Source organism: Triticum aestivum, chromosome 5B, assembly GCF_018294505.1.
Source record: "Triticum aestivum cultivar Chinese Spring chromosome 5B, IWGSC CS RefSeq v2.1, whole genome shotgun sequence".
Taxonomy (NCBI): domain Eukaryota; kingdom Viridiplantae; phylum Streptophyta; class Magnoliopsida; order Poales; family Poaceae; genus Triticum; species Triticum aestivum.
Window position 1 is genome coordinate 444,098,653 of NC_057807.1, and position 72,089 is coordinate 444,170,741.

A 72,089-nucleotide genomic window follows, 5' to 3' on the forward strand; every position below is an offset into this window, starting at 1 on the left:
GAGGCATCAAACCCCGGCTTATGGTTCCATTGCAAAGAACACCGGGATGTTGGGTTGAAGAGCTACCATATGTGCTATGGAGTATCAATACTACGCCCAACTGATCTACAGGATACACGCTGTTTTTCATGGTCTACGGAGCGGAGGCGGTTCTCCCTTGTGATATCCGGCACGATTCGCCTCGTGTGGCGGCTTATGTTGAAGCGGACAATGAGATAACACGGCAAGATGCTTTGGACCTATTAGATGAGGAGCGTGACATAGCGGCTGCCCGCTCGGCGATTTATCAACAAGATCTTCGTCGCTATCATAGTCGCCGGGTCAGAACCAGAGTTTTTCAAGAAGGAAATTTGGTACTTCAGCTCATCCAAGTCCAGACGGATATGCACAAGTTATCCCCACCTTGGGAGGGACCTTTCGCAGTCAGCAAGAATCTGCACAACGGGTCGTACTATCTGATTGATATTCGAGAGCATAAAGACTCACGCACATCAGAGGAGGAGACCAACAGGCCGTGGAACATAGCTCATCTTCGGCCTTACTACACTTGAGCCCTCGGCTCTATCTATGTACATATTATGACAATGTATATATTATCATTGATATAATAAAACCGGAGCCTCAGCTAAAGCGGGGTCTCTGTCCTTTCATATCATGTGTGGTTACATGGAGTGGTTCTGTTCTAAAGCGGCCTCCGGTTTACCCCTTGAAATTTTCTTTTCAAAAAAGCTTTGTGATATCACTTGGGGCCTTGGTCGTGTCCGAACCAATGCGACAACTTTTGATAGCCGAAAGCCACCAGATCACTTGGGGACATGGTCAAGTCTGAACCAGTCACGCCTCTTGATCGGCCTAAGGCCACAAAATCACTTGGGGGCTTGGTCGAACCCGAACCATTGCCACGCCTTTTGATCGGCATATATGCCACGGTTTCATTTGGGGACATGGCTGACTTGAACCATTGTCACTCCTATTGGGGGCTTGGTCCTGTCCGACCATGGTAACACCATCTGATCAGCTCAGTAAAGCATGTTCTTTGCAAACGGTTTTTATCATTGCCTTTACTTCCATATTTCTTTTATGACTATTCCTTAATTTTTGTTGTGTTTCCTTTAAACCAACAACACTTTTTTACCGGTTCAGCTGACGGATTCGGTTCATTTTTAATCCGGAGAAATTTGCCCGGTTTACCTTTCCTGTTAACATCATGGAGTAACAGGGGGGCTCATACTGACCCAGCACGGTTTACATGGGAGTTGTTTTCTCCCCTTTGATGGTAATGGTATATAAAACCTCCGTTTCAAGCCTGGCTAAGCCAACTTCATGCCCAACGATGGTAGGTATTTGTATCGCATATTTGGTTATATGTCTTAAATACATTGATGATATATATATCAAGGTCATAAATCGGCTGGCGGTATAACCGCCACCGCAGTTCAAGATTTTCTGATTGCAGGAAATATAAATTGAGGGTTTCAAGCAAAAGCATCAGTACTTATGCATGAAGGCATATTCAAGGCAGAAGTATTAACTATCCTATTACAAGGCAACGCGGTGCCCAAATAAGGTCATTGTTGTTCTGGCGGATCATAATAAAGCAGCTATTTAAACCGGCTTCCGGTTCAAGCCTGCTCATTGCCCCGGTTTGATGGTTGTGGGTCATCCCGCGCTGCTTCAGCTTCCTCATCTCTATCCGTTGGCTGGAAATCAACAGTGGTCCAGTCGATTCCCATTAAAGCTTGAAAGACAGCCTCTTCATGGATCAGAGAAGACGGTTCAATATCAGGAGCGTAAGTATGCTTACGGATAGGAGGAATCAGATTCTCCGCTTCAGGAGTTGTTGCAGCCACTCGTTTGTTCTGATCATTATACTGCGCTTGATAATGCGACAAGTCTGCCTCTTCAACAAATTGATAAGCCAGAGGGCACACTGCTCGGTTTATTGCCCTTAGATCATCTTCATTGAACTCTGAGCCATCCTCCTTCAAACTGGGATAGCCTTGAGCCGCTTCAACGGGATCGAAATCCGGCACCCATGCTTTTGCCCGGATCAAGGCATTAATGGCTTCGGTTCGAGCAGCAGATTTTTTCAGTTCTTCAATCCGAGCAGGAAGCATTGACAACCTCTTCAGAGTATCTTGGATCAAAGTGGGTGCCGGATTGTTGTGAGATGCAGTGATGATGATCCGCTGCGCCCCGGTATACAGCTGTTTAATTAAAGTGTAGGCAGCTTTCAACTTCTTCCGAATATCTGACCCTAAGTGACCAATGCATGTACCTGCAACAATACAGGAAAGATCACAAACCGGATCTATTATAAAACGGCCAAAGTTGTCAAAGAAACCAAAAGAAACTTGCTAAAGATAGCAGCGGTCATGGCATGCACTTGTCGCTTTACGGCGGTCAGCTCATCTACCACCGGTTTAAGGGCAGCTTCAGCATTTTCAGCTCTCTTCATTAAAGCGGCCTTCTCAGTGGCCCAGTCAGCCCGCTCCTTCTTGAAGCCCTCCTTCAGCTGTTCCGTGATGCTCAAAGCGCTGGTTAATTCCTCCCCTGCTTCGTTGGTTTCAGCTTGTTGGGTTTTCAAAGATTCTTGCAGATCAGTAATCCAGTCCTCTTTGAGCCTCACTTCAGCCTGCATCAAGACAGTGCTTGGTTTTAAACAAGCAGTACAAGAATTTGAAGTACCAACCACATAACAAGTTATACGCTTGATACTTGGGGGCTAATGCATCTTCAATCTTCATCTGTTACTAAATAGCAAAGTCCCAAGCTCAATACAGGTATTCAACTTGGAACTTGGGGGCTAATGGCTATTTGCTCGATTATGTGCTGATTTGGATTCCCGGTTTAACTGTGCTACGTTGAACCGGCCCTTGGGGGCTACATTGATGGATTTCAAAGTATTGAGGACTATATTAAAGTCCCAGATTGAAGAAGGTTACAAACCGGCCCTTGGGGGCTAGGAGGATTAATAGAGTGGCAGTAATTACTGAAAGAAGAAGCACAAGGAAGTTACCTCAAATTTATCTCTCATCATCTTTACCAGACCAGCTTCACAGTCACGACTAGTATATAGCCGGTTCAAGTAACCAGAATGAAGATCTTGGGCACTCAGAGCGGCATATGTTTCCAGATCAACATCCCATTTGCCTTTGTTCATGGCAGAAGAATCTTCTTTCACAGTATGCTTAGCTAAAGTGACAGGATTCCCTGGTTCAAAGCGGCCTACGCCGGTAATTACAACGTCATCATCCTTGGACTCGCCGGTTTGCGTTGGTGCTACCGGTTTATCAGCAGGTCTTGAAGGACTGCGGGATTTTTCAATCCGGACGGGGCTGGTAGGCTGGTCAACAGGGACTGAAGTATTGATAGGCCTCTTCTCAGTAACAGCGTCATCATGCAAAGGAGGGTCACTGGGAACATCTTCATAAACAAACGCTTCAAGATCTGGTGCTTTATCCTGCTCAGGAGCAACATCTTCCTCGACCGCTTTATCCAGACGGGCTTTCTTGCTCGGTTTGGGTTTAGCCCTGAAAGAGAAACAAGGAGTCAAGGAACAGCATAAGTTATAACATAGTATACCAGAAGCATATGTTCAATCTCGCTTACCCAAGAACCGTTTTCAGTGGTGGCAGCTGAGTGGCCGATGATTCACCAGAGGATGAATGAGAAGTAACCTGATAATCGAAGTCAGACGGATGAAACCCGCTTTAGGATAAAAATTAATAGAAAGGTCGGAGACCTCTGAGCGGCGTTTTCGAACCGGACTGTTTGGTAAACCGGCGGAGGTAACTACCTGGCCGCTGTGCCGGGTTGTGCGGCGAGCTTCATGTTGCTGAGTCTTCATAAGAAATTTGGGATCCAAATAAGCAAGAGGATGAGAAAATTTAACTTTCCGGTTTGCCTGGAGAAGTTTTGGCAAAGGCAAAGGATCTGAATCGGAAGAGAGAATAGTTACCTCAGCAACATCAGCATTATTGGCTTCAGCGTCGTCCTGACAAGTATCATCATCAATAAGGCGTGTAAAAAGTAAGCCTAGTGAATCGAGTTCTACCTCAAGGTCCGGGTTACCCACATCATCATCAACGGCCGGATCAGATGAATCGGTGGTTTTTCTTTTGTGAGCCGGCTTCTTGATAACCTTGGTCTTTGGCCGGGTTGACCGCTCTGTTTTCTCTGGTTTGTCTTGCGGAAGCTTCTTGCTCCAAAACGGATTATCACCCTGGTTAAGCAGCAGTTGATGTTAGACAGAAATAGCAATTACAGGTTCAGTAAAAAATGCAAGCAAAATCTTACAGCTGGCGGTTTGTTGGTAGCACAGAAAGGGAGCAGGCCGGTTTGAGCGCAGAGATGTTCCAGTTCGTTCAACATTTTCTTCACAGCATCTGTGACTTCGTCATCTGAGAGCTGGATATTAGTGTGTCGGAGTGGGTCATCGATGCTACCAGTATACTTGCACATTAAACCGGAGTGTCGGCTGAGAGGCAGTACGCTCCATGATATCCAACAACGTGCAAGATCTATTCCTGTTAAACCGTTGGCCATGAAGGCTCGGAGCTTGGACAGTTGCAGAGCATATTTACTTCTCTCCTTGGCACTTAATCTTTGTGGAAAGGGGTGTGTGTTGCTGAGCTGCTCCGGACGAAAGCCAGGCAAAGGATTTTCATTATCAGGGGAGGTGTCTTTGCAGTAGAACCATGTTGCATTCCACTCCTTGGGGTGACTGTGTAGTCTGGCGTGGGGATAAGTAATCTCTTTTCTTTTCTGAATTTCCATACCGCCCAATTCGGTATTGGGGCCATCAGTGAATTATGTGCGGCGGTTTAAGTGGAAGCAGTCTCTAAACAATTCAACTGAAGGCTCCTCTTGAAGGTATACCTCACAGAGCACTTGGAAGTGACATAGGTTGGTAACAGAATTGGGGCCAGTATCTTGCGGGCGGAGCTGAAAATTGGCTAGCACATCCCGGTAAAATTTAGAACCGGGCAGCTTGAAGCCCCGGGCTAAATGATCTGCAAAGATCACAACCTCTCCCTCTTGAGGTGTGGGACGACATTCATCACCAGGAACTCTCCAGTGGATAGTATCTTTGCTGTCTAAAGCGCCGATCAAGACTAAATCATCCAGCTGCGTTTCTGTGACGCGAGAAGGAACCCAGTTGCACTCATATACTTGTTTGGCCATGGTGAGATCTACAAGAAATAGGTGATTCCGGTTCAAGAATATGTTGGATAAAAGAAGGTGCTGGTCTGAACAATGTTAAACCGGAGGCAGTACATTTAAACCGTATTTCTATGAGGTGGCCTCGTATGATTAAAGGGTTCTGGCGGTTCAACAAGGGGACTAATGGTATATACCAGTTTATTAACTTTTTTTATATTAAGTTAAACCGCCTGATGATCTAAACATTGAAAGCAATTGAGGTTGCGGATGGCTAAGTATGCAGAAACATGTTTCACAAGGTCTTATTGCAGCAATGGATCTGAAGCAAGTTCAAAAAAACAGAAAATATTCAGAAGGATAAAACAGAACGGAAGTAAATCAATGGGCAGGTATGTGGATGAGATCTACAAACTTGAGCGTGAAACTACAGGCGGATGCTAAAAAGCTACTGCAAGTCAGAGCAGGGTTTCACAGATCTATCCAGGAGTCTGGGTACGAGCATGAACAAGTTATGAACACGGCAAGAACACGAACCCTAGAACAGATCTATGTTAAGAAGAACAGAAGGCTTACCAGAATCGAGGAAGACGCGGAAGGCTACCGTGGTGCTCTGGTGCATTCAGGTTGATGCAGCGGCCCAAGACGGTGCAGAGGTCAACGGCGGCGGCGGAGCTCCGAGGCGGGAGACGCGAGGAAGACGAAGAGAAAGAGACGAAGGGGAGAAAAGGAAATGACCCTTCGGTCCTATTTATAAGGCAGGGGACGTGTGTCAGGCGCGCGAATCCACGAGCCAAAAATTTCGGAAGTGGAGCTGCTGCTTTGGGTATAGCAGATCTATTAATAAAAGAAGGTGTCATAAATGTTAAGCTTCGTGATGACGTCATGCCAGTTTACAGCAACCAGAGATGATGACGACATGGCGGTTTACCAATTACCAGAAGATGTTGAAGACAAAGATTTTTGTGAAGAATTGACATGAACCAGTTCAAATCAATCTGGGGCCTAATGTTGGGGATATTACCACTGGGCGTGAACCGGCCTACCTGGGCCGGGTTAACTTCATTAGTAGTATAAAGGTGATCAAGCAGATGAAGGCCCAAGGCCTGTGGTCAGTTTGGAACCTGTAGCCGTAAACCGGCTTGATATGTAAACTTGTATTGTAAGTTAGGAATAGAGATATGCCAACCGGGATACGAGTATGAACCGGTTGGGACTCTATGGACCGACAGGCGCCACCCGTGTATATAAGGGGACGCCCCGGCGGTGGTTCAAGGACAAACAACAACAACTCGAGGCCTAGGCGAAGCTTTTTTGCTCCCTAGTCATCGAGACCACATCAATTCCATCACAACTAGACGTAGGCTTTTACCTTCATCGAAGGGGCCGAACTAGTATAAACCCTTGTGTCTTTGTGTCTGCTTTAACCCCTTCAAGTTAACCCGTAGCGATGGCTCCACAACTAAGTCCTTTCAAGGACATCTGCCGTGACAAATCCACGACAATGGGTGTTAGAATCATTACTGTGTAATCTAGATTATTGACTCTGGTGCAAGTGGGAGACTGAAGGAAATATGCCCTAGAGGCAATAATAAAGTTATTATTTATTTCCTCATATCATGATAAATGTTTATTATTCATGCTAGAATTGTATTAACCGGAAACATGATACATGTGTGAATACATAGACAAACTTAATGTCACTAGTATGCCTCTACTTGACTAGCTCATTAATCAAAGATGGTTATGTTTCCTACCATAGACATGTGTTGTCATTTGATTAACGGGATCACATCATTAGGAGAATGATGTGATTGACTTGACCCATTCCGTTAGCCTAGCACTTGACCGTTTAGTATGTTGCTATTGCTTTCTTCATGACTTATACAAAGTTCCTACAACTATGATATTATGCAACTCTCGTTTACCGGACGAACACTTTGTGTGCTACCAAATGTCACAACGTAACTGGGTGATTATAAAAGTGCTCTACAGGTGTCTCCGAAGGTACATGTTGGGTTGGCGTATTTCGAGATTAGGTTTTGTCACTCCGATTGTCGGAGAGGTATCTCTGGGCCGTCTCGGTAATACACATCACTTAAGCCTTGCAAGCATTACAACTAATGAGTTAGTTGCGGGATGATGTATTACAAAACGAGTAAAGAGACTTGCCGGTAACGAGATTGAACTAGGTATTGGATACCGACGATCGAATCTCGGGCAAGTAACATACCGACGACAAAGGGAACAACGTATGTTGTTATGCGGTTTGACCGATAAAGATCTTCGTAGAATATGTAGGAGCCAATATGAGCATCCAGGTTCCGCTATTGGTTATTGACCAGAAACAGTTCTAGGTCATGTCTACATGGTTCTCGAACCCGTAGGGTCCGCACGCTTAACGTTACGATGACAGTTTTATTATGAGTTTATAAGTTTTGATGTACCGAAGGTTGTTCGGAGTCCCGGATGTGATCATGGACATGACGAGGAGTCTCGAAATGGTTGATACATAAATAATGATATATTGGACGACTATATTCGGACACCGGAAGTGTTCCGGGTGATTTCGGAGAAAACCGGAGTGCCGGAGGGGTTACCGGAACCCCCCGGGGAAGTATTGGGCCTTAGTGGGCCTGAGGGGGGAGAGAGGGAAGCAGCCCAGGAGGTGGCGCGCCCCCTCCCATGGGGAGTCCGAATTAGACTAGGGAGGGGGGCGCGGCCCCTCTTTCCCTCTCCCTCTCCCTCTCTTTCCTTCCCCCTTCCGCCTTCCTAGTTGGACTAGGAAAGGGGAGTCCTACTCCCACTAGGAGGAGGACTCCCCCCTCCTTGGCGCGCCCCCTAGGGCCGGCCGGCCTCCCCCTTGCTCCTTTATATACGGGGGCAGGGGGCACCCTAGGACACACAAGTTGATCTTCGTGATCGTTCCTTAGCTGTGTGCGGTGCCCCCTCCACCATATTCCACCTCGGTCATATCGTAGCGGTGCTTAGGTGAAGCCCTGCGTCGGTAGAACATCATCACCGTCACCACGCCGTCGTGCTGACGGAACTCATCCCCGACACCCTGCTGGATCGGAGTCCGGGGATCGTCATCGAGCTAAACGTGTGCTGAACTCGGAGGTGTCGTACGTTCGGTGCTTGGATCGGTCGGATCGTGAAGACGTACGACTATATCAACCGCGTTGTCATAACGCTTCCGCTTACGGTCTACGAGTGTACGTGGACAACACTCTCCCCTCTCGTTGCTATGCATCACCATGATCTTGCGTGTGCGTAGGAATTTTTTTGAAATTACTACGTTCCCCAACACAATTAACTCAGATAGATTAGATGTCACTCTATTATTTCTAGCATAAGAGCATCTCCAACGGCGGCCGGCAAATTTCCTCCCACTTCCTTTCGCGAAGGACGACATCAAATGCCAGCGGCATACATTTTCACAACTATAACCAACCAGATGAAATTCGTGCAAACACAGACTGATTTCATATAAGCATGAAAGATTTCATATAAAAAGCTGGATCTTCTTATAAACATGATGGATTTCATTACATTTACATGAACTAAGCGGTACTAATCCGGCTCTCTTGGTATAATTAATACTCCCTCCGTTCGGAAATACTTGTCCTAGAAATGGATGTATCTACATGTATTTTAGTTATAGATACATAAAATTTATACATTCTTAGAACAAATATTTCCCGCCAGCTGGAGAGGGAGTACATAATCTAAACGGCTGCTCGCGGATCCCTTTGTCTTCCTCATGTCCGGCAGACACTTGCGGGGTCGACGAAGGTCCTCGGAAGAGACGAAGCAGCAAAGAAACCACCTGAATGCGCAGTCGTTGCCTTGGCGGTGGCCTTCATGGGACCCAAGTGGCAGCGACCTCCCGTGTTCTACTTCTCCTCGATGATGGCGGCGGACACAAAGAAGCTGGCCACCGACTCGTCGCTCTCCATGAACCCGACTTCTGTCTCTGCCTGCATGGCATTGCCGCAAGCACGGGAGGCGCGGCCGCAGGCACGGGAGGCGCGCCCATAGACACGGGAGGCGCAGCTACCGTAGACACTGGTGGCGCTGTACGATGCGGCAGCGACGACGCTCGTACCGACGTGCTCGCTGCCGTGTCGGCATGGAGCAACTCGCCACTCCTCATCGAGCTGAAATGGACCGGTGAGTTGGTGAACCACACGCCTTCTTGGGGTGGCAACTGGCTCCGTCGGGCCAAGCAAGGTTGGTGAAGCACCGAGCAGCCTCGCCCGTATCCGGAGGGCTCGGCGGGCCACCCAGCCGGGTAGTATGCTAGAGAATGGCTCCTCGGAAGCCATCGGAAGAGTGGAGAAAATGCTAAAGGAGGAGATGGGGGAGCGGTGGAGGGGTGTGATTCTTGCCCGCTGTCTGTCTAGCCTCGTTTAAATAGAGGGCGTACGGTAGGAGCTTGGCCGGCGACTGGCCTCATCTAAACTGGGGTGGACGGGAGGAGCTCGGTCGGTGTTGCGTTTAATTCCGGCCCGCTCATGAACGGACGTGTGGCCGGAGTAGGTTTCTCGGTTTGCATGCAGGTTTAACGGAGGGGTTTTATGGAGGCAAGGAGGCGTGTTCAGCCGGGCGTGCAGTGGGCGGTGCAGTACTATTTGATTTGACAGCGGGTAGCGCAGTTCACGATACGGCTTTAATGCAGACGAGGGAGGGAGTAGCGGTTCCCGAAATGTTGAACGGCCAATGCATCCTCCTTCAATTAATGCATGAGTGAACTAATGGGAGGAGGACCGGGAAAAGAGGCTGCATGATGTGAATGCAACGCAGTTTCCCTCATATAAATGCGCCCCTCCATTCCAATGCATCTACCACATCGTACACACCTAAGCATTTGCCTAAGCACCTAAACTAAGCGCAAAAATGCTCACTCCGGACCCATGGCGGCGATGCGCGCGAGCGGCCAGCGACTGTGCCAGATGGTTCACGACGCCGGCCTGCGGCATGGCGCCGAGGATCGTCTCCAGACGGTGTTGGAGACCAGCTGTGATGGCCGCCGTCGACGCCAACTATGACTCTCAGTTGGACCAGATGATCATTGCCACCACCAACAAGTTCACCGTCCTCAAGAAGCTCGCGGACGACATCGCCGTACTCCTCTAGCCCGCACGCCCGGCCTCCTCATTGACTGCCACCCTAATCGGCCTCCACGGCCGGAACCTCTTCCAAGCACTGGTGGCCCTGCGACTGCCCACCGACGCCACGAAGAATGTCCACCTGGAGGTCGCGCTCGCCGCGAGGCGCCTCGCCCTGCAAGAATTTGTCGACCTACACATCCACGTGTACGAGCAAATCGTGTACATAGGTATATACAAGGCCAGTGAGGACGCTACGACGTTGGCCTTCCTCAACTGGCTAGAAGCCTTGGATGCCTTTGCTGAGAAGCACCTTGATCTCTCCACAAAATCTGCCACTCCTTAGCCACCGGTCGGTGGCCTGGCGCACTAAGTTGAGGAGGAGGAGGTCGTACGTTGATGCATGCATCTTTCTTCTTTCTTCCTGTAACCACCACTGCGATCGCATCATCGTGGCCTTAATTCTTATTGTGTTGTTGCATTCTCGTTCCAGTCAATACCGACATGTGTGATCCCTTTGCTTAATTATATACATCAATGTAACTAGAACTCCATCCATCAATTTATAAGTTGTGCTTACCTTTTCCATCAACTTCGTACAACGCGTGGGCATCTTGCTAGAAACACTAGAACATGTCGGACCGCATGTGACCAAACCGACGATGCGCCAACCTAGCTACTGCGTACCCTGCTTATCTGGCGGAAATAACCCCGCCCTAGTGTTTCCAATCATTATTTCTATCTATCGATCGTGCCAAGGAGCGGAACCAAATGTTACAATTTATACATGTTTCTCTGCTCCTATACTCCTATAGAAGACTCAGTTGGTGATGGTGGTGTATCTGCCATCCGTCGTTTCTGACCATTAGATCTGCATCTAATGGCTGTGAGGTAAGTTGTGGCATTTTTGCAACAATAGCCCACTTCTCTGCTCCAATTTGTAGAAAACCCCTTATTATGTTGAAAGAAACCACATCCCTCCCTCATTGTCGGTGTTCTGGATATGGGGTATCCAGACTTGCCTGCCTGTGGCCAGCAGCGTGGCTCAGCAGTGGCCCAATACGGCCCATCTTCATCAACCCAAGTTCAAGACCCTGGCGAGCACTACAAAAAAAAACACTTCCGTGATGATACGTGTTTGTCACAGTAGGTCGTGTTTTCTGTCATGCATGTACATCCATGACAAATTTATAACAGAATCAAGATAGTCATACCTGTGCTGTCGTAGAAGTATTCCATGACATTACCAACATTATCATCACGGAAGTGTCCGCTTCCATGACGATAAATCGCGCGTCACAGAAGTGCTTTCGTCAAGGGTGACCGACATGTGGCATCCACCGTAACGGAACGCTGTTAAGCTATCGGGTCGGATTTTGGATCCGATAACCCGTTAACAGCCACGACCAATGCCGATTTTCCACGTGTAAAATTCTCATTGGCTAACGGATCCACGTGTCAGCTCCGCGTTGGCGCAGGTGTCACTCATCCAACGGTCGAGATGGGCCTATGATATGTTGACACGTGGACCGGCCCAAAAGTAGCCCACAAAGTTTAAATGGGCCGGCCCAACCGTAGGCCCATAAGATTTAGCGGTCCATAATGGGCCGGCCCAGCTAAAGGCCCACAAAATTAGCGGACCATAATGGGCCGGCCCAGCTAAAGGCCCACACGAATTTGCAGACCATAATGTGCCGGTCCAGCTAAAGGCCCTCAAGATTTTGCGGACCACAATGGGCCAGCCGAGCTAAAGGCCCACAAGATTCTGCAGACCATAATGGGCCGGCCCAGCTAAAGGCCCAACATTCTCTGTCAAATCGGCCCATCAACGGCTTGTCCTAAACTTGTCATCAACGCGGCCCATGGTCACTTCTGGCCCGTTAACTGTCCGCTAAGTAATTGGGCCGAATTACGACCCGGTGTATTTCCGGCCTGTTAAAGGTCCGACTTCATTTGGGCCCATTTATAGGCCATCAAAACTTTCGGCCCATAAATGACCGTGAAGGCTTTGGGTCATATTCGGCCATGTCTGACATATGGCCTGTTAGAGGCCCACTATAGATTTGGGCCACTTTCGGCCTGTTGTCATTTCCGGCCTGTTAACGCCGGACGTAAAACCATAGGCCATATGTGGCCCAATGTCATATCGGGCCCATTAACGGCCCATATAAAAATGATGATAATCTAGCCCGACCAAAGTTCCGGCCCGTTAAAGGTCCGTGTATTAGGTCGACGCATTTACGGCCCGTCCGAATTTTGGCCTGTCAAAGATCCGCATCGTAAATGGGCCACCATTTCGGCCTACTAAGTCCAGTGGGTTATTTGGCACAATCAGGGCCCAATCTCACTTTCGGTCTATTAAAGGCCCATGTTTTTTATGGGCTCAAGATATTTACACCTGTAAACGGCCTAATTTTACTGAGGGCCCAACTCATGTTTAGGCCTGTTAAAGGCCCACTATAGGCACAGGCCTACCAGAAAAATATGAAAGCTTATGCTGATTTAGGCCCAGATATTTTTAGTGGGCTACATGCCAATTTCAGCCCGTAATCGTTTTTAGCCCAATTGGAATGGGCTCGACGAATATTGGCATGTTGGGCTGCTACAAAGCTTTTGGCCGAATACATTACTAAGATAAACCTACACTATACAAAAATAGCATCGTAATTACTGCAGCCTATGGCAGCATCATAAATGTTGTATCACAAGAAAATAAATTCCAACCATACAACAAAAGGCCTGTTGGCATAAAGTTTACAGTCCTTCCAGATAAAAGCACCATCAGATGTATAGAAGCACAGATCATTTGACCTGAGTGCTGATGTTTCAGGCTGTAGAATCTAATGGAGCAGCATGATCTCCACCTTTTTTCTGCCATTGCTCTTGAACAACAAAGCGAATGTCTGATAGTCTGGTTTCAAAACCATTCATATCTTGACGACATTTCTCAACCACTATTCTTTTTTCTGAAACAACGTCCATTAGGGATTGGACTTGTGTCTGGAGCACAGATATATCACTCTGTCTAGTAGGATGATTTTGTTCAGAAGGCGATTTGGACGAGGTTACCTTGACAACCAACCCAGAATTATGCAGGAAGGTGCTTTTTGCACTGTTAGTGGAGAGATACTGACGCACTGCAGCAAGAGGTGACATTGTGCCTGTAGTAGCCTTGTCACCTTCAGCTGGTTGTGGCTGTTCAATCATTTGTTCCATAGCTTCCTGAAAGTTTGAACTTGTAGATTAGTGTACTAGATAATTTACAAATGAGACAAAAACAAAGAAAGTAGGTTAAATGTTTATACATAACTTATTTTGGTGAACTACTGTAATACATTAGCATGTATTGTAGTGCCAACTACATAATAAAATCACTTTCTGAACATATGTCCGTGTAGCATGCCTACTGTATTGTCTATTTCCTCACATTCATTGACATCTAAGGATAAAGATACATGGTTTAAAGTAGGATGAACATAGTATGACATCATTCATATCATGGGCAAACAGATATAAAACAAATAGGCTATTTTATCATTGTGTGCACACGTGAACATAACAACTAGATTACAGATCAAGACCAAAAGAATATCCTTCATCTCTTTTAAACCATGTAAGGTGAAATGATACGTTAAGATAATTGTGCATAAAAGTGAATAGAGTAACTGACATTGGCTGCAAACCAAGTAGTTAAATGAACACATCGCAGTACCAATAAGTTCAAGGCAGGAGGAGTAAGGACTTACAACAGCGGCTTGAACAGGTGTGCTCATGCCCTTCATCTTGCTGGTGTGGCAATCCTTGAAGATTTGCACTGCATTCGGTTCAGGTTCTTTTTGGTCCGCACGGGCTTTCCTCTGTATTTGGAACAAGTCAATATAGATATGATAATATGGCACAAAAAAGAAGGAAGTAGCAGCTATTTACAAGAGCCTCGCAGTGTGCAATATAGCTACGAGATCCTGTTGTCTATTGGAATTTCACTTTAGAACGGTTGGTTTTGTTCTTCAAATAGTTAGCCTAGAACAAGATACACTTGTAAGGCACATACATAAATACAAGTTCAATATGTGGTCTGATCAAATACATATATCCTACCTGATACTTTGGATCAGACCAGTGTTTAACGAGGGCTGTCCAGTCTTCATCTGTAATATATTCCACTGGAGATGTTTGGGCGATTTCATTGTTAGCCTTGCCTTCAAAGTGAGATTTTCTAAGTTGGTACCGATACGGTCGCAGAGAAGACTAAAAAACATGAGGGCATGCTTGTTTAGTTGCATCATCTTTCGGATCCAACTTGAACCTCATCTGTTGAAAAAATAATGTGAGTCTTATTAGGAGGAAGCTAGAAAGTATGAGACAGAGCAAGACAATATTACTAATTGCGATGGATAACATTACTTACGGATAAATGGTCAAGGAAGGTGTTAAACTCGGTATTGTCTTTCTCATTCCTGTACTAGATCCACGTTGGGAGGATACGTGCATGACACCTAACGGCAACGGCTACCTCTGATACTAACTTGGATGACTCTGTAGCATCATGTGGCCTTTTTAAACCTGCCTCAAAATGGATCTCCATTCTTCCTCCTTTAGATTTTGTTAATCTGTCAAGCATTATCCCTGATGTCTGTTTCCTCTTGCGCCATGGTGCTAGTTCAAAAATGAATATGGAAAGTGTTAGTGCACATCAAACTGTGAGAGTACATATAAAGGAGCATGCAACTACAACTTGACTCGGTCAGGTATCGTCTTGGTGTTGATGCTCATGAGGTTCATCTGATCTTGCCAAGTCCTGTTGTGTCAGTGGTGCTTCAGAAGTAGTGGTAGGTGTGAAGGCAGCTTGGGAACTGGCCAGTTCTGGAGCAAACGAACGAGTAACTGGTTGAGATGCTGGTATAGTTGAAGCGGGTGCTGCAGCTGCTGGAGCATGTGATACTGTGTTTGTAGATTTAGCGGGTGGACTTGGACCTTCTACTGCACTATAAGTACCAGCAGAATCTCGACGGTAGATCCTTTTCCGTTTCACCCGACGAGTAATAGCAATCCCTACTATATTATTTTCTTTGCTCTTTTTTGACTTTTCCATGTCAAGTTGTACCCACAACACAAAAGAATAAAACCACTCTTCAGAACTCATTGATGCATGATACAGACAAGCAATACTTTGATGTAAGACAACCATATGAGGATGGAATATGTAAGAAAAATAGGACGACATGATATATTCACAGCTACGATGTGCAAACTAAGCAGAAGGATTTTCAAGAAAATAGAAGTAATGCTAGCTAGACACCATATGAAAGATGCAACCAATATTACTCTGCCAAGTTAAAAGTGTCTTGTCATATGTGGCAATTCAAAAAATTAGAAGCAGTACAACGTATAAATCAATGCAAGATGCAACCACTATCAAGCTGCCATGTTAAAAGTGTCCAATCATGAGTGACTGATGCGGGATACACAACGGCAGTACTTGGATGTAAGAACATGGTATGATAGATAGATGCAGTGTATTCTAGACACAGAAAGCCATGTCATATGCACATGTATAACGTATAAACTCAGCAGGTGCAATTTAATCAAAATAGAAGAAATACAGGCTAGACAACATATGCAACATGAAACCAATTATCACACTGTCAACTTAGAGCAACCACCTGCGATGGTGTAGTACGGGAGATGAACTCATCATGTAGACTTGGGACTTCAACTTCATTAGCAGTAGTAGTGGCAAATCTAGAGAGTCTCTGTTTGCATCGGTGCGGAGGATCACCAACATCCCCTAACTTACTCTTTTCCTTCCTATTTTCTGATATTGCCTTATGAAGTCAAAACCACAAGAAGATGAATAAAATTAGCTCTGCATAAATGGTTGATGCATGATACAGACGAACACTACTTTGATGTAAGGCAAGCGCAGGATAGGAGGATAGAATATATACAAAAAAGACAATGTTTCATATTCACACGTACGATAGGAGGATGGAATATGTATAAAAAAACAGTAAGCGGAAGACATTTCAACAAAATTAGAAGAAATGAAAGCTAGGCATCATATGAACACGCAACCAATATCACTCTATCAGGTAAAAAGTGTCTCGTCGTAAGTGCCATTTCAAGAAATTAGAAGCAGTACAAGCTAGAAGACAATGCAAGATGCAACCTACATCACAGTCCCAAGTTAAATTTGTCTTATGGGTAAGTGATCGTTGCAGGTATAAGTTGTAAGCCACGCAGATGCAATTCAACATAATCAGAAGCAATACAAACTAGACATCATACGGAAAAGACAACCACATATAACAGTTCCAAGTAAGAGCAAGCACCTGTGATGGTGGAGTAGGGGAGATGTGCTCATCATGTACACGTATGTTCTAGAAACAGGAACACGTGTCATATTCATAGGCATTATGTGTAAAGTAAGCAGATGCAATTCAAGTTAGAAGCAATACAAGCTAGACATCATACGCAACATGCAACCACATATAATAGTGCCAAGTTAGAGCAAGCACCTGTGATGGTGGAGTAGGGGAGATGTGCTCATCATCTACACAGCTACGTTGACTGTCCAGCCTTGTGTTGTCTTCCAAATCTTGTTGGGAGGATGGCAGGGTAGAATCTGTAGAGACCCCCTGTTTGAGTTGCTCCGAAGGACCACCATCATCCACTGTCGGACTAATTTCCTTCAGCTGTAATGATTTTGCATTGTGAAGTCAAACCGATAAGAAAAAGGAATAAAATTCGCTCTTCAGAACTCATTCATGCATGATACTGACGAACACTACTCGGATGAAAGGAAAACACATGATGCGAGGATGGAATATGTATGAAAAACAGGATGGTGTGACATATTCACACCTATGATGTGGTAACTAAGCAGAAGGCATTTCAACAAATTAGAAGCAATGCAAGCTACACACCATATGAAAGATGCAACCAATATCACCCTACCAAGTTCAAACTGTATGGCGTTTCAACAAATTAGAAGCAATACATGCTAGAAATCGTATGCAAGACACAACCAACATCAGAGTGGCGACTTAAAGGTGCCTTATCATAAGTGACTGATGCGGGATATGCAAGAATAGTAGTCTGATGTAGAAACAGGAACACATGTCATATTCACAAGCATTATGTGTAAAGTAAGCAGATGCAATTCAACAAAGTTAGAAGCAATACAAGCTAGACATCATACGCAACATGCAACCACATATAATAGTGCCAAGTTAGAGCAAGCACCTGTGATGGTGGAGTCGGGGAGATGTGCTCATCATCTACACAGCTATGTTGACTGTCTAGCCTTGCGTTGTCTTGCAAATCTTGTTTGGAGGATGGTGGAGTAGAATCTGTAGAGAACCTCCGCTTCAGTTGCTCGGAAGCACCACCATCATCCAATGCCTTGCCAATTTCCTTTAGCTTTATTGATTTTGCATTGTGAGGTCATACCGACAAGAAAAAGGAATATCATTCGCTCTTCAGAACTCATTCATGCATGATACTGATGAACACTACTCTGATGAAAGGCAAAGTCATGATACGAGGATGGAATATGTACGAAAAAATGGATGGCTTGACATATTCAGACCTATGATGTGGTAACTAAGAAGAAGGCACTTCAACAAATTAGAAACACTGCAAGACACCATATGGAAGGTGCAATCAATATCACTCTGCCAAGTTAAAACTGTCTCGTCATAGGTGGCGTTCATCAAACTAGAAGCAAATACATGCTAGAAATCATATTCAAGACGCAAACCAATATCACACTGCCAACTTAAAGGTGTCCCATCATAAGTGACCAATGCAGGATACACAAGAAGAGTAGTTTCATGTAAGAACATGGTGTGATAGACAGATATAGTATGTACCAAAAACAGGAAAGCGTGTCATATTCACATGTATCATGTGTAAGCTAAGCAGACGCAGTTTACACTAATTAGGAGCAATACGAGCTAGACACCATATGCAACATGCAACCAGATATCACACTGCCATGTTAGAGCAAGCACCTTGGATGGTGGAGTAGGGGAGCGGAGACTTGTACCTTGTAATGCACTATCAGTACAAGGAGAATCGGTACAGATGCTCCGTTTACATTGCTGCAGAGGACCACCATCATCTCCTTCCTTACTCTTTTCCTTCCTCTTTCTTGATTTTGCCTTGTCAAGTCAAACCCACAAGAAAAAGGAATAAAATTTGCTCTTCAGAACTCATTGATGCATGATACTGACGAGCACTACTTTCATGTAAGGCAGCCGCATGATAGGAGGATGGAATATGTATGAAAAACAGGACGGCGTGACATATTGACATGTATGATGTATAAAGTGTAAACTATGCACAAGGTGCTTGAACTTGTTAGAATCGATGCAAGCTTGAAACCATATGAAAGATGAAACCAATATCACTCTGCCAAATTAAAAGGGTGCCCTAACAAATGTATTTGACCAAATTAGAAGCAATACATGGCAACAGGCTAGAAATAATATGCAATATGTAACGAATAAAGGTGACTCATCGTAAGTGATTGATGCAGGATATAGAAGAGAGGTAGTTTCATGTAAGAACAAGGTTAACACATATATGCAGTGTGTACCAAAAATAGGAAGGCATGTCATATTCACAGGAATAGTGTGTAAACTAAGCAGATGCAATTTACCCTAATTAGAAGCATTACAAGCTAGACACCGTATGCAACATGCAACCACATATCACACTACGAAGTTAGAGCAAGCACCTGTGATGGTGGTGTAGGGGAAGTGCGGTCTTCAGGTACAGAGCTACGTTCAATATCTTCATTTAGGCTTGCTGTTTCTTGAGAGTCATGTGGAGAGGATTAAATTGCATTATTTATAAGAGTATTGCATCTCATATTAACCCACGCGCATGACTGTCTCATCATAAGCGATAGATGCAGGATACACAAGAATAGTAGTTTGATGTAAGAACATGGTGTGATAGGCAGATGTAGTATGTACCAAAAACAGGAAGGCGTGTCATATTCACATGTATAATGTGTAAGCTAAGGAGATGCAATTTAATAAATTAGGAGCATTGGTGAGGGATACACAAGAAAAGTAGTTTGATGTAAGAACATGGTTATTAGAAAGACGTAGTATGAACCAAAAACAGGAAGGCATGTCATATTCACAGGTATAATGTGTTAACTAAGCAGATGCAATTTACCCTAATTAGAAGCATTACAAGGTAGACACCATGCAACATGCAACCACATATCACACTGCCAAGTAAGAGCAAGCACCTGCGATGGTGGTGTGGGGGAATTACGGTGATCAATTAGAGAGCTACATTGACTATCTTCATTTATCCTTGCTGTTTCTTGAGAATCATGTGGGGAGGATGACACTGCACTCTTTAAACGAGTAGGGCGTCTCACAGTAACCCTCCCGGGTGACTGTCTCATCATAAGTGATTGACGAGGGATACAAAAGAGCATTAGTTTGATGTACGAACATGGTTAATACACATATGTAGTATGTATCAAAAACAGGAAGGCATGTCATTATGAAAGGTATAATGTGTAAAGTAAGCAGATGTAATTTAATCAAATTGGAAGCAATACAAGCTAGACACCATATGCAACATGCAACCACATTTGACAGCGCGAAGTTAAAGCAAGCACCTGGGATGGTTGTGTGTGGCAATTGAGATCATCAACTGCAGAGCTACGTTTACTGTCTCCAACTGCTGACACTGCACCCATTAGAGCACTGAAACGCTTAGTGGTTATCTTCGAATTACAGTGGAGTGACTTCTGTCTTTTCTTTTCTGCATTCATCAACACTGTGTCAGAGTCTGAAATACCCATGCATGAAAAAACAATAGTGTGAGTATGGGTGAAGTATGTTCACAATTAGTACAGTGTAAAGGTAGCAGATAGCAGGTCGGTGAGAAATAAATGACGGGAGACATATGATAGCTCTACAACATGCATGGCACACTAAATTACTACAGGATTCTATGAAAATAACAATCGACTAAAAGCAAATAGGTCAGTCCATTTTTCTGCACCATCCGATGTACAAAGAACGGGCAGATCGCCTTCATCTACCTCCAGCCAGTCAGTGTTCACGATCTTCCTCGAAACGCCAGCGACCATCGGCCCAGTATTCCTCCCCTGCCTACGCCCTCCCCTCGACCTCACCGCACCACCATGCTTGGCACCACCCCTGCTACCTCTTGAGCACTGTGTTGGATTTCCCCGAAGAGGAGAGGATGATGCAGCAAAGTAGCGTAAGTATTTCCCTCAGTTTTTGAGAACCAATGTATCAATCCAGTAGGATACCACACACAAGTCCCTCGTACCAACACAAAACGATAGCTACTCGCAACCAACGCGATTAGGGGTTGTCAATCCCTTCACGGTCACTTACGAGAGTGAGATCTGATAGAGATGATAAATAATATTTTTGGTATTTTTGGGTATAGAGATGCAAAGTAAAAAGTAAAAGGCAAAGTAAAAACAAAGCAAGTAATAAAGTAATAGAGATTGATATGATGAGAATAGAGCCGGGGGCCATAGGTTTCACTAGTGGCTTCTCTCAAGAGCATAGATTTTCTACGGTGGGTGAACAAATTACTGTTGAGCAATTGACAGAATTGAGCATAGTTATGAGCATATCTACAGAATGATCATGTATATAGACATCATGTCCGAGACAAGTAGATCGAAACGATTCTGCATCTACTACTATTACTCCACTCATCGACCGCTATCCAGCATGAATCTAGAGTATTAAGTTAACAATAGAGTAACGCCTTAAGCAAGATGACATGATGTAGAGGGATAAATTCATGCAATATGATCAAAAAAACCATCTTGTTATCCTCGATGGCAACAATACAATACGTGCCTTGCTGCCCCTTCTGTCACTTGGAAAGGTCACCGCAAGATTGAACCCAAAGCTAAGCACTTCTCCCATTGCAAGAACTACCAATCTAGTTGGCCAAACCAAAAGGATAATTCGAAGAGACTTGCAAAGATAACTCAATCATACATAAAAGAATTCAGAGAAGATTCAAATATTGTTCATAGATAAGCTGGATCATAACCCACAATTCATCAGTCTCAACAAACACACCGCAAAAAGAAGAAGATTACATCGAATAGATCTCCACGAGAGAGGGGGAGAACATTGTATTGAGATCCAAAAATAGAGAAGAAGCCATCTAGCTACTAGCTATGGATCCGAAGGTCTGAAGTAAACTACTCACACTTCCTTGGAGGGGCTATGGTGTTGATGTAGAAGCCCTTCATGGTGGATGCCCCCTCCGGCGGAGCTCCGGAACAGGCCCCAAGATGGGATCTCGTGGATACAGAAGGTTGCGGCGGTGGAATTAGGTTTTTGGCTCCTGTTCTGATCATTTGGGATACATAGGTATATATAGGAGGAAGGAGTACGTCGGTGGAGCAATAGGGGGCCCACGAGGTACGGGCGCGCCCAGGGGGGCGCCCCCCACCCTCGTGACCGCCTCTTTTGTTCCTTGGAGCAGGGTCCAAGTCTCCTGGATCACATTCGGTGAGAAAATCACGTTCCCGAAGGTTTCATTCCGTTTGGACTCCGTTTGATATTCCGTTTCTTTGAAAACACTGAAATAGGCAAAAAACAGCAATTCTGGGCTGGGCCTCCGGTTTATATGTTAGTCCCAAAAATAATATAAAAGTGGAAAATAAAGCCCAATATAGTCCAAAACAGTAGATAAAGTAGCATGGATCAATAAAAAATTATAGATACGTTGGAGACGTATCAGGCATCCCCAAGCTTAATCCCTACTCGTCCTCGAGTAGGTAAATGAAAAAAAAAGAATTTTTGATGCAGAGTGATACTTTGGCATACTTTCAATGTAAATCTTCTTAATTGTGGCATGAATATTCAGATCCGAAAGATTCAAGACAAAAGTTTATATCGACATAAAAATAATAATACTTCAAGCATACTAATCAAAGCAATCATGTCTTCTCAAAATAACATGGCAAAAGAAAGTTCATCCCTACAAAATCATATAGTTAGAATATGCTTCATTTTCGTCACACAAAGATGTTCCCAACTTCTATACCCCCGATGACAAGCCAAGCAATTGTTTCATACTTAAATAATCTCAAACTTTTTCAACCTTCACGCAATACTTGAGCGTGAGCCATGGATATAGCACTATGGGTGGAATAGAATATGATGATGGGGATTGTGTGGAGAAGACAAAAATAAAGAAAGTCTCACATTGACGAGGATAATCAACGGGCTATGGAGATGCCCATCAATTGATGTCAACATGAGGAGTGGGGATTGCCATACAACGGATGCACTAGAGATATGAATGCTCAACAAAAGGAAACTAGTGGGTTTGCATCCAACTCGCTTGCTCATGAAGACCTAGGGCATTTGTGGAAGCCCATCGTAGGAATATACAAGCCAAGTTCTATAATGAAAAATTCCCACTAGTATGAAAAGACAACTTATGAGACTCACTATATGAGGAACAAGGTGCTACTTTGAAGCACAATATATGAGACTCACTACATGAAGAACAAGGTGCTACTTTGAAGCACAATATATGAGACTCACTACATGAAGAACAAGGTGCTACTTTGAAGCACAAGTGTGGAAAAGAGATAGTAGCATTGCCCTTTTTTCTCTTTTTTTGGGCCTTTCTCTTTTTTTTTCTTTTGGCCTTCTCTTTTTTTGGGCAATGCTCTAACAATGATGATCATCACACTTCTATTGATTACAACATAAGGATTACAACTCGAAACTTGGAACAAGATATGACTCTATATGAATGCCTCCGGCGGTGTACCAGGATGGTGCAATGAATCAAAAGTGACATGTATCAAAAATGATGCATGGTGGCTTTGCCACAAATACGATGTCAACTACATGATCATGCAATGGTAATATGACAAAAGTAACGTATGTCATTATGATGGTGATGGAAGTTGCATGGCAATATATCTCGGAATGGCTATGGAAATGCCATGATAGGTAGGTATGGTGGCTGTTTTGAGGAAGATATAAGGAGGTTTATGTGTGATAGAGCGTATTGTATCACGGGGTTTGGATGCACCGGCGAAGTTTGCACCAAATCTCAAGGTGAGAAAGGGCAATGCACGGTACCGAAGAGGCTAGCAAAGGTGGAAAGGTGAGAGTGCGTATGATCCATGGACTCAACATTAGTCAAAAGAACTCATATACTTATTGCAAAAATTTAGAAGTCATCAAAAATCAAGTACTACGCGCATGCTCCTAGGGGGATAGATTGGTAGGAAAAGACCATCGCTCGTCCCCGACCGCCACTCATAAGGATGCACAAGCCAGGTACACTTCATGTTTCAAATTTGTTACACAACTTTAACCATACGTGCATGCTACGGGACTTGCAAACTTCAACACAAGCATTTCTCAAATTCATAATTACTCAACTAGCACGACTTTGATATTATGACCTCCATATCTCAAAACAATTATCAAGCATCAAACTTATCTTGGCATCCAATTCACTCAAAAGAAAGTTTCACATATCTTGAACACCAAGTATATTAACATTAAGCAAATTACCATGCTATTAACGACTCTCAAAAAAATCTAAGTGAAGCATGAGAGATCAATAGTTTCTTTAAAACAAATCCACCACCGTGCTCTAAAAGATATAAGTGAATTACTAGAGCAAAAATTATCATGCTCAAAAGATATAAGTGAAGCACTATGAGCAAAACTATCAAGCTCAAAAGATATAAGTGAAGCACATAGAGTATTCTAACAAATTCCAATTCATGTATGGCTCTCTCAAAAGGTGTGTACAACAAGGATGATTGTGGTAAACTAACAAGCAAAGATGCAAATGATACAAGACGCTCCAAGCAAAACACATATCATGTGGTGAATAAAAATATATCTCCAAGTAAATTACCGATGGAAGTGGACGAAAGAGGGGATGCCTTCCGGGGCATCCCCAAGCTTTGACATTTTGGTGTCCTTGTATTATCTTGGGGGTGCCATGGGAATCCCAAATCTTAGTCTCTTGCCACTCCTTGTTCCATAATCCATCAAAAGAATTCACCCAAAACTTGAAAACTTCACAACACAAAACTCAACAGAAATCTCGTGAGCTCCGTTAGAGAAAGAAAACAAAAGACTACTTCAAGGTACTGTAATGAAATCATTGTTTATTTATATTGGTGTTAAACCTACTGTATTCCAACTTCTCTATGGATTATAAACTATTTTACTAGCCATAGATTCATCAAAATAAGCAAGCAACACACGCAAAACAGAATCTGTCAAAAACAGAAAAGTCTGTAGTAATCTGTAACTAACGCAAACTTCTGGAACTCTAAAACTTCTTCAAAAATAGGAAGTCCTGGACAATTTGTTTATTTAACATCAGAAAAAATAATCAATGCCAAAGCACGTTCCTGTGGTTTAAAAAAATTATATTCGTGCGCGCAAAGTTTCTGTTTTTCAGCAGAATCAAATCAACTATCATCGTAGGTTATCCTATATGTTCTACTTGGCACAAACACTAATTAAAACATAAAACCACATCCAAACAGAGGCTAGATGGATTATTTTTTCCTAAACACAAGCAAAAACAAAAAAACACAAATAAAATTGGGTTGCCTCCCAACAAGCGCTATCGTTTAACGCCCCTAGCTAGGCATAAAAGCAAGGATAGATCTAGGTATTGCCATCTTTGGTAGGCAATCCATAAGTGGATCTCATGATAGATTCATATGGTAATTTTATTTTCTTTCTAGGGAAGTGTTCCATGCCCTTCTTTAAGGGAAATTGAAATCTAATATTCCCTTCCTTCATATCAATAATTGCACCAATCATTCTAAGGAAAGGTCTACCAAGAATAATAGGACATGAAGGATTGCAATCTATATCAAGAACGATAAAATCTACGGGCACATAATTCCTATTTGCAATAATAAGAACATCATTAATTCTTCCCATAGGCTTTTTAATAGTGTAATCCGCAAGGTGCAAGTTTAGAGAGCAATCATCAAAGTCACGGAAATCTAGCAAATCACACAAAGTTTTGGGAATAATAGAGACACTAGCACCCAAATCACACAAAGCATGAAACTCATAATCTTTAATTTTAATTTTAATAGTAGGTTCCCACTCATCATAGAGTTTTCTAGGGATAGAAACTTTCAACTCAAGTTTTTCTTCATAAGATTGCATCAAGGCATCAACAATGTGTTCGATAAAGGCTTTATTTTGACTATAAGCATGAGGAAAATCTAGCACGGATTGCAACAAGGAAATACAACCAATCAAAGAGCAACTTTCATAATTAAATTCCTTGAGATCCAAAATAGTAGGTTTAGCAACATCTAGGTTTTTATTTCTTTCAATCCTACTTTCATCAATTTCATCATCAAGATCTAGAAACTCCGAATTTTTAAAACGCCTTCTAGGTAAAGGAAGATCATCTTCAGTTTTATCAATATTCATATTGCAAAACATAGATTTAATGGGGGACACATCAATAACTTTTAGATCTTCATCTTGATTTTCATAGGAATTGGAAGAACAGGTTTTAATAAAGGCATATTTGGAAGCACGCATCCTAGCGGTTCTTTCCTTGCACTCATCAATGGGAATTATCATGGCTTTGAGAGACTCATTGATATCATGCTTAGGAGGAATAGATCTAAGCTTTAAAGAATCAATTTCAAGAGAAATTCTATCAACGTTCCTAGCCAAATCATCAACTTTAAGCAATTTCTCTTCAAGCAAAGCATTAAAATTCTTTTGTGAATTCATAAACTCTTTAGCACTCCTCTCAAATTCAGAGGGCATCTTATTAAAATTTCCATAAGAGTTGTTGTAGGAATTTCCATAATTATTAGAAGGATTACTAGGATAAGTCCTAGGATTAAAATTCCCTCTATACGCACTATTCCTACCAACAAAATTCACATCCATATATTCATTATTATTATCAAGCAAGGTAGACAAAGGCATATCATTGGGATCAAGAGGAGTATTTTTAGGAGCAAACATCTTCATAAGTTCATCCATCTTTTCACTCAAAACATTGATTTCTTCTATAGCATGCACTTTTACACTAGAAGATCTTTCGGTGTGCCATTGAGATTAATTAGCCATAATATTATCAAGTAATTTTGTACCATCTCCTAAAATAATTTCCATAAACGTGCCTCCCGCGGCTGAATCTAAAAGATTTCTAGAAGAAAAATTCAATCCGACATAAAATTTTTGTATGATCATCCATAAATTTAAACCATGAGTAGGGCAATTGCGAAGCATCAATTTCATTCTTTCCCAAGATTGGGCAACATGCTCATGATCAAGTTGTTTAAAATTCATAATATCGTTCCTAAGAGTGATTGTAACGCCCCGGATACAACTTTCCATATTCGTAACTCCAACTCTTGCCTTTTCCGGAGATGCGATATGATACTTCCTTCGTGGTTGGGTTTTTGTCTTTTGTTTTGCATTTTATTCTTGTCATGCATTTCATCTCATGGCATCATGCACATTGCATCGGCATCGTATTCATAAAACTTGCATCCGCTCGTAGTTGCCGTGTCCCCCCTTGCTTTTGCTGGCCGTTCCGAGATCAACCGGGTTTTCCATTCCCTCTTGTCAAACCAACTAACCTCTCTCAGACCCCCTCGTGTGCGCGTCCGAAACTTGCCCGAACCCGAACCGGTCTGTCGTTACCGATGGATCCGGATCATCCCCAAACGTCTATAAAACATCTCAATTTTATTATTTGGACTCCCTACCTATTCTTTTCTGGACCGTCCATTTTCGAACAGAGGTACAGATTAACCCATACCCTAATCCCCTACCTATATAAATATCCAATCCTAGACCAATCCCTAAAACCTAGGGATCTGTCCCATCCATTCCGTGTCCGCTGCCGCCACCAACTCACCATCGTCCTCGGGATCCATCCCGATTCGCCCACCTCCTCTTCCTTCAATTCCCCATCGAGCCAACCGGCGCCTGCGGCCTTCTCGCCCTCAGCCACTCCTCACCGGCAACTAGCAGGACCGTCGCGTCCCTCTCCTCTGATTCTTCCCGTGCTTCTTCTTTCCCCTGTCTCTCGCTCACATCTCTCTCTCTCTCCCGTGCACAGGAACGCCAGGACCATCGCGCAGCCAACCCGAGCGCTCGATCCCGAACGGATCGAGGCGCTACCTCCAGCCCGCAGCCGCGTGGAGCTCCTCTGCGCCCATGCTGCACCAGGCCCCGAGCGACCTCGCTCCCCTGCCGTCTCCGGCACCGCGCCTGAACCTGCCCAACCACCCGAGCCGCCTCGAGCTTCCCTCGCCTCCACCTCGTCGCTGCCTCGCTTCCCCGTCCGTCTTCGGCGACCGACTAACGACCCGTTGGAGCACCATGACCGTCGCCTCTCTCTTTCCCTTCTTTTTCCCCATCTCTTCAAGCTCTCTCTTTCTCTCATGGCGGCCTCTCGGTGTTATTCTTCATAGGGACCGACGCCATGGACGCCCGTGCGCTACCCCGAGTCCACCACCGCTGCCGTTTCGCGTCAGATCCGGCCGGGGACCGCCGGATCTCGCCGCCTCCGCCATGGACCACCCATCCCCAGACCTCCTCCGCGCCGCCTTGCCACAGCCTCGCGCTGTCGTCGCGCCTTTCGCCAAGTCCCTGCCGCTGCTCTGCTCTCTGTCGAGCAGAGGACGAGCACCTCGACCCGTGCCTTGCTTGGCCGCTCGCACGCGCGTTGACCAGCTCCAGCGTGTGGGTCGCGCCCAGCTTCGCTGCCGAGCCGGCCCAGCAACCGATCTGGCCCAGCCAGCGCCCTCCTCATCGACCTGGGCTTGGCCCATGGTGAGCCCCCCCTGCAGAGCCTCTTGTGTTTTTCCTCTGCTGGCCCAACATGCTTTAGATTCAGCCCGTACTTGTTTTTTTTTCTCTGTTGCGAATTTAATCAATACCTGAGTTAAAACAGTTTTGCAGAAAACCCCTCAATGTTCATGCATCAATAATTAATTAACCATGCATTGGATTAAAACAAATTATATATGTAAAGTGCTTAGAATTTCATCTAGTTTCATAATATGCCATTTTCATCCCTTGTTAAAATGCTTAAAATGCTGTTTGTTTAATTTCGCTCAAATGCCATGCTAAAATGATTTATTTCATAACTAAATAACCGTAGCTCCAATTTTAATAAACTTTATATGTAAATGGGGGGGGGGGGGAAATGCCTAGTTTAACATGGTGCACTTTATTTTATTGTTTAACAACTTTAAAATATGTTTGAGGGCAGAACAGTAGCAAATTCATAAATTCCATATGAGGATTTTCCGGAAATGTTGTTTGTTGGTCCGGCCTCATTTAAGCTTGCCTAAATAGTTAGTTTACTTTTGTTACACCCCTTGCCATGTTTAACAACATTTAACATTGTTGTGTACCTAAACGGGAGTGAACTAAATAACTCAATGTGGTGTTTCGTGAATATGCAACTCGTTGCATATTGAGTTCCACTTAACTTGTAGTATTGTTTGTTGCACTTTGCCATGCCATGCCTCATTAAACCGGACATGCATCATACTTGTTTGTGCATCATGCCATGTTTATGCTTGTGCATTAACCATGTTGTTTGTTTCTTTCCGGTGTTGCTTCTTAGTTCCGGTAACGTTGCGATTGTGAGGATTCGTTCGACTACGCCCGTTTATCTTCTTCATGGACTCGTTCTTCTTCCTAGCGGGATTTCAGGCAAGATGACCGCTACCCTGGATCTCACTACTATCATTGCTATGCTAGTTGCTTTGTTCTATCGCTTTGCCCCGCTACCTATCTCTTGTTGATCAAGCCACCCAAATTGCCATGTCAGCCTCTAACCTATTTCACCCTTCCCAGCAAACCATTGCTTGGCTATGTTACCGCTTTGCTCAGCCCCTCTTATAGCGTTGTTAGTTGCAGGTGAAGTTGAAGATTGCTCCATGGTGGATAGGTTTATGTTGGGATATCACAATATCTCATATTTAATTAATACATCTTTATACTTGGTAAAGGGTGGAAGGCTCGGCCTTATGCCTGGTGTTTTGTTCCACTCTTGCCGCCCTAGTTTCCGTCATACCGGTGTTATGTTCCCGGATTTTGCGTTCCTAACGCGGTCGGGTGATTTATGGGACCCCCTTGATAGTTTGCTTTGAATAAAACTTGTCCAGCATTGCCCAACCTTGGTTTTACCATTTGCCTCACCACCACCTATACCCTTCCCTTGGGTCGGCCAACCCAAGGGTCATCTTTATTTTAGCCCCCCGGGCCAGTGCTTGTCTAAGTGTTGGTCCGAACCGAGTAGACTGTGGGGCCCCCTCGGGGATACTCGAGGTCTGGTTTTACTCGTAGGATGTCTCATCCGGTGTTGCCCTGAGAACGAGATATGTGCAGCTCCTATCGGGATTGTCGGCGCATCGGGCGGCTTTGCTGGTCTTGTTTTACCATTGTCGAAATGTCTTGTAAACCGGGATTCCGAGACTGATCGGGTCTTCCTGGGAGAAGGAATATCCTTCGTTGATCGCGAGAGCTAATCATGGGCTTAGTTGGGACACCCCTGCAGGGTTTAAACTTTCGAGAGCCGTGCCCGCGGTTATGTGGCAGATGGGAATTTGTTAATGTCCGGTTGTAGATAACTTGACACCAGATACGTACTAAAACGCATGAACCGCGTGTGTAGCCGTGATGGTCTCTTCTCGGCGGAGTCCGGGAAGTGAACACGGTCTTTGGGTTATGTTTGACGTAGGTAGGAGTTTAGGATCACCTCTTGATCATTGCTAGCTTCACGACCGTTCCGTTTGCTCTCTTCTCGCTCTTATTTTGCGTATGTTAGCCACCATATCATGCTTAGTCGCTGCTGCAAACTCACCACTTTACCCCTTCCTTTCCCATTAAGCTTTGCTAGTCTTGATACCCATGGTAATGGGATTGCTGAGTCTTCGTGGCTCACAGATTACTACAACAACAGTTGCAGGTACAGGTTATGCGATGATCTTGACGCGAGAGCGATGCTGCTTGTTTTGGAGTTCTTCTTCTGCTTCTTCTTCGATCAGGGGATAGGTTCCAGGTCGGCAGCCTGGGCTAGCAGGGTGGATGTCGTTTTAGTTTCTATTTGTGTTTCATCCGTAGTCGGATGGCGCTCTTATGTAAGATGATGTTGTATTCGTGTGGCATTGTATGCCTCTTGTATGTATCCCCATCTATTATGTAATGTTGATGTAATGATATCCACCTTGCAAAAGCGTCTTCAAGATGCACTTCTATCCTTAGTGGGACCTTCGAGTTCCTTTAGGATAGGGTCGCATCTTGGGCGTGACAAGTTGGTATCAGAGCCTCGACCGACCATAGGAGCCCCCTTGATTGTTGGCCGCTGTTGAGTCTAGAAAAAAAACTATTTTGAGTCTTAGGATTATATATATCGGAGAGTAGGATTCTTTTTACTCCTCAGCCCCCTTTGTCGCTCTGGTGATGACTCTCGACGTAGATGTTTTGTCTTTCCTCTCCTCAATTTTTCACAAAATTTTTTTAGGATCACGCGGGTATCTTGGGATCGTTCCGATATTCTTATGACGAGAACATTGTTCTTGGTGCCTCCTAACATTTAGGGGTTGTGGCAGTGTCCCGGGGAGTTGATCTCCGAGGTTTTGTCGTCATAATTTTATCGTTGCAGTTCTGGAATACCTGAGTTTTGCCGACATCGAAAATCTCTTTAATGCAGTTATTGGTGAGATAACCTCGACGCCACCCAGTACTGGGGAGTTCGGGAGTATTGCCATAACTCGTATAATGGATGCTTTTCGAAGGTTGAGGTACACGATTTCCGGAGTTTTCTTGGTTATGTGTTGACGGATGGATACAGCTTGGATGTAGGGATTGTTAGTTTGGGTGAGATATATTGCTTCCCCTGTATCCCCAACACCAGATTGCATAACCAGAAAGTTTCGGGAGTTTATAGGTGGGAATTCAAGTAGCTCCTAGAATATCTTTCAGACAGATGCCTGATATGGGATTGGGTAAATCTCTATCATATGTATTTGTTCCGGCTTATTCTGCAAGCCAAATCCTTTGTTTTGTTTTATTTGTGGTATTCGAGTTGCTTCAATGTCAAGTGTTGATTCCATACCTTTCCTAAACGGTGTTCTCATATTGCTATGTGAATACTAATCCTTTTTGATCATTGATGTTGTCATGTTAATTCTTTTCCAACCGGTGCACTTCTCCTCGAGGTGATCCCATCATTCTCCCCATCCGCAAGATCAATTCTACGTTTTCTCAATGGTGTTTGTTTCGTTCATCCCAAGTTGTCTTTGTTTTTCCCCACCCTCCCACCCTTTTCTTCAAGGACTCATTTATTATAATCAAGTATCCATTTATTCATGTGAAGTCACTTCACTCTTTTCAATCAATGTTCTGATCCGGTGATCCCTCGTGAAGATGCTCACGAGTTTCAAGTTCATCATCCTTCATTTTTTTTCTTCTCCGGTGGATCCAATTCAAGCTTTTTATATTCATCATATCCCTTTCCTCATTTCAATTGCTTTTTCATACCGGTGCACCTCTTAATCTTTCACTTCTTGCTATTCATTTGTTTTGGAGTGCTGAAGATATCTCACAAGACTTGTGTTTCCATTCTCAAGCCGTTCAAGATATTTCGAGGTTGTTATCTCATTCAAGCCATTTAATTCTACCGGCGCAATCTCTATTTCAAGTAATCCTTCAACGGTGTTTTCTTTTGAGTGGGCCCTAACCCACAGGTCTTTTCCCAGGATCTTACTTGACTCTTCTAATTATTCCGGAGCCATTCCAAATTCTTTTCAGAGTTTGACGTAAGAATGGATCCCATCAGTCACATGCCTTCTCCAAGATTGCTTTCAAATTATTTTTCATTGTTGGCTCAACCTCTTTGTTTTTTTCTTCGTTCTCCCGGAGTATCTCAACAATTCATGGTGGTGTTTCTCGTCGTCATTCTCGGATTTTGAAGACCGAAGAAGAGTTCCTCTTAAATCCTTACCCGTTGTTCCAAAGAGACGTAGTTCAAGCTTGATGCCATCCTCTCATAATTGTTTTCGATTGTGAGAATTCTTTTCTTACCATCCGGAGCATTTCATGAGTTGTTTCCATTTCTTTCCTCCGAAGGCCATCATGTCATAGTTCTTCATTCTCAGCATGTAGCTATCGTTCTCCAAATCTTAATGGTGCATCGTTCAAATATCCTCTAATCAGTTCATGATCTCTTCGTTCTCATGTATCTAAATCCCTTCAAGTATCCTCATTCGTTTTCAAATTCTTTCCGGTGAATTGTGCCCTTGCTACTCTCTTTTCCAATTTTTACGGTGGTTCGTTCAAGATTCCTCTTCCTTTATTACCGCATCATTTCATTTGCTCTTTCCAAATCCTACCGGTGAATCGTGGAATACCTTCTCAAGTTTACGCTATATCCCTCTTAATCCTTTCTACGAGAATAAGTAATATGCAAAATCCATTGTTTGCCATCAATTTAATTTGATGAAGGATAAGCATACAATAAATCATATTCTTATTTCCTCGAGGTGATTCAATTCTTTTCTTCCGGAGATTGTTCATGGTGAAGTAATTCTCGGTTCTAGTGTTTCATCTTTTCCTTTTCCGGAGTTCCAAGCTCTCTCAATTATCTCGTCGCGAAGCTCCATCTAAATCATTGCAAGGCTTCACCTTGTGTTTTAAACTTCTCTTTTTTTATCATCCTTTTATTACCAGAGTTCTTCATGGAGGCTTAACATGGTGGTTCGTCAAGGATTCTTTTCATTCTTCAATTGTTCTTTAAGATTTCTCTTCAAGTTATGACCCGCCAAGCTATACTCTAAAATAAACATGGTGGTCAACACATGTTTCGTTTTGAGGAGCTCAAGTATTCTTCATCTTGCATTCCAAAGTGCAATACTTTCTACCTTATCTTTTGAGGTGGTGTTATGTCACTCTTGACAATTTACTTCATGTTTCATGATTCATATGTTGTCAGGAATGATGTATCTTAAATCCATCATTTTCTCTTCGTTCAAGAGATCTTTTCGACCAATCAACTTCTTCGTTGGAGTTATCTTGTGTCAGATTTCACCTAAAGCCTTTCCTTAAGGGTTGTTACTATTTGTGGTGATTATGCATGACCCAAGCTTGCTCTTTATCCTCTTGGTGGAAGAAGTTTTTCATCTCTTTGATGCTCTCAATTAAATCAATGGTTTCCATTAGTGGACGGTTGTCACCTCATAGTCTCGAGAGGTTTTCCATAAGCCCACTACAAGCTTATTCGTTTCATTGTGGGTTTTCCAACAACTCTGTTCGATTCTTCTTTGCAAGGATACTTTCCAAGTTCACTTGTGGCAAAAGTTGTCATTTTCTTCTCCATCCCTTTATCCCAACGGTCTAACTTCTATTCTTTCATTACGGAGGCATTGTGATGTTGTGCTCTTCACCCATCACCTCGTTTTGTGAGGATCGTGTTCTTTTCTTGCTTATCCATTTAACCGGAGTGTTGTATCATCTCTTCAATATCTTTTCATCTCATCAAGTTTTCTTCTCTTTTCTACCGGAGTGTTGTCCAAATTCTGTCATTCTTGTTCCTTGTCTATCTCATTATACCGAGGTGGTCATATTCTTTTCGTTCGTGAAGCTCTTATTTCCATGTCTTTCAACTTTCAAGTTCTCGTAATGTTCCTGGTTCCTCTTTTCCAACGGATTGTTTGCAATCTCGTTCATCTCTGTTGTACTCTTTCTTTTAAATTGCTCAACCTCTCAAGGTTCATGGTTTCACTCGTTCGTCAAAGAAGCAACTTCGTTTTACCTCTTCTCTTCCTCTTCCGTTTCCTCCGGTGCCATCCTAGATCTCGGGACGAGATCCTCTCGTAGTGGTGGAGTGTTGTAACGCCCCAGATACAACTTTCCATATTCGTAACTCCAACTCTTGCCTTTTCCGGAGATGCGATATGATATTTCCTTCGTGGTTGGGTTTTTGTCTTTTGTTTTGCATTTTATTCTTGTCATGCATTTCATCTCATGGCATCATGCACATTGCATCGGCATCGTTTTCATAAAACTTGCATCCACTCGTAGTTGCCGTGTCCCCCCTTGCTTTTGCTGGCCGTTCCGAGACCAACCGGGTTTTCCATTCCCTCTTGTCAAACCAACTAACCTCTCTCAGACCCCCTCGTGTGCGCGTCTGAAACTTGCCCGAACCCGAACCGGTCTGTCGTTACCGATGGATCCGGATCATCCCCAAACGTCTATAAAACATCTCCATTTTATTATTTGGACTCCCTGGCTATTCTTTTCTGGACCGTCCGTTTTCGAACAGAGGTACAGATTAACCCATACCCTAATCCCCTACCTATATAAATATCCAACCCTAGACCTATCCCTAAAACCTAGGGATCTGTCCCATCCATTCCGTGTCCGCCGCCGCCACCAACTCACCATCGTCCTCGGGATCCATCCCGATTCGCCCACCTCCTCTTCCTTCAATTCCCCGTCGAGCCAACCGGCTCCTGCGGCCTTCTCACCCTCACCCACTCCTCACCGGCAACTAGCAGGACCGTCGCGTCCCTCTCCTCTAATTCTTCCCGTGCTTCTTCTTTCCCCTGTCTCTCGCTCACATCTCTCTCTCTCTCCCATGCACAGGAACGCCAGGACCATCGCGCAGCCAACCCGAGCGCTCGATCCCAAACGGATCGAGGCGCTACCTCCAGCCCGCAGCCGCGTGGAGCTCCTCTGCGCCCATGCTGCACCAGGCCCCGAGCGACCTCGCTCCCCTGCTGTCTCCGGCACTGCGCCCGAACCTGCCCAACCACCCGAGCCGCCTCGAGCTTCCCTCACCTCCACCTCGTCGCTGCCTTGCTTCCCTGTCCGTCTCCGGCGACCGACTAACGACCCGTTGGAGCACCACGACCGTCGCCTCTCTCTTTCCCTCCTTTTTTCCCCATCTCTTCAAGCTCTCTCTTTCTCTCATGATGGCCTCTCGGTGTTATTCTTCACAGGGACCGACGCCATGGACACCCATGCGCTACCCCGAGTCCACCACCGCTGCCGTTTCGCGTCAGATCCGGCCGGGGACCGCCGGATCTCGCCGCCTCCGCCATGGACCACCCATCCCCAGACCTCCTCTGCGCCGCCTTGCCACAGCCTTGCCCTGTCGTCGCGCCTTTCGCCAAGTCCCTGCCGCTGCTCTGCTCTCTGTCAAGCAGAGGACGAGCACCTCGACCCGTACCTCGCTTGGCCGCTCGCACGCGCGTTGACCAGCTCCAGCGCGTGGATCGCGCCCAGCTTCGCTGCCGAGCCGGCCCAGCAACCGATCTGGCCCAGCCAGCGCCCTCCTCATCGACCTGGGCTTGGCCCATGGTGAGCCCCCCTGCAGCGCCTCTTGTGTTTTTCCTCTGCTGGCCCAACATGCTTTAGATTCAGCCCGTACTTGTTTTTTTTCTCTGTTGCGAATTTAATCAATACCTGAGTTAAAACAGTTTTGCAGAAAACCCCTCAATGTTCATGCATCAATAATTAATTAACCATGCATTGGATTAAAACAAATTATATATGTAAAGTGCTTAGAATTTCATCTAGTTTCATAATATGCCATTTTCATCCCTTGTTAAAATGCTTAAAATGTTGTTTGTTTAATTTTGCTCAAATGCCATGCTAAAATGATTTATTTCATAACTAAATAACCGTAGCTCCAATTTTAATAAACTTTATATGTAAATGGGGTGGAAAAATGCCTAGTTTAACATGGCGCACTTTGTTTTATTGTTTAACAACATTAAAATATGTTTTAGGGCAGAACAGTAGCAAATTCATAAATTGCATATGAGGATTTTCCGGAAATGTTGTTTGTTGTTCCGGCCTCATTTAAACTTGCCTAAATAGTTAGTTTACTTTTGTTACACCCCTTGCCATGTTTAACAACATTTAACATTGTTGTGTACCTAAACGGGAGTGAACTAAATAACTCAATGTGGTGTTTCATCAATATGCAACTCGTTGCATATTGAGTTCCACTTAACTTGTAGTATTGTTTGTTGCACTTTGCCATGCCATGCCTCATTAAACCGGACATGCATCATACTTGTTTGTGCATCATGCCATGTTTATGCTTGTGCATTAACCATGTTGTTTGTTTCTTTTCGGTGTTGCTTCTTAGTTCCGGTAACGTTGCGATTGTGAGGATTCGTTCGACTACGCCCGTTCATCTTCTTCATGGACTCGTTCTTCTTCCTAGCGGGATTTCAGGCAAGTTGACCGCTACCCTGGATCTCACTACTATCATTGCTATGCTAGTTGATTCGTTCTATCGCTTTGCCCCGCTACCTATCTCTTGTTGATCAAGCCACCCAAATTGCCATGTCAGCCTCTAACCTTTTTCACCCTTCCCAGCAAACCATTGCTTGGCTATGTTACCGCTTTGCTCAGCCCCTCTTATAGCGTTGTTAGTTGCAGGTGAAGTTGAAGATTACTCCATGGTGGACAGGTTTATGTTGGGATATCACAATATCTCTTATTTAATTAATGCATCTATATACTTGGTAAAGGGTGGAAGGCTCGGCCTTATGCCTGGTGTTTTGTTCCACTCTTGCCGCCCTAGTTTCCATCATACCGGTGTTATGTTCCCAGATTTTGTATTCCTAACGCGGTCGGGTGATTTATGGGACCCCCTTGATAGTTCGCTTTGAATAAAACTTGTCCAGCAAGGCCCAACCTTGGTTTTACCATTTGCCTCACCACCACCTATACCCTTCCCTTGGGTCGGCCAACCCAAGGGTCATCTTTATTTTAGCCCCCCGGGCCAGTGCTTGTCTAAGTGTTGGTCCGAACCGAGTAGACTGCGGGGCCCCCTCGGGGAAACTCGAGGTCTGGTTTTACTCGTAGGATGTCTCATCCGGTGTTGCCCTGAGAACGAGATATGTGCAGCTCCTATCGGGATTGTCGGCGCATCGGGCGGCTTTGCTGGTCTTGTTTTACCATTGTCGAAATGTCTTGTAAACCGGGATTCCGAGACTGATCGGGTCTTCCTGGGAGAAGGAATATCCTTCGTTGATCGCGAGAGCTTATCATGGGCTAAGTTGGGACACCCCTGCAGGGTTTAAACTTTCGAGAGCCGTGCCCGCGGTTATGTGGCAGATGGGAATTTGTTAATGTCCGGTTGTAGATAACTTGACACCAGATACGAACTAAAACGCATCAACCGCGTGTGTAGCCGTGATGGTCTCTTCTCGGCGGAGTCCGGGAAGTGAACACGGTCTTTGGGTTATGTTTGACGTAAGTAGGAGTTTAGGATCACCTCTTGATCATTGCTAGCTTCACGACCGTTCCGTTTGCTCTCTTCTCGCTCTTATTTTGCGTATGTTAGCCACCATATCATGCTTAGTCGCTGCTGCAAACTCACCACTTTACCCCTTCCTTTCCCGTTAAGCTTTGCTAGTCTTGATACCCATGGTAATGGGATTGCTGAGTCCTTGTGGCTCACAGATTACTACAACAACAATTGCAGGTACAGGTTATGCGATGATCTTGACGCGAGAGCGATGTTGCTTGCTTTGGAGTTCTTCTTCTGCTTCTTCTTTGATCAGGGCATAGATTCCAGGTCGGTAGCCTGGGCTAGCAGGGTGGATGTCGTTTCAGTTTCTGTTTGTGTTTCATCCGTAGTCGGATGGTGCTCTTATGTAAGATGATGTTGTATTCATGTGGCATTGTATGCCTCTTGTATGTATCCCCATCTATTATGTAATGTTGATGTAATGATATCCACCTTGCAAAAGCGTCTTGAAGATGCGCTTCTATCCTTAGTGGGACCTTCGAGTTCCTTTAGGATAGGGTCGCATCTTGGGCGTGACAGTGATGATCTTAGCGGGAGGAAAATACTTAGATATAAAAGCATCTCTGCACTTGTTCCAAGAATCAATACTATTTTTAGGCAAAGACGAAAACCAAACTTTAGCATGATCTCTAAGTGAAAACGGAAATAACTTCAATTTGACAATATTGTTATCCGTATCTTTCTTCTTTTGGATATCACACAAATCAACAAAATTGTTTAGATGAGTAGCGGCATCTTCACTAGGAAGGCCGGCGAATTGATCTTTCATAACAAGATTCAGCAAAGCGGTATTGATCTCACAAGATTCATCATTATTAAGAGGAGCAATCGGAGTAATAAGGAAATCATTATTATTGGTATTCGAGAAGTCACACAATTTGGTATTATCTTGCGCCATGGCAACAAGTAATCCAACACACAAGGAAACAAAAAGGCAACGGGAAAAGGCAAACGGGAAAGAAGAGGAGGAGATTGGGAAAGAGAGGGCGAATAAAACGGCAAGGGTGAAGTGGGGGAGAGGAAAACAAGAGGCAAATGGCAAATAATGTAATGCGAGAGATAGGGATTGTGATGGGTATGTGGTATGGTTGACTTGCTTGTGTGAGCCTCCCCGGCAACGGTGCCAGAAATTCTTCTTGCTACCTCTTGAGCACTGCATTGGATTTCCCCGAAGAGGAGAGGATGATGCACCAAAGTAGCGTAAGTATTTCCCTCAGTTTTTAAGAACCAAGGTATCAATCCTGTAGGAGACCACGCACAAGTCCCTCGTACCTACACAAAACGATAGCTACTCGCAACCAATGCGATTAGGGGTTGTCAATCCCTTCACGGTCACTTACGAGAGTGAGATATGATAGAGATGATAAATAATATTTTTGGTTATAGAGATGCAAAGTAAAAAGTAAAAGGCAAAGTAAAAACAAAGCAAGTAATAAAGTAATAGAGATTGATATGATGAGAATAGACCCGGGGGCCATAGGTTTCACTAGTGGTTTCTCTCAAGAGCATAGATTTTCTATGGTGGGTGAACAAATTACTGTTGAGCAATTGACAGAATTGAGCACAGTTATGATCATATCTAGAGAATGATCATGTATATAGGCATCACGTCCAAGACAAGTAGATCGAAACGATTCTGCATCTACTACTATTACTCCACTCATCGACCGCTATCCAGCATGCATCTAGAGTATTAAGTTAAAAACAGAGTAACGCCTTAAGCAAGATGACATGATGTAGAGGGATAAATTCATGCAATATGATAAAAAAACCATCTTGTTATCCTCGATGGCAACAACACAATACGTGCCTTGCTGCCCCTTTTGTCACTTGGAAAGGTCACCGCAAGATTGAACCCAAAGCTAAGCACTTCTCCCATTGCAAGAACTACCAATCTAGTTGGCCAAACCAAAAGGATAATTCAAAGAGACTTGCAAAGATAACTCAATCATACATAAAAGAATTCAGAGAAGATTCAAATATTGTTCATAGATAAGCTGGATCATAACCCACAATTCATCGGTCTCAACAAACACACCGCAAAAAGAAGAAGATTACATCGAATAGATCTTCACGAGAGAGGGGGAGAACATTGTATTGAGATCCAAAAAGAGAGAAGAAGCCATCTAGCTACTAGCTATGGACCCAAAGGTCTGAAGTAAACTACTCACACTTCATCGGAGGGGCTATGGTCTTGATGTAGAAGCCCTTCATGGTGGATGCCCCCTCCGGCGGAGCTCCGGAACAGGCCCCAAGATGGGATCTCGTGGATACAGAAGGTTGTGACGGTGGAATTAGGTTTTTGGCTCCTGTTCTGATCGTTTGGGGATACGTAGGTATATATAGGAGGAAGGAGTATGTCGGTGGAGCAACAGGGGGCCCACGAGGTAGGGGGGCGCCCCCCACCCTCGTGACCGCCTCTTTTGTTCCTTGGAGCAGGGTCCAAGTCTCCTGGATCACGTTCCCGAAGGTTTCATTCTGTTTGGACTCCGTTTGATATTCCGTTTCTTCAAAAACACTGAAATAGGCAAAAAAAACAGCAATTCTGGGCTGGGCCTCCGGTTAATAGGTTAGTCCCAAAAATAATATAAAAGTGAAAAATAAATCCCAATATAGTCCAAAACAGTAGATAAAGTAGCATGGAGAAATCAAAAATTATAGATACGTTGGAGACGTATCACCCCCCCGGCCATCCATTCAAGCCTCGCAGACCTCCAGATCGGGCGCAAGCAGCTCCTGCGCCCAACACCCCTATGGTAGACCCCGATGCACCGCTTCCCCAGGGAACAGTCGGACTAGGTGCTCCGCGCCCCTAAGCGAGTGCTGCTTCTTTTAATTGCGGTTCGACTGACCCTGAATTGAAATCCAGGCGGGCTACTGACCTCTAGCAAAGGTGAAATAGTAAAAGGGAAGAAACCTTGTGCATTTAGTATCATGAAGAAGATGTAGTAAGAAGCTCTCAACTAGTTTCTTTTGTGGGATGAATACGGTGTGAGTGGAGACGTAATATTTGCACGAATAAGGGAAGAGGAGTACCTCTTTCTGCTGGCAGTGCAGTGTCCTCCTTCTATTTTTCAATGATCTTCTTGTTGTTCGCCAGAAACCAGAAGTTGTGGAGGACGGTGCAGCCTTGGACGAACCCATGGACAAGTTGTTGAGTGTGGTGCGGTGGCCGTCTGTCGGCGGCGGGGAAGCAGATCCGAGGTGGTGAATGACAGCGTAGCGGGAATAGCTCCGGTGCGGTGGACGGTTGCGATAGTGGAGCCGCGGTAGTGAGGCGCAGGACGGCGTGGTCGGAGTGGTTCTGGTACGGCGCACGTTGGCGTTGGCGTTGTGAAGGCAGTTCTGCCTCGGCTTCAGCTGCTAAGTCCTTGAGGGCATCGCAGTTGCGGTTGCGTTGGACGACGACGTCGGGGTACCAGCTCCGGCGTGATGGAGGAGGGCGGCGGTGGATTGGCCGCTATGGGGTGGAGGACGGAGGAGGCTGGGGTTTCGCGGTTGGTGGAGAGGGCGTTTTCGTGCCCACGGAGTATGAATGGGGAAACGGAGGGAGGCGGGGAACTAAGGGGGAGCAATGTTTCGGTTTGAGATGCGCTTTTTTGAAATTTGGGAAAAGTTACAAACTTTGCCCCCATCTAAAATTTCGGACATATTGCGGGTTGGGGGTAGGACAGTCATGTCAGGTGTCCCAAATGTGGGCGGGATAGATTTCGGCCAAGTGCATGGGTGTTTAGGCACCACGGCGTATGAATGCTTCTCGGAGGCGGTTGAGACTGGCGTCTTGGTGAAGTTACAAACCTACCCCGGTTTAGACCTTTGGACATCGGGCCGATAGGCTACACGGGCCAGAGTCAGGATAGTAATTTCCTACCACCAAACATTAGCCTCGCGCGCTTTCGGGTGACCATAGGCCTATTTGGCGCTTCGTTCAATATTTGGGAGCAGAAGCATTAACTTTTTCGGTTCTCTTGAGTTGAACTTTCAGGATTTGTCAAACTTCACAAATCTTTACTCTTGAAAATCCTAAAGCAACGATTATTTTGGAATGGATGTAACGCCCTCGATGCGGCTATATCTCCCACGTGTCGAAGCACGACTTAGAGGCATAACCGCATTGAAAGCAATGTCGCAAGTGAGGTAATCTTCACACAACCCATGTAATACATAAGGGAAAGAGATACATAGTCGGCTTACAGTCGCCACTACACACAATACATAAATAAACATCCATCATCCAGGTTACACTCAAGGTCCGACTACGGAACCGAAATAAAAGAAGACTACCCCAAAAGCTACACAGATCCCCGATCGTCCCAACTGGGCTCCACTACTGATTGTCTGGAAATGAAACATAGTAACGACCACGTTCCTCGTCGAACTCCCACTTGAGCTCGGTTGCGTCATCTGCACTGGCATCGTTGGCACCTGCACCTGTTTTGGTAGAATCTGTGAGTCACGGGGACTCAGCAGTCTCACACCCGCGAGATCAAGACTATTTAAGCTTATAGGTAGGACAGAGTTGTGAGGTGGAGCTGCAGCAAGCGACTAGCATATATGGTGGCTACATTCGCAAAAGAGAGCGAGAAAAGAAGCAAGGCACGGTCGTGAAGCTAGTAGCGATCAAGAAGTGATCCTGAAACTACTTACGTCAAACATAACTCCAACATCGTGTTCACTTCCCGGACTCCGCCGAGAAGAGACCATCACGGTTACACACATGGTTGATGTATTTTAATTAAGGTCAACTTCGGGTTTTCTACAACCGGACATTAACAAATTCCCATCTGCCTCATAACCGCGGGCACGGCTTTCAAAAGATAATACCCTGCAGGGGTGTCCCAACTTACCCCATCATAAGCTCTCACGGTCAACGAAGGATATACCTTCTCCCGGGAAGACCCGATCAGTCTCGGAATCCCGGTTCGCAAGACATTTCGACAATGGTAAAACTAGACCAGCAAAGCCGCCCGATGTGCCGACAAATCCTGATAGGAGTCGCACGTATCTCGTTCTTAGGGCACACCGGATAAGTCAAGCTACGAGTAAAACCAGGCCTCGAGTTTCCCCGTGGTGGCCCCGCAGGTTGCTCGGTTCGGACCAACACTCGAAGGAGCACTGGCCCGGGGGGGGGGGTGGCTAAAATAAAGATGACCCTCGGGCTCGCGAAAACCCAAGGGAAAAAGGGGTATAGGTGGCAAATGGTAAAACCAAGGTTGGGCCTTGCTGGAGGAGTTTTATTCAAAGCGAACTGTCAAGGGGGTCCCATAAATCACCCAACCGCGTGAGGAACGCAAAATCAAGGAACAGAACACCGGTATGATGAAAACTAGGGTGGCAAAAGTGGAACAAAACACCAGGCATAAGGCCGAGCCTTCCACCCTTTACCAAGTATATAGATGCATTAATTAAATAAGAGATATTGTGATATCCCAAAATATCCATGTTCCAACATGGAACCAACTTCATCTTCACTTGCAACTAGCAACGCTATAAGAGGGGCTGAGCAAAGCGGTAACATAGCCAAACAACGGTTTGCTAGGAAAGGATGGTTAGAGGTTTGACATGGAAATATGGGTGGCATAATAAGCAAGTGGTAGGTACAAGCATAGGCATAGCAAAGAGCGAGCAACTAGCAAGCAAAGATAGAAGTGATTTCGAGGGTATGGTCATCTTGCCTGCAAGGTTCTCAGAGTTGTCCAAAGCTTGATCCTCGTTAGCATACTCAACAGGTTCCTCGTGCACGTACTCGTCTCCCGGCTCTACCCAAAACAAGAATAGAAGCAATGGAACCACAATAAATCACGGTGCAATGCACAAGCAACATGATGCAATACATGGCATGATATGCAAGATGTGATATGCAATGTATATGCGGGCTCCGGACGGGAAATGATGAACAAGGCATCAACTTGGCAACCCAAGTATGCCGCTGGAAAGATGAGATGATTTCGGTTAAAATTGATATGAAGATCACCGGAAACGGATGCACGGTTTGCAAATGGCAAGCAAAACAATAATGGCACAAATCTGCGATTAACAGCACGATGCTACATAGCATGTAACAAGAAACTATGCTACAGCACCCCAACATACAAACAAAGCATATGGCAGTGATCTACAGGAGATGCTTAACAAAAGAGGAACACTGAGCTACGGCTAAATCACATCATAACAGGTTCAAACAAGCATGGTGAAAGTGCAAAAAATATCAGGTTGGGCATGGCATAAACAGCATCACGAAGCAATGTTCAGAGCAAGTTATCAACAAGCTACAGGAACTTATAATAGCAAAACAAGACATGGAAGGAATCTAATCAAAGCATAGATCAAAAGTCCCTTACTGACCATAAGCCAAAAAGGACCATAAGAAATGATGGCACCCATGTAAACATAGCAAGTTTCATTACAGATCTCAGACAGCAGAAAATTGGACATGGCAAAAACAGATAACAAGTAGGCATGTTCGTGAGCTCGATGCACTCACTACAGAGCATTTCATGATAAACTAAGAATACACTCGTCAAGAACACATGGCATAGAAGCTAGACATGGCAAGAACAACATCATAGCATACACGGATCAACTACAACAACCTTGTAAAAATTGAATATCATGTAAACAATCTGCCAGGAAACATTTTGTAGCAAAAGTAGAGCACGAAAATGACATGCTATACTACTCCATAATTGCCAACAAAGGCATGGATGTATAGAGCACATCCATATGTTCAAAACATCCTTACTGATCATTCTCAAAAGGGGCATAGATCTCTCTGCAACAACATGAACACATGGCATAAAAATAACATCAGGACATGACTTAGTGAAATTATTAAGTCCCTGAAATCAGCAACATTATGATCCCTAGTTTGCATGCTTGTGCTAGTCACCACAGAGATCACAAAAATACATGGCATACACCTCTAGAAAGATGGCATGGCATTGTTCAAAACACATGTAGGACTCAAGTTCATAAGATGCACACATCAATCATGGTAAAAATGACAAAAGTGCATGTTCTGTTAAAAACAGAAACTAACATCACATAGCCCTCTTCCAACAGCATTTCGGGCATCAAGATGAGCTCAAATGAAAATGAAGCAATGAGATGAAATGATGTACTCATTGAGACGAACAATTCGGTATGCTACACGCCCAAAACGGAGCCACGGGTGCGGAGTTATGGTGCGATGAACATGCAACAAAATAACTGACAGAAAAGGACTTAAACGAAATCGGGGGAGAAGAAAGTCAACCGAGGTCTTCTCAGATCGGATCTGGGCGCGCGGCTCGAGGACGTCGCCGGAGTCGACGATGGACGACGACGGCGAAGGTCCGGGCAGGGCGGCCGGTGCTGGAGAGGAGGCCGGGTGGCGGAGGTGGCCTCGGGCGCGGGCGGCGCGAAGGGCGGCGCCGACCGGGGACGGCGGAAGTCGGGCAGTGAGGGGCCGGCCGGGGACGGCGCGAGGCAGCGGCGGCGCTCCTCGAGGGCGCCGGGGGCGGAGCGTGCGGGCGCACGGGGCGGCGGGCAGACGGGCCGGCGGTGGCGGCGCGCGGGCTCGCGTGGGCCCGCTTCGGGCCCCGCGGGCCGCGGCGGTGGGAGACGCGGACGGGACAGGTGTCGCGCTGCGGTTGGACGCGGGCGGCGGCGCGATTCGTCCGGCGGCGGCCGGACGTGTCCGGCGGCGACAGGGACGATTTCGTCTAGGGTTTGCCCGTGAATTTCGGAGGGGGAGGTGTTTTTATAGGTAGAGGGAGCTAGGAGGCTCGAAATGGAGTGTGGTTTTCGCCCACACGATCGTGATCCGACGACGAAGAGCATGGAAGTGACTTAGGTGGGTTTTTGGGCTGTTTTGGAGGGGTGTTGGGCTGCAACCCAAAAGAGGCCTTTGCGGTTATGCGGTTAACCGATGGAGTATCAAACGAGCTCCAAATGACTCGAAACTTGACAGGTGGTCTACCGGTGGTGTACCAAGGCCACTTGGCAAGCCTCGGTCCATTCTGAGAACGTTTAACACCCGCTCACGAAAAAGAGACAAGAGGGGTGCGCCGACGCATGTGGGAGTGTCGGAATGCAAAACGGACAACGGGGAAAATGCTCGGATGCATGAGACGAACACGTATGCAAATGAGATGCACATGATGACATGATATGAGATGCATGACATGAACAAAATGCAAAACAAAAGACAAAACCCAACCACGGAGGGAATATCATAGCACATGGCCGAAAATGGCAAGAGTTGGAGTTACAAAGATGGAAAGTTACATCCGGGGTGTTACAACACTCCACCACTACAAGAGGATCTCGTCCTGAGATCTAGGACTGAAAGAACTCCAGATATATGGAACGGAGGTGATCCTCGCGCTCCCAGGTGGCTTCTCGGTCGGAATGGTGTAACCACTTCACTTTTAGGAATTTGATTGACTTGTTGCGAGTCTTGCGCTCAGTTTCTTCAATAATAGCAATGGGGTGCTCATGATAAGAGAGATCTTCTTGGAGGTCAATCTCTTCAAAGTTGATAGTGCGCTCAGGAGTCTTGAAGCACTTGTGAAGCTGTGACACGTGAAACACATCGTGCACGTTTGCAAAATTGGATGGAAGCTCGAGTTGATAGGCGAGGTCGCCTCTTTTGCCAATGATCTTGAAAGGACCCACGTATCTAGGGGCAAGCTTCCCTTTGATACCGAAGCGACGAGTGCCTTTCATTGGAGAGACGCGGAGGTAGACATGGTCTCCGATTTCAAAAGCCACATCACGATGCTTGTCATCATAGTAACTCTTCTGGCGCGATTGCGCGGCTTTGATATTCTCACGAATGACTTTGCACATTTCTTCAGCTTCTGTGATCAAGTCGTTGCCAAGAAGTTGGCGTTCACCTGTCTCGGATCAATTGAGAGGAGTACGACACTTTCTGCCATAGAGAATTTCGAATGGGGCCTTGCCCAAACTCGCTTGGAAGCTGTTGTTGTAGGAGAACTCGGCATATGGAAGACAATCTTCCCACTTCATACCGAAGGAAATGACACAAGCCCTGAGCATATCTTCAAGGATTTGCTTGACTCGCTCGACTTGGCCACTTGTTTGAGGATGGAAAGTTGTGCTGAAACGAATGTTGGTGCCCATGGCCTTCTGAAAGGAGTCCCAGAACTTAGAAGTGAAGATGCTTCCACGGTCTGAAGAAATCAATTGTGGAATGCTGTGCAAGGAGACAATTCTAGAGGTGTATAGCTCTGCCAGCTGAGCTGCTGTGATAGATTCTTTGATAGGAAGAAAATGAGCCACTTTTGTAAGCTTGTCAATGACAACGAAGATAGCATCATTTCCATGCTTGGACTTAGGAAATCCAGTCACGAAGTCCATCTCGATATGATCAAACTTCCACTCCGGAATAGCAAGAGGTTGGAGGAGACCAGCTGGTCTTTGGTGTTCTGCTTTCACCCTTCTACAGACATCACATTCATTCACGAATTGAGCAATCTCTCGCTTCATTCGAGTCCACCAATACGACTGCTTGAGGTCATGGTACATCTTCGTACTTCCAGGATGAATGGATAGAAGAGAATTGTGTGCCTCATTCATAATGACTTTTCTCAGATCGCCTTTGGGAACCACAATTCGATCCTTGAAGAAAAGAGTATTTTTGTCTTCCAAGCGATAGCACTTGTATTTGGAAATGCCCTTGTCAATACCATGTTTCACCTTTCTCACCATGGTATCAAGGAGTTATGCCTCATGAATTTGATCTTCCAAAGTAGGAGAGACTATTAGGTTGGCAAGAAAGCCTTGAGGAACAACTTGAAGATTCAACTTGCGAAAAGCTTCACGAAGATCCGGTTGAAATGGTTTGAGAATTAGGCTGTTGCAATAAGCCTTTCTGCTCAGAGCATCTACAATCACATTCGCCTTGCCAGGAGTATATTCAATACTTGGATTGTACTCTTGAATCATTTCGACCCATCGAGTTTGCCTGAGGTTGAGGTTGGGTTGAGTGAAGATATACTTGAGACTCTTGTGATCGGTGAAAATGTCCACTTTCCTTCCCAACAAGAGATGTCTCCATGTTATCAATGCATGGACAAATGCCGCCAACTCGAGATCGTGAGTGGGGTAGTTCTTTTCGTTGGGCTTCAACTGACGAGAGGTATAGGCCACAACTTTCTTCTCTTGCATTAACACAGCACCGAGACCTTGAAGCGAAGTATCACAAAAAACTTCGAATGACTTGGATTCGTCAGGAGGAGTCAAGACAGGAGCTGTGACTAGCTTCTCTTTGAGGGTGTTGAAAGTGACGTCACACTCAGGCGTCCAGACATACTTGACATGCTTCTAGAGGAGGTTGGAAAGAGGCTTTGCAATCTTAGAGAAATTCTCAACGAATCTTCGACAATAGCTTGCAAGACCAAGAAAACTGCGGAGCTGCTTGACATTCTGAGGAGGTTCCCAATTCACAATTGAAGACACCTTCTCGGGATTAACAGCGATGCCCTTGGTGGAGATGATGTGACCAAGATAAAGAACTTCATCAAGCCAGAACTCACATTTGGAAAACTTCGCATAGAATTGATGCTCTCTGAGCTTGTCGAGCACCAATCGCAAATGTTTGGCATGATCCTGCTTGTTCTTGGAGAAGACCAAAATATCATTGAGATACACCAGGACAAATTCATTAGTGTAGGGGTTGAAGATAAAGTTCATCATTCGAGAGAATGTTGGAGGAGCATTGACAAGGCCGAAAGACATGACCGTATATTCATAAGAACCAAAGCTTGTTCTGAATGCTGTCTTGGCAATATCTTGTTCACGAATGCGAATATGATGATAACCCATACGGAGGTCAAGCTTGGAGAATACTTTAGCACCTTTGAGTTGCTCGAAAAGCTCATTGATGTTGGGAAGTGGATACTTGTTCTTGATTGTCTTCTTGTTCAATGGACGGTAATCGACGCAAAGTCGGTCCGTGCCATCCTTCTTTTCGACAAAAAGAACTCCACAACCCCATGGAGATGAACTCGGTCTGATCAAACCCAGACGCTCTTGTTCATCGAGCTGTTTCTTCAATTCCTTCAGCTCCTTGGGTCCAAGCTTGTAAGGACACTTGCAAACGGGTTCAGTGCCGGGCTCAAGATCGATAACAAATTCGACTGGCCGGTGCGGAGGCATACCCGGAAGCTCTTCTGGAAAGACATCTTGGTACTCACAAACGACTGGAATTTGAGAAATAGCATCCAATTTGCCCTTCTCATTGAGAGAAAACAACCGAATGGTTTCATCACAAGCGGCATAGATGATAACATCCTCAGAAGAGTGTGTCAATTGAATTTCCCTGGCAGCACAATCAAGTTGATCTTTGTGCTGAGAAAGCAAGTCCATCCCGAGAATTAGATCAATATCCGAGTCACCAAGGACAATTGGTTTAGACAGAAATCTATAGTCGCCCATCTTGATTGTGGTATCCGGAACCACCAAACTGGAGCTCAGCTATTTACCCGGAGAAATGACAGCCATGGGTTTATCCAAATGAGAAGAAGTGAAATCATGCTTGGCAAAAAACGGTCTTGACATGAAACAATGCGATGCACCAGTATCAAATAAGACTTTTGCAGGAATAGAGTTAACTGGAAGGTTACCCATGATCACATCTGAAGAATCCTCTGCCTGAGTTGCATTCATCAAGTTCACCTTTGCATGCTTCGGATTATGCTTGACCACTGCATTGCTTGAAGATCTCACAGGAGGAGGAGGCGGAAGGCGCCTTTGGTTGAAGCACTTGTTCGTGTAGTGACCTTTCTGCTGACACTTGTTGCAAGTCACCTCTGGGAGCGGACGATGATAAGGAGCATTTGATCTTGGAGCTTGAGAATTTGACTTGTTGTGATAACCTGGGTTGGGTGGGTGGGAAGATCCACGACCACCTGAGTTCTTCTGCTGGTAAGGCTGACGAAACGGAGGAGGAGGAACGTAGAACTTTTGCTGCTTAGCTGCCACTTGAGAGGAAGAAGAAGACTGAACTGCATCCCTGATTCTCTTCTTAGAAGCCTCACACTTGAGCTGAGCACCTTCTTGCTTGAGGGCCATATTGTAGAATTGATCAAACTGAGTAGGCTCAACAAGAACAAGAGCTAACTGTAGATCCTCTCTAAGGCCACCTCTGAATTGATAGATCATACTCTTTTCATCAGGAACGTCTTGTTTAGCGAAGCGAGCAAGTTTCTGAAACTGCTTGTTGTATTCGTACACTGACATGTTGCCTTGCTTGAGATTGCGGAACTACTCACGCTTGCTCTCAACAACACTTGTAGGAATGTGGTGAGCTTTAAAGTCCCGACAGAAATCAGTCCAAGTAATCACTCGACCTCCTCTGGACTCCTTGTGTTGCTGGAACCAATCAGCTGCTTGATCCTTGAGCTGAAAAGAAGCGAACTTGACGTAGTCCTCAGGCCTGACATTGCTGCATTCGAAATGCTTGTTGATATCCACGAGCCAATCGTCGGCGTCTGTGGCCTCGGCACAGTAGCTGAAAGACTTCGGCTGATTTGCAAGGAAGTGGTTGAGGGTAGGAAACTAAGGCTGATGGTTGAACTGCCCTTGACCTTGATTCCCTTGGTTGCCTTGGCCTTGGTTGCGCTCTTGCATCAGCTGAATCAACAACTGAGCATTGGCATTTGTGGTTGCCATCAAAGTTTGCCATGCCTCCGGAGGCGGAGGTGGAGGTGGAGGGTTCGCCTGACTCCCATCATTGCGTTCCGGATTCTAACGCGTTGGCGGAGCCATCCTGAAGAGGCTGACATCCATTAGCATCTTGATTGACAGATAGACAAGTTGAATCAACGGATAGAAATTGCAACATATAGTCTTCACAATAAACATTCGAACAAGGATGAACGAATGAATTCCCAAAGCTAACATCACACATCCATCAAGGTGAGAAGCCACTTGATAAGAGATTGATGAATGAAAAAAAAACAAGGTACGACTGGAACAAATAAGTGGTAAGGATTACCCAATCACAAACCAAATATCTGCGGGAAGAAGTGGTAGAGCTACTTGAATCCCACCTATAAACTCCCGAAACTTTCTGGTTATGCAATCAGGTGTTGGGGATACAGGGGAAGCAATATATCTCACCCAAACTAACAATCCCAACATCCAGCTGTATCCATCCATCAACACATAACCAAGAAACCTTCGGAAATCGTGTACCTCAACCTTCGAAAAGCATCCGTTATACGAGTCATGGCAATACTCCCGAACTCCCCAGTACTGGGTGACGTCGAGGTTATCTCACCAAGAACTGCATAAAAGAGATTTTCGATGTCGGCAAAACTCAGGTATTCCAGAACTGCAACGATAAAATTGTGACGACAACACCTCGGAGCTCAACTCCCCGGGACATTGCCACAACCCCTAAATGTCAGGAGGCACCAAGAACAATGTTCTCGTCACAGAACCATCGGAACGGTTCCAAGATACCCGCGTGATCCTAATTTTTTTTAGTGAAATCTGAGGAGAGGAGAGTCAAAACTTCTACGTCAGGAGACCTCACCAGAGCAACGAAGGGACTGAGGAGTAAAAAGAATCCTACTCTCCGATATATATAATCCTAAGACTCAAAACATTTTTTTGATCTAGACTCAACAACGCCAGCAAACAATCAAGCAGGGGGCTCCTAAGTCGGGGATGGCTCTAATTACCAACTTGTAACGCCCTCGATGCGGCTATATCCCCCACGTGTCGAAGCACGACTTAGAGGCATAACCGCATTGAAAGCAATGTCGCAAGTGAGGTAATCTTCACACAACCCATGTAATACATAAGGGAAAGAGATACATAGTTGGCTTACAGTCGCCACTTCACACAATACATAAATAAACATCCATCATCCAGGTTACACTCAAGGTCCGACTATGGAACCGAAATAAAAGAAGACAACCCCAAAAGCTACACAGATCCCCGATCGTCCCAATTGGGCTCCACTACTGATCGTCTGGAAACGAAACATAGTAACGATCACGTTCCTCATCGAACTCCCACTTGAGCTCGGTTGCGTCATCTGCACTGACATCGTTGGCACCTGCACCTCTTTTGGTAGAATCTGTGAGTCACGAGGACTCAGCAATCTCACACCCGCGAGATCAAGACTATTTAAGCTTATAGGTAGGACAGAGTTGTGAGGTGGAGCTGCAGCAAGCGACTAGCATATATGGTGGCTACATTCGCAAAAGAGAGCGAGAAGAGAAGCAAGGCATGGTCGTGAAGCTAGTAGCGATCAAGAAGTGATCCTGAAACTACATACATCAAACATAACTCCAACACCGTGTTCACTTCCCGGACTCCGCCGAGAAGAGACCATTACGGTTACACACATGGTTGATGTATTTTAATTAAGGTCAACTTCGGGTTTTCTACAACCGGACATTAACAAATTCCCATCTGCCTCATAACCGCGGGCACGGCTTTCGAAAGATAATACCATGCAGGGGTGTCCCAACTTAGCCCATCATAAGCTCTCACGGTCAACGAAGGATATACCTTCTCCCGGGAAGACCCGATCAGTCTCAGAATCCCGGTTCGCAAGACATTTCGTCAATGGTAAAACTAGACCAGCAAAGCCGCCCGATGTGCCGACAAATCCCGATAGGAGTCGCACGTATCTCATTCTCAGGGCACACCGGATAAGTCAAGCTACAAGTAAAACCAGGCCTCGAGTTTCCCCGTGGTGGCCCCGCAGGTTGCTCGATTAGGACCAACACTCGAAGGAGCACTGGCCCGGGGGGGGGGGGGGCTAAAATAAAGATGACCCTCGGGCTCGTGAAAACCCAAGGGAAAATGGGTTATAGGTGGCAAATGGTAAAACCAAGGTTGGGCCTTGCTGGAGGAGTTTTATTCAAAGCGAACTGTCAAGGGGGTCCCATAAATCACCCAACCGCGTGAGGAACGCAAAATCAAGGAACAGAACACCGGTATGACGGAAACTAGGGTGGCAAAAGTGGAACAAAACACCAGGCATAAGGCCGAGCCTTCCACCCTTTACCAAGTATATAGATGCATTAATTAAATAAGAGATATTGTGATATCCCAAAATATCCATGTTCCAACATGGAACCAACTTCATCTTCACCTGCAACTAGCAACGCTATAAGAGGGGCTGAGCAAAGCGGTAACATAGCCAAACAACGGTTTGCTAGGAAAGGATGGTTAGAGGTTTGACATGGCAATATGGGTGGCATAATATAGCAAGTGGTAGGTAACGTAGCATAGGCATAGCAAAAGAGTGAGCATCTAGCAAGCAAAGATAGAAGTGATTTCGAGGGTATGGTCATCTTGCCTGCAAGGTTCTCAGAGTTGTCGAAAGCTTGATCCTCGTTAGCGTACTTAACAGGTTCCTCGTGCACGTACTCGTCTCCCGGCTCTACCCAAAACAAGAACACAAGCAATAGAACCACAATAAATCACGGTGCAATGCACAAGCAACATGATGCAATACATGGCATGATATGCGAGATGTGATATGCAATGTATATGCGGGCTCCGGACGGGAAATGATGAACAAGGCATCAACTTGGCAACCCAAGTATGCCGCTGGAAAGATGAGATGATTTCGTTTGAAATCGATATGAAGATCACCGGAAACGGATGCATGGTTTGCAAATGGCAAGCAAAACAATAATGGCACATATCTGCGATTAACAGCACGATGCTACATAGCATGTAACAAGAAACTATGCTACAGCACCCCAACATACAAACAAAGCATATGGCAGTGATCTACAGGAGATGCTTAACAAAAGAGGAACACTGAGCTACGGCTAAATCACATCATAACAGGTTCAAACAAGCATGGTGAAAGTGCAAAAAATATCAGGTTGGGCATGGCATAAACAGCATCATGAAGCAATGTTCAGAGCAAGTTATCAACAAGCTACAGGAACTTATAATAGCAAAACAAGACATGGAAGGAATCTAATCAAAGCATAGATCAAAAGTCCCTTACTGACCATAAGCCAAAAAGGACCATAAGAAATGATGGCACCCATGTAAACATAGCAAGTTTCATTACAGATCTCAGACTTAGCAGAAAACTGGACATGGCAAAAACAGATAACAAGTACGCATGTTCGTGAGCTCGATGCACTCACTACAGAGCATTTCATGATAAACTAAGCATACATCCATCAAGAAGACATGGCATAGAAGCTAGACATGGCAAGAACAACATAATAGCATACATGGATCAACTACAACAACCTTGTAAAAATTGAATATCATGTAAACAATCTGCCAGGAAACATTTTGTAGCAAAAGTAGAGCACGAAAATGACATGCTATACTACTCCATAATTGCCAACAAAGGCATGGATGGATAGTGCACATCCATATGGTCAAAACACCCTTACTGATCATGCTGAAAATGGGCATAGATCTCTCTACAACAACATGAACACATGGCATAAAAAACAGCAGGACATGACTTAGTGAAATTATGAAGTCCCTGAAATCAGCAACATTATGATCCCTAGTTTGCATGCTTGTGCTAGTCACCACAGAGATCACAAAAATACATGGCATACACCTCTGGAAAGATGGCATGGCATTGTTCAAAACACATGTAGGACTCAAGTTCATAAGATGCACACATCAATCACGGTAAAAATAACAAAAGTGCATGTTCTGTTAAAAACAGAAACTAACATCACACAGCCCTCTTCCAACAGCATTTCGGGCATCAAGACGAGCTCAAATGAAAATGATGCAATGATATTAAATGATGTACACATTGAGACGAACAATTCAGTATGCTACACGCCCAAAACGGAGCCACGGGTGCAGAGTTATGGTGCGATGAACATGCAACAAAATAACTGACCGAAAAGGACTTAGACGAAATCGGGGGAGAAGAAAGTCAACCGAGGTCTTCTCAGATCGGATCTGGGCGCGCGGCTCGAGGACGTCGCCAGAGTCGACAACGGACGACGGCGGCGAAGGTCCAGGCAGGGCGGCGAAGGCGGCCAACGCCGGAAAGGAGGCCGGGCGGCGGAGGCGGCCTCGGGCGCGGGCGGCGCGGAGGGCGTCCCCGACCGGGGACGGCAGAAGTCGGGCGGCGAGGGGCCGGCCGGGGACGGCGCTCCGTGTCGGCGCCGGGGGCGGAGCGTGCGGGCGCACGGGGCGGCGGGCAGACGGGCCGGCGGCGGCGGCGCGCGGGCTTTGCGCGGGCCCGCTTCGTGCCCCACGGGCCGCGGCGGTGGGAGACGCGGACGGGACAGGTGTCGCGCTGCGGTTGGACGCGGGCGGCGGCGCGATTCGTCCAGCGGCGACAGGGACGATTTCGTCTAGGGTTTGCACGTGAATTTCGGAGGGGGAGGTGTTTTTATAGGTAGAGGGAGCTAGGAGGCTCCAAATGGAGTGCGGTTTTCGCCCACACGATCGTGATCAGACGACGGAGAGCATGGAAGTGACTTAGGTGGGTTTTTGGGTTGTTTTGGAGGGGTGTTGGGCTGCAACCCAAAAGAGGCCTTTGCGGTTATGCGGTTAACTGTTGGAGTATCAAACGAGCTCCAAATGACTCGAAACTTGACAGGTGGTCTACCGGTGGTGTACCAAGGCCACTTGGCAAGCCTCGGTCCATTCCGAGAACGTTTAACACCCGCTCACGAAAAAGAGACAAGAGGGGTGCACCGGCGCATGTGGGAGTGTCGGAATGCAAAATGGACAACGGGGAAAATGCTCGGATGCATGAGATGAACACGTATGCAAATGAGATGCACATGATGACATGATATGAGATGCATGACATTAACAAAATGCAAAACAAAATACAAAACCCAACCACAGTGGGAATATCATAGCACATGGCCGAAAATGGCAAGAGTTGGAGTTACAAAGATGGAAAGTTACATCCGGGGTGTTACAATGGAGGGGGTACATTTGAATATACATTGTACACGAGTATATATTAAAAAATATGCAACTTACCTCAGTTCATGCATGGTTCCAGATATAATCTCCTTGGTTGTAAAAAATAAAAAGTTAGATATGCGTATGAATATATATAGCATGTTCAAACTCACAACAAAGATTGATGCCCCTTTTACATCTGATTTACAAATGCCATTATCTCGGGTTCAAATAGATGAATGCACTTCCTATGAATTCGAATCTTCGGAACCCCCTTTATGTTGAATTCGACATGTATTCTATTTCATAGCTAGCAATTTGGAATGTATCCATGCAAGTGACAAATGTATAAAGTGCTTCACACTAACAACATGGAGTGCACTAGTTAATGTTTATATATGAATTGCAAATGCATCCATTGCCTGTATTTCAAACCGCTCTCACTCTATGGATCGATGATATGAAATAAACACATGCACATGCTAGAATTCAATAGAGTATGGGCGTCTGATAGACCGATTTTCGTCCATACGCAATTTGCAAAATTCATGATCTCATCCAAAAATAATAATGCCATTTATATTTTAATTTAATGCGTAGAACCACCTTTTACACGTAGATGCACTATGCCTCGCCCCGTTCTCACAAACGCGTTATATATCTCTCTAAAGAACGCATAAGTGCACACACTTTATATGCATCGGCATTTCTCTTTCACACATTCTTACAATCTCTCTCAGGGTGTCGAGGTGTCTCACGCACATGCTCTCTCTGTTTCTCTCTCTCTCTCTTTTTGACTACTATGTACCACTCTTTTCACTAATCTCAGTTGGAAAACACTATTTCTCTCGCATGCATATATATACACGCACGGTCTCCCGCACGTACATTATCTTTAGGCCTCTCATGCACACATCCCCCCCCCCCGACACACCTCTCTCTTAGTAGTTGGCAGATATGATTTCATCATATCATTCGGTAGGATATCCCTGGCTGTTAGGCTGGATGGTAATACAAGGCAAAGTTTTACCCTAGTTCAGATCAGACCCTTGCAGTTGAAGAAAGAGCCTACTCCTGGTACTGTATATTAGTGATAGGGGTGTGTACAAAGTACACATGAATACCAGGCATTGTGCGTGTGTGTGTATACTATCGATGAACTAGCCCCCAAGCTTGTATAACATACTAAGGGCCTAGGGTTACAAATCATATATAGTCGGCTTATCACCAGTGGGGTTAGAGTCCTCCGCGACTCTGGTAGCTTCGTGTTGTACACGGAGTCCTCCACATGGGTCTTCGTATAACACGTCTCGATCCAACCTATATGTGGTGCAGGATGGAACCAACCCATGAGTCTTCATGTTGACCCACCACAACTAGAAATGATGTGCCCACCACACCACACACGCAATCGGCCACTAAGAAAATAAGCATATACAATAGTACAACGGTATCTAGCTCACGATACGTCTCCATATTTTGTTGATGACACTGACGGACTTTGCATTTCATGCATGTTCCATATTTTGTTGACGAAACTTACAGTCATTGTATTTGAAGTGAAAGCACGATATGGTCACTGGACTTCAGAATAAGCTCATCATAGTCACCACATACATTTTGTCGTGCTAACCAACATGTGGTTGGATGGTTAGGAGGACAGTCGTTTCTCGAGCCCACCAAGGTTAAAGTCCCGGTGCTCGCATCTATCTTGTGTTCATTTCAGTATTTTCCAGCGATGCACGTTCAGTGGGAGGAGACGTTCCACTCGACTATGAGGCACCTATGGTGACTTCCTAAAATCTCAAGATCATATATGCTAGCCCACTCTCTCGAAGGTGCTCATAGGGGTAGGGTTTGCGTGTGTGTGCTTCTAGCGGTGAGTGCTTGCGCGTATATATGAGCCCTTGCGTCTGTACCATGTTAAACAAATACATGTCATGATTATACGGTCACTGGCTCACCCGTACAACTCCGTATTTTGTTGATGACACAATCAATTGACCAGTTAAACGTTCCACGCGGTGCAACTAGTGTTGCACCATCGGGGCGCGTAACCATGGGGCCCACCTGTCAGCCCGTATATGAAAGAATGAAATGGTAGTTTGACTTTGTACTGTGTTCATAAAATAGGAGTACATTTTAGGGTGATCATGCATACGGTCACTGGCTCACCATACAGCTCCGTAATTTGTTGATAACATGATCAATTGACCAGTCAAACGGTCCACATTCAGCAGTGCACATTACCATAGGGCCCACCCGTCAATGCGTATATGAAGGACAGAAATGGTAATAAATTAGTGGTCGGTGGGTATTAGAAGTCGTGAGACCTCTGGTTGGCAGTCACCAACGGTTGGAGGGGGGTGTTCATTGGGTGGTGGGGTGGGGATCGCCGGAGAAAAAGCTCGGCACGGGGGGGCGGGGGGGGGGGGGGGCTGCTAGAGGGATGGCTGATGCGGCGGCGGACCGGCGGTGGGGAGTGGTTTCGGGGACGGCGGGCCGCCGTGGTGGCGCGGGCCGGCCGCGGGCGGCGGGGGCTGGCGGCTCAGGGGGGTGGAGTTTGATGATAAACTAGAGGCCCTTGATTTCGTATCCAACGGCTGGAAAATCTAATGACCAGAGATGAAAAAGTCAGTCGACTGACGTGTATCCTCACCCCGCACGTACACATGCACGCACGCAAGACACGCACACATGCATGCATGTAACACTGACACGTACACATAACGTACACATACACGCACGCAAGACACGCACGCATGCAGGCGTGCAACACTGACACATACACACGCATGCATGCTGGCGTGCAACACTGACACGTACACATGCACTCACGAACACACGCACGTACGCACCCATGCATGCAACACTGAAACGTACCCTTGCACGCACGCAACACTCGCACGCCTGCATGCACATAGCACACGACGCAAGACACACGCTCAACCTATACGTGCATGCACCCTTTGTTAAGGACATGGATTGTTACGGGTATTAATCAATCTTAGCTGTGATAAGCAGAACATTGATGTTTGCAGCGGTCTTTATGAATCACAACGTATCAAATGGGCTATCAACATAGTAGGCTTATCTGCATGAAAAAGATGACGCCACACTCAATGAACAATCATCGGTTTATGAAATGTCCGCTTCTGACCGCCCTGGCCCACCAAAGGTTCCTCTGCTGTGCGCTGCCTGCATTGGGTCACTAACATGCAGGCCATAAACCCAAAGAGCCCACACGTTAGTGGAAGAATGGCGTGGTGTCCTAGGTCAGAGTCGAGGGTGCCACTCGCTGCACGCTCGGCTGAACACTCCTCCGTGCCGCATTTAAATGCCTCCATGAAACCCGCCCGTGTGGAAGCCGAGAAACCCACTCTGGACACACCTCCGTTCATGACCGGGCCGGCGTTAAACGCAACACCGACCGAGCTCCTCCCGTCCGCCGTCTATTTAATCTCCTATTTAAACGAGGCCAAACGCCGGCCAAGAATCGCACACCTCCACCGCTCCCCTATCGCCTCCACCATTTTGTCCACTCTTACAATGGCTTACGAAGAGTAGTTATTCCGCATCCAAGCCGGCTGGGTAGCCCGCCGGATACGAGCTATGCAGCTCGCTGATCCACCTCCCTCCCCTCGCCCGACAGAGCCAGTTGCCGCCCCAAGCCGGCGCGCGCTTCAGCAACTCGCCGCTCTAGGCCAGCTCGACGAGGAGCAGCGCACAGGCGTCGTTGCTGCCGTCCACGCCGCCGCCTCGTACCGCGTCTCCCGTTTTTGTGTCCGAGACTCCCATGCCGGTGGCCACGCCATGCAAGCAGTGACAGAAGCCGGGTGCGCGGAGAGCGACGAGTCGGTGGCCAGCGCCTCCGCGTCCGCCGCCATCATCGAGGAAAAGGAGAACAAGGAAGGCCGTCGCCGCTTGGGTCCCATAAAGGCCACCGCGGAGGCGACGCCGGCGTACACAACAGGTGTCTTGCAGGATCCTTTTGTTGCGAGGACCTCCATCGACCCCGCATGGGCTCCACGGAAGAGGGGAATGTTAGGATGAACTCGAGCCGGTGCCGGCCATGGTGAAGTAGTGGCCGGTGATGAACTCGAACCGGTGCCGGCCACCATCATCTTCGGCACCAGCCAATGATATTAGTTGGGCAGTGGGGAAGTGAGCCGTCCTTTGCGCTGACGCATATACCTCTGGGGCTCCCGGCAGTCCGGTGATCGTGCTGCTGGACATGAGGAACACAAATCGATCGGCGGGCGACCATTTAGGCCAGGTATTATATACCTGTGCTGTCTAGAACAAGCACCGCGTAGTTCATTTGAATGTAATGAAATCCATCATGTTTGTAGGAAAATCTGGTATTTTATATGATTTTTGTCATTGTTTATATGAAATATCAGTTTGTCTACGTGTTTGCGTGAATTTTGTCCGGTTGGATGGCGTAATTTGCGGGTCGCCGATCGGTCTGTAGGCGGCTCAGGCGGCGTTGTGGGACAAAAAAACACAGCTCGTGCGAGCTCGTCTCCAACGTGCGCGCTGGAGGATGCATGACAGCATGACCACACGAGCCATTCCTCGTTCATCTGTGGCAAAGGCACCGGTGGACAAAAGGGTCGCCAATATTTTGGCTACCCCGGGCAAGATCCAAACAACCCCTCCCAACAAATTCAAATCCCTCGTTCACCGTGGAATTTTTCCATGTGTTGTTTTCATGGACTGGTAAGATGCCTGTGCATTGCACGGAACATCAAGATGCATTTTTTTACAAACTCCCGCATGCATGCAAGGGATAATTAATGTCCTCCTTTGCTAGTACCACAAGGCAAACACCATTAATATTGCATCGATTAGTGTTAGCGGCCTTGTATATCTGCAAATTGTAGAGTAATTTTGATAGTGGCCCCTTGTATATAAAAATGGAGGGAGAAAGATGAGAGATAAGGTGAGGAGGAGTGGGGCATGCTGGTGACTGGTGGTCGGACTGGGCGGAGGCATGGGGATGGAGGGCGCATTATGTCGAGGTTTGTATCTCTCTCACACACACTACGTAGGTGGGGGACGTGCATGAAGAGAAGAGGTGGATGCACGGTGCACGTACTCCCGTCTCTTTCCCAACCACACCCGCGCGGGTACACGGTGGAGCTCATTTCTGTACAAAAAGGGACCCACGTGGTAATTTGGCATGTGTACTGGTTGTCCACTTGGTGGAGGGAGGATTGTCTACCACGGGTGAACAAACAAATTGCGACTTGACGTGTTATGTTAAAAAACAAGGCAAACCATGTGGGGCCTACCTAAGAGGCAAGGCTCTATACACTGGAGTAATTTTGATGTGTCCCGTCAACTCGCAGAACGAGGAGAAGCTTGCTTAGTACGCCGTCTCCCCCGCCCACGGGCGCGGTGGCTCGCAGGATGAGGTGAAGCTTGCTTACGAGTAGTAGTAGTAGTACTCCTACTACTGTACGCCTTACGCCCGCTCCCTCGCCCACGCGCACGGTGGCTTGCAGCACGAGGAGAAAATTTTACTCCCACTAAATTTCCATGAACTTGTACATGCATTGGTTAGTTTCCTCTTGACACTGCTTGCATCGGGTGATCTAACGCACCTCGAAATCCAACATGTCATGGTACTACTACTAGTATAGTAGAATTGAGACTTATCAAACGGAAAAACAAATGTTTTTTAGATGAGCCCTATAAACCCTAGTGGGTACGTACTACTCCGTAAAAACAGATTTTTCCAAAACTAAGTCGCTCCCTTTCATGAATTTTGTAGTATACTCCTCCGTCGACGCTCCCTTTCATGAATTCTGTACTTCCTATCACCGACATGTGGGACATATAGCAACTGAGTCGACGTGTCAAGCACCAAATAACAGTGCAAAACAGCAGGGGACGCACCCCACTCGTACCGGCCCAGTAGTAGTAATGAGCAATGAGACGTCAAATCACAATGTTGCACCTTTTCAGACGGACGAAGCAACCATTATTTCACACTTCGGTTCGCCATCATCTCAAACCACGTAGTATTGCTTCTGCCTCAAGAGGGACACGTGCATCGCCTTGGTACATCATGACACGTGGGACCGCATGACATGCCATGCTCCCCCGCCGATCGCTCGGTAAAATCACCTCATTTTTACTATACTTCCTCCGTATCGGTTTACTACATGGCATGCATGTTGTTCTAGGTTGAGAATTTAATTGGCTATATATGTGATGAACAGTACTCCAGCCTTTTAAAAAATGTATACATTTGTACAGTAGTACTATCGATGGATTGCGCCGTGGAGCAAAAATTGAAATTAAAAAAAAGGTGGTACATATAGAGAGCGCTCGTCGCCAAATTATGCATATAGTACTATTAAAAAAGCTAGTGCGTGCTTAATTGGGGTGCTAAATTCTATTAAAGAAATACTAGTAGTATGTATCATACTAAGGAGTTAAAGTAACGAGAAGAAACATAACATAGTTCTGCTGGGGCTCAGCACAACACACCCCTCAAATTCAACTAAGCACACCTGAAATTAAACTATGCAACTAATCCGATAGACACTGCATTAGCACCACCATGAGCAATGATACTGACAACTTACTCACCCGGAGGAGTCCTCGTCCACGTCCTCGACTTTGTCCTTGTCCCTCTTCCTCTTGGCCGATACTACTTCTTTGCTTGAACCGCACACTTGGCTCTTGCTCTTCATCCAACCCTTGTAGATATTGAAACAAAGGTAGCCATCCATTGCAGCATAGTGGATGTGGTCTATATCTAGTACATTCCGCTGCCATGCATGACGATGAAACGTGTAATGAGGTTTCTCCAGTTTACCATACGAAGGATGAACCATGGCTCCTGCCAGGGTCAGCATTGAAGGCTGGCCACCGGAGGGCAGCAGCCGATTCTTCTGGAGGTCGAAGGGGTTGCCTACAATGAGGCCTATCCGACGCAGGACTTCTTTGTCATTACCAAAGTCTACAGTAACGAATTTGACTAGGTTGCTCTCGAGGAAGTTCTTAAAATCCAGACATTCAACATCGGCATGGCATATGTGGTAGACCAAGCATAACTCATGCACGCAAACCTGGATCACGGCGGGCTTCTTCCTCTCTTCATCCTTTAGATCCTTCTCTCATCCCAGGACTGTGGTGTACTCAACATCTAGCCCAGCGACCCACTGATCATCTGAGTCTTCGAACATGCATTTGAAGCGAGAAAGGCATCCTTTCACCGTCGCGGAAGAACGGGTGTAGATGACGTTGAACTCATAGACGGTGATGGTTCTAACCTTGTACTCACCGCTTATCGTGGATATTTGGGACGCCATGGATTTGGGAGGAGGGTTAGGATTAGTGGAATTGCCGTAATGTGAATGGATGGGACGACTAGGAGTGAACCGCCATAGTATTGAAGGACGTGCAGGGACGAGTAGGAGCGAACTGCCAGCGTGCGAACGGCAGGGTAGTGGCTTTCCATTCTCCCATGATACGGGCTTCCGAGAGTCCTTGGATCCGAGATCGAACGGTTGCATGGCGTGATTCTAGACCTATGGGCGAATATCCTATCCTGGAGGGTTATTCTGCAATTTTTAAGCAACTTAGCATGCGACCGTTTGATCTCAGATCCAAGGGCTGCCAGCAACCCGTATCATGGTCGCGCCTACCACGGCCGTCGCGTCACTCGCGCAATCACGCCCTTGGAGATTTAACAGGTGCGTTAGGCTATCTGATGTTGGCATGTCATACATAGTCATCACTTAGTCACTCATACTACAACAAGGTTAGCTATAAGGTTGGCTATAAGTGTATTTATTTTTTTACTCCTTGTCTGTGTCAAAACCGGCGGATCTCGGGTAGGGGGTCCCAAACTGTGTGTCTAGGCGGATGGTAACAGGAGACAAGGGACACGATGTTTTTACCCAGGTTTGTGCCCTCTCGATGGAGGTAAAACCCTACTTCTGCTTGATTGATATTGATGATATGGGTAGTACAAGAGTGGATCTACCACGAGATCAAGGAGGCTAAACCCTAGAAGCTAGCCTATGGTATGATTGTTGTAATTGTTGTGTCCTACGGACTAAAACCCTCCGGTTTACATAGACACTGGAGAGGGCTAGGGTTACACAGAGTCGGTTACAATGGTAGGAGATCTACATATCCGTATCGCCAAGCTTGCCTTCCACGCCAAGGAAAGTCCCATCCGGACACGGGACGAAGTCTTCAATCTTGTATCTTCATGGTCTTGGAGTCCGGCTGACGATGATAGTCCGGCTATCCGGACACCCCCTAATCCAGGACTCCCTCAGTAGCCCCTGAACCAGGCTTCAATGACGATGAGTCCGGCGTGCATATTGTTCGGCATTGCAAGGCGGGTTCCTCCTCCGAATAATTCATAGAAGATTTGTGAACACCAGGATAGTGTCCGGCTCTGCAAAATAAATTCCACATTCCACCGTAGAGAGAATAACATGTACACAAGTTCAATCCGCTGACGTATTTTGTGGCATGACGTCACGCCACCACCAAGCCTTTACTTGAATCGTTTTTTATCATACCACCTCAGCGCGTTTAGCGAAGTGGTTTCCTTGGCACGTCTTGTCGAAGCAGAGATCATGTTCCCCTTATTCCGGGATTCCCATCAATACGGACGTGGGTAACCCAACCGCGCCATTGATGGTGGCACTTGGGAGATAACCGAGTTTTACCAGGCCGGTGGGGACGCATAGTCTTCGTCCGCCCATATATAAGGGGATAAGGATCCACCTTTTGACCTACGCCTTCTTCCTCCATTGCTTATCCACCTCCGCGCACTCGAGCTCCAGCGCCCAAGTCCGCACATCTCGTCTCGACCTTCTCCAGCCATGTCCGGAGCGGGAGGCAAGTGGTTGGCCTCCTCCGTTATGGAGGGGCTCATCGAAAAGCTGCGCGACGCCGGATACCTTTCCAGCGACATCGCGCACCGGCTGCCTGACGAGGGGCAGCTCATCCCCATCCCCAGGCCCCATGAGAGGGTCGTATTCCTTCCCCACTTCCTCCACGGACTGGGCTTCCCGTTGCATCCCTTCGTCCGGGGGCTCATGTACTACTACGGCCTGGACTTCCATGATCTGGCGCCAAACTTCATCCTCAACATCTCGGCGTTTATCGTCAAGTGTGAGGCCTTCCTCTGCATCCGGCCCCACTTCGGCTTGTGGCTAAAGACCTTCAATGTCAAGCCGAAGGTAGTGAAGGGCATCCAAGCGGAGTGCGGAGGCGCCATGGTGGGCAAAATGCCCAACGTCACCTGGCTCGAGGGGGCCTTCGTGGAGTCCGTCAAGGGGTGGCAATCGGGGTGGTTCTACATCACCGAGCCGTGTGACCCTAAATGGGCAGCAGCCCCCGAGTTCAGATCTAGTATCCCCATGCAGCTCACCTCCTGGAAAGAGAAGGGCTTTCTATGGGGCAGTTCGGAGGAGCTGATAGGACTCCAGTCCTGTCTCCAGACCTTGGTGAACAAGAAGCTTAGGCTTGTTAATGTGATCCAGGTCATGCTCGTCTGCCGGATTCTCCCCTGCCAACAGTGGGCCTTCAATTTGTGGGAGTTCGATCTGGCACAGCACCGGACCCTGAGCGGGCTCTTCGACACGACGTACGAAGTTGCCTGGAGGGTGCTGTTCAAGGGCGGAGAAGCTGCCGCATCCGCGACGGATGACCGCGGATTCAGCACCAAGCACCCGGCCGGCGAGGTAAGCTTTTTTATCCTCTATGGGACACTTATTTTCTTTCATAGTTTGATTCTATGTGGGATCTAAAACTCCCAATGCCTTTGACAGGACTGGCAGAGGACGTCCGGACAGGTAGACTGTCCGGCTCCCCTTCCCGAAGAACCAGCGGACACCGTTTGATGGGGCTGCTGGTTCCGGCCCTTTACGTGGTGCCGGAAAAGAAGGCCACGGGAACCCGATGGAGTTCTCGGCGCCAGGTGATATCGGACTCATCGTCCGATGGCTCCGAGGCGGACTCCTCCCCCGAAGATGAGGAGGAGAAAGAAGACTCTCCCCAAGAGGGAGGAGAGAGGAAGAGGAAGGCTTCCCCAACAGGGGAGGCCGAAGGGTCCAAGAGGGGAAGGACCCTTCCTCCGGACAGCTCCGCCAATGCCAACGTTGGCGACGAAGGGTGGCCCTCAAGGGCCAAGCCTCCGGCAAGATCGTAAGTATCCGCATTCCTGAATGATTTATAATTTATCTTTTGTGCCTCGTAGTGTCCTTCTAATGCGGCACACTACCTGTAGTCCGGCCGAGGATGATCTTCCCGCTTCATCAAGCGGGTCCCTGGCTCCGTCGGATGTAGATTCCATTCTGACTACCTCCACCCTCGCGATGCTGAGGACGCCGAGGTGGGATCCCAGGAGGGGACCCATCAAGAGGAGGCTCCGGAGGTGCCACAAGGCAGCCTCCCGTACTTTGCGCCGGACTCCATGCCGGAATCCGCAATGGTTCCGGAGTCCGACAGGTGGCCCCTTCGTAAGAAGGGCAAGACCGTGATACTGGCAGCCTCCATCCAACCAGAGGCGCCGGACAACTTGTTGGAGGCGCTCAACGGCGCTTGCATCGAGGAAGAGCACCGCACTATCATGAGTGCGGTGATTCAGAAGGTTCAGCTCACCAAAAGCGGGCTGACCGAAGCCTGCAGCAGCCTTCTAACAGGCTTTGAGGCAAGAAGTTTAAAATATGTAATGTAATACCGCATAGACAGTAGCCCCTGATGCTCGATTCGGTGTTCGGAAAGAAAGACCGGACTGAGCATCTAAAAAAGATCCTTTTTTTAAAGCGCCTCCACTACAAATCGGCTTCTCCCTCGTCCTCTTGAAGAAAACCGATGATGAGTGTGGCGGTAGGGTTTGTAGGAGTACTACATCGTGCGGGGCCACGTCATAGTAAACGGGTTCGAGTTGACGCCTTAAATATGTGTGGGCCGCATGGTTTTACGGGAACGAGGCAACATTTTGGGTTCGGGGACCAGTGGAGATATAGTACGTACAAAAAATTGTGGACGTAGGTTCGACCGGAAGGCAATGATGCATTGAACGCATGAGATTTTGAAACCAAATTATGAATAAATACACACTATAGCATGTAAAGCTTTGAGTCATATATGCATGATGTAGATGTTCGTTTAGTTCTTATAGTTCATCTCATTCAAAATCAATTAGTTTTATAAAATTGTTAGGATTCGTGGGATTGTGCATTGTAAAGCATAAAGTAAAAAACAAATAATGGCAATTCATTTAGAAAAAAACAATTATGATACAGAAGATTCTAGAACAAAGGAGAAGTGCTTGTGTTTTGAGGTTTGTGCATTATGCTTAAGTTCAACCATGGAGTCTTCTAAATTGTACATGTGGCAGATCTGGTGGAATGTTGATGATATCCAACGGCCAGTAGTGCTCGGATTCGCCATCTCTGCATTGCTGGATTAGCTTCATCCAGCGACCATCTTTCAAAGTTATTGGCACACTATATAGTTCTTGTGCCATAGTTGCATGTTTTGGAAAAAAGCTACTAGTGGGTTGTACTATCTATTTAGGAATAGAAGATGTATACATGGAAGTTGTAGGGAAAGATATGACATGGAGCATCTCAATTCCTATGAGTAGGGATTGGAAAAGAGATGCCATTTGGTTCACATCACAGGAACTTTTCTATTGAATCTAGAGATGACATGTATCTCAATTCCTATGAGGAGGGATTAGAAAAGATATGTAATTTGGTTCATATCATAGTAACTTTTCTATTGAATATATGCTAATGTTTATTTTCCTTTGAAATTAAGGGATTATAGGAATCCATTCATTTAAACCAAGTGGCTCTAAAGCTATAGAAATGATATCATGTTTATTTCCTTTGAAATGTGGAGTATATGAATCTATTCCTATGAACCAATTGGCTCTAAAGGAAAAAATCATATAAAAATCATAACATATAGAGTTCCTATGATATTCCTCGACACCAAAGGATGGTTGAAATTGATGCGGGTGATACGATGGTCTTATTTTGTAGACTCCTCCCCCATCTTTATATTTACCTCTTGAAGATAAATGAAATTATATATACAGGGTATTCTACATGTGCAATTTGGTACATGAAAACTCGGTAAAAGTTTGCGAGGTTCGAATTTTCAATAAAGCTATATGCACTGCATTTCGGAACAGAGGGAGCATACGGCAGTTGCCAACAATCACGTGGAAGATTTGTGTGTAGGAGGAGTGTCTATTCTGTTAAATGACATGGCAAAACTGACACTGTCGGATGCCGATCTAACAGTTCTTACGGCGTTCGTTAGGAAAAGGCTTGTGGCGAATGTTTGTCGGATAATGATTTACGGACACATGCATTGCATTGATACGTGCCCCCCTCCCTCTCACGCACACGCACCCTCACGAGTCACGACTCTCCCGAGTCCTCTCGCAGACTCGCACGTTGCACCCACCGTCTATCTGCAGGTAGACGTCACGCACATATGTGCTCTTCACACCCTACCCTCAGAACTTCTAAAAAACAAAAGACGTCGCGCACATTTTATTTTGGCTCACATGTCACACACTTATACTATTACTCTTGCGGCGAACGTTCTTTGGGCATAGAATATTGTACTCTCACGAACAGAAGCGGTGCACGCACGCACTAGTTCTCTCACACCCACTCACTGGTACACGTAGGAGCGCATTCTTTTGAAGCTGGTATAATAAAATCACTCCACTATATACATAAGCAGGAGCCTTAGCGCTTGCTTTACTAGGGTTCCTCTCGTTCACTCTCTCATGCTCTCCAGATCTAAGCAAGACATAGGTGGCCATACTCTCTCGCAGCTCACGGCGGGTCAAAAATCCGTACGGACAACCTCGACCGGGGCAGCCTCCCGTACTTTGCGCCGGACTCCATACCGGAACCCGCAATGGTTCCGGAGTCCGACAGGTGGCCCCTTCGTAAGAAGGGCAAGACCGTGATACTGGCAGCCTCCGTCCAACCATAGGCGCCGGACAACTTGTTGGAGGCGCTCAACGGCGGTTGCATCGAGGAAGAGCACCGCACTATCATGAGTGCGGTGATTCAGAAGGTTCAGCTTGCCAAAAGCGGGCTGACCGAAGCCTGCAGCAGCCTTCTAACAGGCTTTGAGGTAAGAAGTTTAAAATATGTAATGTAATACCGCATAGACAGTAGCCCCTGATGCTCGATTCGGTGTTCGGAAAGAAAAACCGGACTGAGCATCTAAAAAAGATATACGCGGGAGTGCTAAAAATTATGTCGATATGGGTTTGCAGGCTGCGCTGCTGACCTCTGCCGCACTGACTGCGGAGGACGGTATTTTGAAGCAGAACCTCGAGCGGTCCGAGAACGAGCTCGGCCTTGCCAAGAAGCAGCTCGAGGACAAAGAAGGTGAGTAACACCGCATAAAATTTGTACCTTACAGAAAAGGATTTTGGTTGCAATAGAAATAACAAGGATAACGTGGGTACTGCAGGGGCCACGAACGAGGTGGCGACCCTGAAGGAGGCCGTGTCCGCGGCCAAACGCAACGCGGCCGCAGAACGAGCAGAGCGAGAGAAGCAGGAGGCGCGGGTGTCGGAGGTGCGGCAAGAGCTCCAGGCTCTCATGGAAAAGCATGAGAGTTTGGAGCGCGACTCGAAGACTCGAGAGTCCGAGCTTGCCTAGTGTTTTGAAAGTGCCAAAGCCGCTAAGGCCGAGGCCCATAAGGCCCTCCAGGAGATTGAGGCGGTGAAGAAAATAGCGGCGGGTAAGGCATTTTTCATGCAAAGCAAGCATGTGAATGTAAATTACCTGTTACTTACCCGAATTCGGAGCTCTCCAGGGGTGTTTGCAGATCTGCCTCGCAGCGTGTCCGATGCCGCCGCATTCTACCGGGCCGAGGAGGGGAGCTCAACGGAGAAGGTCTTCTAGTCTCAGTACGTTGAGGCCGGACATCCGGTGCCCCCTAGCGACCAGCTGAAGTAGCTGGTCGAGCTCCACAAGGTAGCCGAGCAGGCCATGAAGGGCCTCATAGTCCAGCTATGGCCTGGAGAGGCCATGCCTGGGAGCTACTTCGGCCTCGTGCGGCGGCTGGTGGATGCGTGCCCCTGGGTGGAAGTCATCAAGCGCTCCGCCTGCATTGAAGGTGCCCATCGGGCCCTTGCCCACGCAAAGGTGCATTGGGGCAGGCTGGATGCGGAGAGGCTTATCACGGATGCGCCGCCGGCGGGCAAGGAGTATCGTACGCCTGAAATGTACTATAAGAGTGTCCTGAAGGGTGCCCGCAAGATTGCGGATGAGTGCCCAAAGATGTAATTTTTGAATAGACTCGCAATGTGTTATCATGTGCGCTGAAAACTTTGTTCATATGCGCTAAGCAACGCTTATTGATTTAAAATATTACCTTCTGCGCGGCCGTTTATTAAATCTGAGAGATGGCAAGTCGTCAGCTTCAGCCCCCATGCCACAAGTGCTGGGGTGTTTGGGATAAACTTGAGCACTCGTGTTCCCATTTTTGGGTCCATCTAGGGATGCGCTCAACACAACGAACAAGGCAACCGGACTTATAATGCTTGAACACTCTCACTTAGCCATAGAATTCTATAATTTTAAATTTCGGCGAAGCCCCTAGTATTCGGAAGACCGAGTTCGGGGCGCTATCCACGCCTGGGCCGGAGGAAGCCGGTCCTCGCTCTAAGCGGCATAAGTCTTTAAGGACTCGAAAAGACCTCTCGAACAGCGACCAGCTCTCGCCTTATCATGACAGTCAGTTTTAGCTTTCTCCACTGGGGCGCTCTCCCAGCTCAACCGGGGCGCAATCGCAGTGGTTCTCCTAGTGCTACCTTAGCCGACAGAACGGAACGTAAGGTACCAAAACATGGGAGCCGGGCAAACCCAACTATTGACCCAAGACATGATTCGGAGCCGATGCATATAATGCTATAAGTTCGGGTGCGGCACATGTGAAAGTGTTCGGACTTATCACACCATAATGCGGGGAACATAAGCCCCTAGTGTATTCGGCCGTACCGAAATGTACGAGTGCAAGATGTCATTAATGAACATATATGTAAGAAAGAAATGCAATTATATAAAAAAAGGTGATGCATTGTTTATTCAAGGAATTCTGCTATGAGGGCAGAGCGATACAAATAGTGTGGTAAGCAAGGGTTGGACTATTAAAAGTGTCTCCCTCCAGGGGTAGGCTGCGGAATAGTGTATTAAACAGATGTAATGCTCATAATGGAGACCACCTGGGTGTTCATCGTAGCCATTGTCCCTCCCTGGCTGTTGCATCGTGAGTTCGGCAGATCTACTGCCGGACAGGGCCTCTGGTGGACGGAGTCCTGTGGAAAAATAAAAAGAAAGAAAAAAAGAGTGACACACTTGGGAGCCCCTGGTGTGGTTAAGACGCACTCTGGGCCTGTCATGGTTGTGCTCCTCCCCCTATGCCCATGGTATCTCCAGAGCGTAATGATGTACGCGAAGAGCTGGTCTTGCAATCATGCAAGGGCTGGGGTTGGGGCCGCATTGCTACGCGTCCTCGGAATGTGCCAAGTGGTCTTGATGTATGTTACTCCGGGCGCGTTTGGCCATGTCCGGTCGTTTAACGGCCGGACTCGAGAATTGCCTTAAGAGGCTGCTCTGTACTTCTGCCGCGAGAGCCGCTGTGTGTTCCTCCGTTCGGAGGGAGCGTTCAGTGTTTTCGTTGACCGTGATAACTCCACGAGGGCCTGGCATCTTGAGCTTGAGGTATGCATAATGCGGCACCGCGTTGAACTTTGCAAATGCGGTTCGTCCGAGCAGGGCGTGATAGCCACTGCAGAACGGGACTATGTCGAAGATTAACTCCTCGCTTCGGAAATTATCCGGGGATCCGAAGACCACTTCCAGTGTGACTGAGCCTGTACAATTGGCCTCGACACCTGGTATGACGCCTTTGAAGGTTGTCTTTGTAGGTTTAATCCTTGAGGGGTCTATGCCCATCTTGCGCACCGTATCCTGATAAAGCAGGTTCAGACTGCTGTTGCCGTCCATCAGGACTCTAGTGAGGTGAAATCCATCGACGATTGGGTCTAAAACCAATGCGGTGAATCCCCCATGGCGGATACTGGTAGGGTGGTCCCTTCGATCGAAAGTAATCGGGCAAGAGGACCATGGGTTGAACTTTGGGGCGACTGGCTCCATCGCATTCACGTCCCTAAGTGCCCGCTTCCGCTCCCTCTTGGGTATGTGGGTTGCGTATATCATGTTTACCGTCTGCTCTTGTGGGGGAAAACCCTTTTGTCCTCTACTGTTTGGCGGCTGAGTCTCTTCCTCGTCGTCGCTGTGCAGCCCTTGTCATTGTTTTCGGCAATTAACTTGCCTGCCTGCTTGAATACCCAACAATCCCTATTGCTGTGGTTGGCTGGCTTTTCGGGGGTGCCATGTATCTGGCAAGAGCGGTCGAGTATTCGGTCCAAATTGGACGGACCCGGAGTGGTTCTTTTGAATGGCTTCTTCCGTTGACCGGGTTTAGAGCCTCTGAATCCGGCGTTGACTG